Genomic DNA, 67,437 nt, shown 5'->3' with positions numbered 1-67,437 from the left:
TGTTGGCCCAGGTTTATGATTCCCCTTGCAGTTGGGAACCACACAATGAGCTGCTGCAATAATCAGTACAAACCTCTTACCTGTGGAAGAGGAATGATGGTCTTTTAATATATGTACAACATATATTAAAAGAGGTTAGGTTAGGTTAGTTATTGGTCCAGTCATAATAATAATAATATATAATAACAACCTTGGTTTAGTAGCCTGATACCTAACAGCAAATATTCAATAGTCTGTACATGCAACCATTTTATTGGATTTTAAAATTGACTGTATATGATACTAATAATAGGGATACAATTAACACTGTAGTTTGCAGGCCTGTATAAATCTCGCTCTTGCCAATACAGATGTATATGCCAGCTTGCCCCTTATGGTTACCTCTTGTGAGACTAAATCTACTTTAGTAGTCACATTGTTGCCTGTTAACATACTCTGGACTTCAAAAGTTTGTTGCAGAAACTTAAGCTCATGCATACCAGGAGGTTTGAATATGTTCTTTGGCAAAAATGCTTGCTGCAATATGCTGATCCATAGTTTGGTTCTATGTTCTTGTCAGGAGATCTTAAACAAAACTGAAAAAAATCAGTCCTGAATCTCATTACGGGCAGTCCCCGGGTTAAGACGGGTTCAGCTTATGACGTTCCAAGGTTAAGGTGCTTTTCAATTATATATATATTCATCAGAAAATATTTCCAGGGTTACGCCGCCTACAACGCTGATCTGCCACAAGAAATATGACACCAAAAATGCAAAATAATAAATATTTGAAGGTTTTTGGGATGAAAAATGCAATAAGAATGCAGTTTATATAGTTTTGAATGCAGCCAAAGCATTAAAAGTAAGGTTTTCTTAGGATTTTTGACGATGTTCCAGCCTACGACGATTTTCGGCTTACGACGTGTCCCATGAATAGAAACCCCGTCGTAACCCAGGGACTGCCTCTATTAACAACAGGCTTTCTACAATGACCTGCAGTCATTTTTAAGGCATATTAAATTTTTAACCTGCGAGGCTACTCACACAGAAGAGAAACTGTATTTAATTACGGTATAAATGTAATTACAATCTGCATGAATTCATATTCATACAGTTGTGATTTAGGGGAAAAAATACATTCTATGTGCTTTACAGAACCAGATCAAAGCATCTGAACCATGACATAGAAGGTATTTGTAAAGCTTCAAATGCAATTATTACCAGGAGGTACATATTTAAAGCTATGTAACATGTCACAGTCACACTGACCTGTAATTCAACATACTTGCAATGTACTTCATTAACACTTAAACTGCAACATGCCTAAGGCTAGGCCTCGTGATACTACATACATTGTAGTACATGTATGTACTAGTAATAAGGAAAATTGCCATATTTAACCATGGTTTTATATATATGGACTGACAGTACCCCTACATTAATTTATTAGGCTACATGAATTTACTTCACTTTGTTTGATTTTATGTACAGCCCTCCACAGGAATGATTCTCTCTTTGGCTTTAATAAAAAGTGTATTACAACTTTCATTAGCTCAAAATGCAGGCAGTAGTTGACTGCAAATTGACTGTGATCTTGTGAGGTATCGACAAAGAGACAGGTAAAGCAGTACTGATGTTTATTACAAGTAAACAGGAGATATGTTTATTACAGGTAAACAGGAGATTATAAACATGGGTGCAAATGGATATGTAGTATCCTACCTGCACTGAGGCAAAAACTGACTCTGAGCCAGCCGACTGTGTTTCTACCCAGACATACATATATGAATATAATTAGTTGCATTTATCACAGATACACAAGTAACATGCTGGCGCCAATGCCAGAAAATGCTTTATACATTGGTATAAGGTACAACACGTTAGATTAAGTATGTACAGGATATTAGCGGAAAAAGTGTTGTCCTTACATTCTAATACACAATTACTTAAAGTTGTTTCAGCATATTTATAAAGGTTTTCATGAATGAAAAAATGTCACTATACCTATCTTGTGAAATAAGATTCCCATTCTTGTGTGATCCTGTTTCTGTATGGAACACTGTTGATGGCCCAACACTGGATGCCATTAGTGGCTTTGTTGCTGCTGGTCTCTGCAGTTGCTGTTGCTGCCATTTTTGAGAATCATCGCATAACAATGGAGTCTTATTTGCATGCAATCGTCACTTGTCTGTCCAATCTCTCCCATCTATATCTATGGGCCAGCCTACATAGCCTCATCCAGCAGCATTGTCGGAATAAACAAGCCAATTTCAGCTTCAAGCTATGAAAAAAAAAAAAACACTCTACGTCCAAGACATCAATCGTAGTGGCCTTCGCCTTGAAACATCTGCGGCTTTCAATGTGTGATATCAAGTGTTCACCATTGAGTGGCAGCAGGAACCGAGTGCATAAGCATTGGCCTAATATGATTTGTAAATTAACTTTCTACTTATATATATATATATATATATATATATATATATATATATATATATATATATATATATAGCCTTATATCGAAAGTTATTATGATTTCTTTTGATAAAGCACTAAAAAGTTTAGCATCTGATTAAATGAAATATAAATAAGACTCATGTTGGTGTGAAAAAAAAAAAAAAAAACGAAATCCAAGTTATATGCACGTTTAGCAATGGCTACATGGTTATGCCTATTCAAGAATCAAGGAAACATATTTTCCAGCTTGTTAGTTAATAATGTCATCGAATTCCTCAATTGTGCAAATTTTTGCATGAGGAATTGCGTTCAGGATCGCATCAAACAAGTGTTTTCGTAGGTTTCCACATTTTTTTTTTTCAGTGCATAAGTGAGACTATACTTGTCTATACGATCCGGAGTGTGAATATGCTTGGCGAGCATTATTTTAATTCGAGTATCTCCTGTTATGCTCTCTCTCTCTCTCAGGACCTTTTTATCTAATAAGGAATAACCAGAGGCCTGTTTTAAGAATCGTGCACACTAGGCCTATTGGTCATGCTCGGGTGCTTCTATATATATATCTATATATATATATATATATATATATATATATATATATATCCCCAAAAAACTCATAAATTTCTGTTATACAATAATGCTTCACTGGATCGGACTGATTACTGGTTGTCCGTGGAACTATGAATTTGGGTGATATCACTTAATTCCTTATGATATGCCCCCTTACGCAAATTCAGTCTTAAATTTCATGGTTAGAATATAATTAGAAGATTTGAGGTAAAAGGTTGAAGTGAAAAAGGTGGAGTTAGGATTGTGGGTAGAGGTAGAGGTATAAGTGGGGGAGGGGTGGTTGGGGTCTGTCGTCTCCCTACTTAAACAGGTGGTGATTTTACTGGTGTTCTTGTTGCTTGCGACAGTCTTTATATATATATATATATATATATATATATATATATATATATATATATATATATATATAGCGATTCCGTTTCCCAGGTGCGAGGACAGGTTCTGGTGTTGGTTCTAATGGTTCCATCTTTGCCTAAATAACAGACAGTGGCCCTGCACATTAAGCCTTGCTATGCCCGGAACTATACTCTGTTTTTTTCCATCTGTCCATCCGCCTGTTGTGTTTGCGTATGGTAACACTGCGTCCCGGTTTTTAGATAGTTACATTCAGCTTACATTCATCAATAATAACAATATCCTATTTTGAATATTCGCATACAGTAAATTATTAAAACACTTTTCAGTTGCAAATGTACACCAAGATATCCTTTTATTTACCTAAAACTTACACATAGCGTAACTATCAAAAGCCCGGGACGCAGTGTTACCATACACAAACACCACAGGCTGGTGGACAGATGGAAAAAAACAGAGTATAGGCCAAGTCACCTGTTAATGCACTATGCTATTAAATATTTGTCTCCACATTGCTCGAAATATACATTGGTAATGTTGGTAATCGTGTTTTGAACGAAAGTTTCAAATAGTTTCGTTTCTATGCTTTAAAATAATTGCTATTACCGTAATTTTTTCTTATGATTGCTTTAATATCATAGATTTGATGTTTGTGCATCATATGTTAGCTTTATTTTGCTTGATAGAGCTTTCACTGTAGAAAAAAAGGGGGTTTTTCAGCTACGTCTTGTAGTTGCCAGTTAGTGAATTTCGAACGAAATCCTTTGAAATTTGTCGCCTGGCTTCTGGAACTTACTGTACTAGTTTACACTGGGAGTTGCTTAACACAGGCTAAATGGGAGTTCTTTGACACTGGCTAGCCTACAACATATTCTGGCAAGTCTCATATAGCTAAATATCCTAATTTATATGAATTCCTACTAAAATTCAATCTAGGTTAAACCATTCTTTGTTTATATTGCACCTTACCTCAGCTAGTAGGTATTGCTCCTTTACCTACGCTACATCCCAATTTCAGGCTACAGCTTTCATAGGCTATATCTGGGTGTAGGTTATACTTGCAGATGCCTAACTTATGTTACTTTATCAAACATTACTGTATGTTTGTTTGCACATACGACACAGCGTAGAGCTGCTTCCAGTGTAATGAATGCAGACTTTAACCCTATATTGCAATTGAAAGTTATCCTAATGCCATCTAGAGACTAAATTCAAACCTAACTTTTGCAGTGAACTTAGTATTTTGAAATTATCTACTTACCATAGTATGTTTATCCAAAGCACGCTACTTCACTATGCAATATAAGTTTTGTGGTCCAGCTCAAAAATAAAAGTACGGAATTAGGAAAAAACCTCGAACGTATGTGACGCTTGCGAAGGAAGCATGAGCGAGGAATGGACCACCAAGGTTGACGTCATCAGGCCATGGCCCATGACGTCATATCGAACAGGCCTTCTATCTCGGTGGTCTTGATTACATATACATTCGAATGCAGCAACTCTTCTTCTATATACTAGTGTTTAGAAATTGTGAAAAAAATATGTTTTTTTGCGTTCATAATCTAGGGAGAGTGAGAGTAATTATATACTCTGTTTTTTTCCGTCTGTCCATCCGCCTGTGGTGTTTGCGCATGGTAACACTGCGTCCCAGGCTTTAAATAATATCCTATTTCGAATATTAACGGTGTAATTAGCATACAGTAAATTATTAAAACACTTTTCAGTTGCAGATGTACACCCAGATATCCTTTTATTTACCTAAAACTTACACATAGCGTAACTATTTAAAAAGCCCGGGACGCAGTGTTACCATGCGAAAACACCACAGGCGGATGGACAGATAGAAAAAAACAGAGTATAGAATGATGAATGCGCAATATTTGAGTTGTTATTCGAGTGAAAATGCCTATGGTGAAAATGAATCGAACAACAATATATCTGCAAAATTGCAGGTAAGCGGTTATTCGAGAGAAAAGGAACCCGGATAATGTTCTGTCTGTTTTTGTTTTTTTGTTTGTATGGTGTTTTTACGTTGCATGGAACCAGTGGTTATTCAGCAACGGGACCAACGGCTTTACGTGACTTCCGAACCACGTCGAGAGTGAACTTCTATCACCAGAAATACACATCTCTCACTCCTCAATGGAACAAAACGTTATCTGCATGCGTCCACCAATGAGGTTCTTTGATTTGGTATGACGTCATATTTAAAGGGTGCTTAGTTTGGCTGTCAAGTTCTCGTGTTGCGTGGTTTACCTTATAATTTTCATTAAACATTGTTTCTGACAAAAATAAAAGTTATTGTGACCATCAACTATGGGTAGAAAGCATAAGGAATCGAATGAAATGGAAAACAACGCAGTAGAATGTGTGAAAAGAATCATGTGAGCGCACTGGTAATTGCTCCTCGGTCTTTTTATGGCAAAAAAGAAAAAAAATAAAACTGAAAATACCTTCCAAACAGTATACCTTGCTGGATTTTAAAAATCTATTAGCCTATCATTACTGTACCCATTATTGGATGGTCAGATGTGTTAAATGAGGAAAAAAAGTTAGTCACTCTTTTTTTCATGCAATTAAGTGTAAAAAAATGGTGCTAGTAAATCTTGCATCTTACCATGCTTTTAGGAGTACAGTATGCTTTAACAAATTTTTTTCAGGTATGCATTTATCAGTTATGTGATTGCACCACGTAGGCCTACTATGAATGATGACCAAAGACGTGTCATAAGGAGAGCTACTTAACAATAATTTTACAGAACACCATTCTTATACAATAAAGTTTTCTAATTTTCTTTTTTTTATTTCTTCTTCCCATCATTATATAATTCTACTAGTTTTTAATTATTTATGTTTCTAAGATCTAGGCTAATATAATGTTGAAGAAAAATATTACATCATACCATTCATAATTATCACTTATATCGTCATGCCAATGTTCACAAACTTCGGTTTTTTGCAATTATGGTGTTGTTTGAGGTACAGATAATATTTACACAGATAGACAGATAATATTTACACACATATTTGTAAAGAGCATGCTTTTAGCTTCATTTTGAAAAAAAAAAAGAATTGTGTCTTAGCATAAATATTAACGGAAATATGATAATGTAAACACTTCAATCGCGTTTTTCTCCGATTTCTTTGTCCAGATAGACGGTTGTTCGAGTGGTGGCCTCAATAATAATAATTGTACCAGAGGATAGACATATAAATGGGATGATCACCGGCACTATATTCATATCCAAACCCTTCACCAAGTGTTGCATCAATTTCTTTTATAATAATTTGATATAACTATTCTGCACGAGAGCAAACGTATAATCCACGTTAGCTGATTATTTTAATGTGAGATTTACCCAGTCATGCATTCTCTTTTTATCAAAATTTTGCACCTTATGTAACGTATCTTTTGTGCTTTTTTTTTTTACTGCATTTTTGTTTCCGATTCTGGTCTACTCTAAAAAAACGTTTTTTATTTATGTCCACGTTTTCGCCATTTATTTTATCGTTATCATCTTTTATTTCAGATTTGTTATTCTGTAATTGCCTTTGAGAAGAACGCGAAAATGGTGTTCGAACTTCGAAAGGGTTTCTTTAAAAGAAAATTTTTCTGCTGAATCTTCATAAGGGAACAGTATCATGGGATAGCTTCTTATTAAATATAAATCTAAAGTATATTACATGCCTAATAATAAAAATGAATCGGCCGTAATATTCAAGCAAAAATAAGAGAAATAAAGACAAACTCATCCATCCATACGTTCGAACGCAGGTTGCCAATCAGCTGTGGCTGGCAGGGAAGAGTGGCTGACTTGCGAGAACCAGCGCGAATTCTTTGCATCTTCGTCTACTTAATTCGCTGCCTTAACGAAGGTGATGTAACATTTTTTATTATTTAACTTACAGTAGAAATTATTGTATTCTTTTTGCATTTGTTAAGAAAAGGATATCAATTTTCAGTCAGTGAACAAGGGACTCGAATAAGAACGTCGGTGCCGATTTTTGTTCTTCCTCCATTCGCTATCTAGTAATCTCGAAGCCGTTGCTGGGCTATGGCTACCTAATATAGGGGAGTAGCTGCTGTTAATTACATAAAAGGCCGTTCGCTTTACAGAAGATAATTCTACACTCCAAAATAACAGGTTAATTACCTGTCCTAGGCATAGGTTATGGCATGCCTTTATAGGGTAAAAAACCGCATGGTACCGGGGGTACAGGGGTGGACCATGTACGATCAACGTGTACAACCCCAAAAATAGTACATTATAACGCGCCTTGACACCGGAGATGGTCATCAGTCGCGAGTTGTTGTTGGTGAGAGAAACAGCTAAAGACCTCTACTCTCCTTTCGAAGTAAGTAGCCTATTTTCTCCCAAGTTAGAAATTAAGACCAAATTTAAAGCTTTCAACAGGGTAATGAAAAGGGTGGACAACGCAGTGCAAACTTCACCAAAACACTTTCGAAATTTCTACTTACGATTAAATAAATTAGAAGATTGACGCCATCTCGATGTGTGCGGAGTCGCTTGTATCAACAAACTTCTCATTTCCTGTGATAAATCCACACACCACTTGTACGCATAGACGCTTGGGCACTTTCATCACAACAATCATGAAACGGTCCCTTGCCACGACGTTTTTAAGGAAACTATGGTTTTGGTAGAAGAAGATGACGAAGCGTGCACTAGATAATTATATATTTAAGTAAATAGTAAAACATCAATATTTTACATATTTATGATGATTAATTTGGAAATGTTCGTTTTTGAAAAAGTAACTGTATTCCTGACTCAAATTTAAGTAATTATTTTTCGGAATTAGAACGTTAAGTCCTGTATTATGACGTCACGACATCTTGACTTTCGTACCTATTGTAAATGAATTGCTATACTCAACTGGGCCTCTGTCTGTTTTTGCACCGTAAGAAATTAATGGGGCCGAATTTGCAATGACCAGAAAGTCGTTAAAAGAGGAAAGTTAGCATTGAGGGGCATATGTTTTGATTGAGAAAAATAGAAATTTATACAATAGCTAGCTTGTAAAAAATACTTTATTACAAAAAACTTTATTAACAACTAAGCAGCATATGAACTATGGGTTCCAGAGACATTGCAAGCAGGTTTTTTACCAATATTTCTGCAACGAACACTCATATCAGAACGAGATTTTGCCATAGTGTATTACACCCAGTGCCATAATTTATAAGGGTATCGTGCATCACTAATCGTAAAGAATAACGACACTTGTCCTTGTACCAAGAGACAAAAACTCCATTGTCCAGAAATGGATACAAATGTAGCGGTAAAAAGCTCCACCTACCCTCTCCCCCCACCACCACCGCCACCCCTGTCCTTCTTCCTTCCTTCACCTTCCCTTTCTCTCTCTCTCTCTCTCTCTGTTGCCAATTGGTATGTGTTCACCCTCCAAACTGGGTATAAGACTTACACAAAATGTGGAAATTGGTGAAATTAGCCTATGTATTGGAAGTATATGTATATACATAAGTATTAAAGCAATTTTATCATTATTGCATTACTATGACAACTAGAATTCATGGAAACAGTTTATGATAATGCATCGGCGTATGTGTGAAGCTCCACTAATGTGGCAACGATGATTTTGCCATTCTTAGCATGCAGACATTAAAGGTTACATTTATTTCTGGCATACAGTTATTAAAAAATCAAAATACTAATATAGACTTAAATCACTGAAAAGTGCTAGCAAAAAAAAAAAAAAATTTATATAATCTACTAATCGTCGTCTGCTCCGCAATTGTTTTTGGCAGCCAGGTGTACGACAAGGTTAGAAACATTGGATTGTATCTACTTCAGAAATATCTGTAATTTTTCGGGGTAATTTGTTTGCAAAAAAGGGATAATAGACATGAATTAAATAAAAATTTTGAAGTATCAAAGTAAAGTTGAACTAAATAATGAGTAAAGTAAACAGTTAAGGGAATAAAGCTTTGCACCTCATAAACAGTGTCATCGTCTGCTGCTCGTAACTGTGTTTGTGGAGTGAGCGCTTAGGAACCAGGAACAGCAACGTGGTTCAAGTGCAATTTGGAGTGGATTAAGACCAATAATGTGTATAATTACAATCAAATAAGCACTGTGGAGTTACAGTTGTGATGGCAGTAAGGATAAAACCACCGATTACAAGGTAAACATTAATTCAGTTCAAACCATGACCCCAGGAATAACAAGTTTCATACTTTCACTAATATAGGCAACAAAATGTTGTTTTATTGTGCTGATTACGACTGCAATCTTGAGTAAGATCAATAAACGTTACATATATATGCTAACATTGTTCAAATGAGTGCTGGGAAGGCTGGGAAAGATGGTGGATTGTCCGTGATTAGACTGGCCAGCCTGACGATAGCTGCCTTATTGGATTTCAAAACTGCCTTGAAAACATATTTTACGAAGAGCGTCACATGCTTATTTTAGTTCGTATGGGGCTTTCATATATCACATTATGACGATGAAACTTCAATCTTTTGAATGGTATGCTTAGAGTTGTAATTGTATTCTTGTTTCACCAATTAAATATCAAGTGAATAAGACTCATTCAGCGTGATGTTGGTGGATCGTCCGTGATTGTTTACCCTAGGTGTAGCTTTTAGCCGCGAGAAGATGGCTAGGCCTACTGGGGAGACTCGTAGTCTGGACTTACACTGCCATAGGTCTATTTTACCATCTTGTGTAAATTTCTGCTTTATAAAACTGTTCTTAATCTACTACTCTTTAGCTAGCCTATACCTACTAGGTATTGCTAGCCTTAATTTTCCACGAAGGGGTTTAGGTAGTGCCATCCGTACACCTTAAAACTGTGGACATTAGTACTTGAAGTTCTGTACCTCCGTTTGTTTTAGCTTTCTTTCACCTTACTTTCCACCCTCTCTACCCCGTGGGGGGGTAGTGGCGTCAATGCACCTCATGCGGTGCAATGTAGGCATTAATTAAGGTTCTTTGCAGCATCCCTTTGGCCCCTTGCTGCAGCTACTTTCATTTCTTTTACTGTACCTCCTTTCATATCTCTTCTATCTTACTTTCCACCTTCTAATAATTGATTCATAGTGTAACTGCGAGGCTTTCCTTCTGTTACACCATTCAAACCTCACTGTCAATTTCTTTTTCAGTGCTGAATGGCGTTAGTTGCCCCAGTGCTTGGCATTATGCCTAAAACCTAATGTAACTGCGAGGTTTTCCACCTGTTTCACTTTTTAGACCTCTACTGTTAATTTCAGTTTTAGCTGAATGGCCTCATAGGTCTCAGTGCTTAGCCTTTGGCCTTAATTCTATAGTGTTCTATTCCCACCTTCATTTTTAAAACTCCCATTCTGGCAAACAATTCCTGTCAAGTATGGTGAGATCTAGGCATAGGGTAAGCAACCGAGTGGACTAGTTGCATCCACCTTAACCGTGTTTGGACCCACCTTCAGAAAAAGTACTTTAACACGTCCTGACACCAGAGAGGGGCACCAGTCATGAGTCTCATGTCTTGAGGTGTTGCTCCTACGCCTATGACTCGTGACTGGTGCCCATCTCCGGTGTCAGAACGTGTTAAAATACTTTTCCTGAAGGTGGGTCCAAACACGGTTAAGGTGGCCGCAGCTATTCCACTTGGTTGTTTACCCTATGTTTTTTGACATTGATGTCTTATATTTCTTCTTATTGTGTGGATTACCATAAAATGTGGAAATCTTCATATTTTAATTAATTTTTCTATATATATAAATAGGTAAGTGAAAATTTATTTCTTTATAGGCCATTTATGGAAAAATTTCTATAGAATTACTCTCTATTGTATGTCTGTATACTTTTTATGACAGGACATTAGGCTATTGTAACCCATTTAGTCAACTTAAGCTAGTGTAGGTAGGCCATTAGGCCTATGTGAATGCAAAAGAAAAGTGCAGAGATACTTTAAAGTAGCAGGAATGTGAATGGACTGACGGTATCCAGTTAATTACTAATATCTTGTATTTTTTGCAGCACTGTAATTCATATTTTGGTACATTATTGTATGTTTGGAACTTTCAGTCTGTTAGGTATTCTGTGGATGAATAATTCTGGCAGTGTAGGTATTACTCAAGGTTCAGTGGAGAGTCTTTCATCCCCTAGCTGCAACCTCTTTCATTCCTTTTGCTGTACCTCTGTTCGTATTCTCTTTATTCCATTGTACTTTCTGCCTCCTAACATTTGTTTCATCAACTGCCAGGTTTCATTCTGTTACACCTGTGAAACCTTCTTCACTTTTAATCTCCCATTCAGTGCTGAATGACCCCAAGGTCCCAGTGTTTGGCCTATGGCCTAAATTACAAATGTTGTATTTCATTATGTCATTGTAGGTTCTGTGTGACCCAATTTACTCAACATTTCTCTCCTCTTAACAGGATGGTGCTCATCCGAGCTATATCATCGAGATTAAGGATTGGAGTTTCTTCCCACCTATTGAAATACAGAAGAATGTCAACAGCTCCAGAGGCAATATTGGAAGAGATTGGAGATAAGGGCGTTATAACTCTAAATCGCCCGAAGGCCTTGAATGCGCTTAACTATAATATGATAAAAATAATATATCCGGCTTTGAAAGAATGGGAAAATACTAAATCTTTAGTTATAATAAAAGGTTAGGATTTGTATTAAGATTTTGTCAAAGGATATTAGTATTTATCCAGTGTTGACTCTGAACTAATAGTATATTCCATTATTTCATACTTATCCTTGACTTAATAGTAGAATAATGAAAGATGAGGTTGTGGTTATTAGGGCTTTAATCCTACCTTCTTCCAGGGGCAGGTGAAAAGGCGTTCTGTGCGGGTGGTGATGTTGTAGCAATTGCAGGCACAGCACAGGATGAAGATGCAGTTGGCAATTATTTTTTCCGTGAAGAATACATTTTGAACTGTCTTGTTGGTACCTTTCATGTTCCATATATTGCTTTAATTGATGGTGAGTTTTTATTTATTACGTTTTATTCATATGGTTAATATTTGATAACCTTTTGGCATGTTTAAGTAAATTTTGTTTATTGAGTCAACTTTTGTGTATTTGTCTCATTGACAGGTTAAATTTGAGAATTCTGAAGTTGCCAATCACTAAGATGTGTCACAAACTTTGTTGTGCTCAGTAATCATGGTACAGTACAGTACATACTTTATTTTTGCTTTGTCATAAGTGCATGCATCCATTTTCAGTTTAGTTTTGGTAGATATAGAATTTGCATTCAATACTGTTAATTCAATATTGTAAATGATGCTCACAGTGGTTTCACATGTTATTGTGCTGAAAGTAAATGATTTATAATTCACAATGGTTTCCTGTGTTGCTGTGTAGTAAAAGTTGCAATTTCCACTGGTGATGAGGCACCTAGTTTTATATAAGTAACGTACGAAGTAATTGTACATAGCTCTAACTTACGAAGTAATTGTACATAGCTCTATTCTACCCCAAACACGGCAGCTTTTAGAATTTTAAATTTTCGGTAATGCGTTATTGTTTGAGTAGAGTTACCCACTTATGGTACTGATAGATATACTGCTACTGACAAGCTCAATTCACTTCTACTGCTCAATGAGTGAATATCGCTTGTGTTCCGTGCAGCTATGTTTTAGATTGGTTGCTGGTCTTCTAGAGTCTACCAAGTTAAGTGGGCAGTCTTCTACAGCTGGTGTAGAAGACATAACCTCTCTTCTACTGAAATCAATGTGCTGCAGATAGCAGACTTTCTCCTTTTTTTAAGAGCTTCTCCGGGCTTATCCTCATCGACCATCAAGGGATATAGGGTCAAGCTGGGCTCCGTTTCTTGACATAGAGGTCTAGATTTGGGATCGAGTCAGGACTTCAGCAACTGTCTTAAATCCTTTGATATGGCCAAGGAAGCCAAGTCGAACTCAGTAGCCTGGATCTTAGACTTCTTCCTCAAGTGGCTGTCAGGCCCTCCTTTTGAACTACTAAGTTCGGTTTCCTTAGGGATTTGACAAGGAAAACTCTTTCTTGTTTCTCCTTAGCAACATCAAAGAGATTCAATGAGCTGCAGACCATTGATAAGAGAGTCGGCTTCTCCCAGTGAGATGCGGTCTGCTCATTCACTTTGGGGTTTCTGGCCAAGAATGAGAATCCCTCTAAGCCCTGACACATCATCTAGAATCAGAGGTCCCTCTAGTAACCTGTGGTGTGCTGTGAAGAATTCGTCCAAACTGCTTTCCAAGAATGTATTGTTGTTCTTATGAGGAGTGTCATCTCGGAGTGACATTTGAGAATTTGAAAGAACCTTTTATTCATTCTTGAAGTAAAAGCCCATGAAGTTAGTGGTCCCCACCTCAATGGCTGTTTAACATTATATGTCTGTTGAGAAGTAGAGACAGTATTTGAGAACTGCAGTACCCATGGTCAGTTGTCTGTGGTTGGCATGGTGTTGGGGGAGAAGACATAGGAGCTATGCTTCTATGCTTCCTCTCTTTCACCTTGAAAACAGATTGTCGAGTTATTTGGGGAGCCTGGTGGTACTATGTACCTGGAGTACCCACCAGTCTTGGTCAGGGATGGATAGGGGGTTTTATGATTTGGTGTAGTTGAATGTTGTCTGGTTGGTTCTGTGTTGGTGTTGTGCCTGGGGCAAGGGCACCTTTTCAAGTTATTCTAGCCATTGGATAACTCCTTGAGCTGCAAAACTTCTATTGCTTTGCAGCAATCGAATACTTCTTTGTCTACATAGCTTCCACTGAAGTAGGGGTGCTTCACGGCTTGACTGCTGCGCCACTATAGGTTAAGATGAACACCAACCAGGGCCAGTAATTACCTGCTGTAACTCTCTTATCAGGAAGGTTACAAGAAGCATTTTAACCAATGCCAGCTGACTTCTGTATTTTAGAAATTCCTTATTTTCTCTAAATTTATGAAGTAATTGTGTCCATGAATCCCACCTCCTGTTATTTTTGGATTCAGCTGTTACTTATATAAAAATATTTTTATAATGAAATTAAATTGTATACATACTAAGTAATTACAGAATCAGATCCCTCCCTCCTTCCTCTCATGATGTAGGGCAGAAATGAATTGAGCTTGTCAGCAGCGTTGTACTTCTCTATACCTGTAATTGGGTAGGACTTATCAACTACACTTAAACAATTTAAAATTCTAAAAGCGGCCGTGTTAGAGGTAGAATATAGCTATGTAATTACTTGGTAAGTAGATATAAAACTTAATTTTATTTTAAAAATATCCTTTTTCATTATTATGCTCTACCACTGTTGTCTAAGGTGCATGTGATATCCCTTGTATAAATGAAGGTAAACTGAAAAGAATAATGACTTAGGTGTACATTGGTAGAACTATACTGTAATTCATTCCTAAAGTTTCTATACCAGTCTTTTCCTAAAGATAAATTGTATTTGTTATCAGCATTTCCATGTAAATTAAAGGAACCTATGCTTTCTCAAATTTCAGCTGACGTTAAATTTTCCCTATTGGGAAATATTATTTGTTGATTGATAATACTGAATTCTATTTAAAGAAGCTTGTTTAGTGCGGCACAATTATTTTTAGTCAGTCACAGTTATGTAAGATTTACGTGAGATTTTGACATACACTAGCTGTGTTTGAAGGCTATGATAAAAAAATTTAAAGAAGATTGCTGAATAGTATGTGTTTACTCATAGATTCTTCTTGCATTAGAAGCTGCAGCTATTTAGGAAATGCAAGGATTTGCAAAGCTTCAACAGTTGATTCTATATTGAGGAAAGAGTTATTCCAGCAGACTTTTCCAGGTTCCTGGTTATGATTAAGTACCTTGTACTTAAAATTTTGATGTTAAGTTTTTCTTTGATTTCAGGTATTACTATGGGTGGAGGTGTAGGTCTGTCTGTTCATGGTCAGTTCCGGGTTGCCACTGAAAGAACACTCTTCGCCATGCCAGAGACAGGTATTGGACTCTTCCCAGACGTTGGTGGATCACACTTTCTTCCAAGACTAGGTGGCCGTCTTGGCATGTACTTAGCACTAACAGGTGAGCTGTTGCATCTCGCACATTTTGCACGGTTCATTTTGAAGGCAAGGTATAGACCAGGGGCTGGCAACCTCCTGCATGTGGGCCACATCCAGCCTGCGAGGAAATTCAGTCTGGCCAACCAACTTAACACCTGAACACTTACAATCTAAGAGTTGTTATTTAGTTTAAGGTTTTAAGCAATCCTTATAGTACATTTGATGTCATGGCCTTCATCTGAGACACTGCATACCTGTCTGTCCTGTTCTCTCCACAGGTTGCTGACCCCTGGTAAAGACAAAACTTCAAATATCCAGAAAACAAAAAGAGGATTAGAAGAGCTTAAAATCCGATGTACCTGTAAAAGTGTAATTGTAATTCTTCAATTACTGTTTGGTGTATTTCTATTTTTTTCATTGCAAGGTTATATGTTTCTTGTACTGTAGGAAATTCATTTGGATAAAACAGTACATATTACAAAATACCATTTATTATAGTAATGCATAGAAATGTTTATGTTTTTCTAGGTGGATCCCCTTTGCTAGAAAGGTGTGAAAGTTAATTAACTTGATATATAGTTAACTAACTTGAGATATAGTTGGGAAGTTTTTCCTGCGTAGAGCAGCTTGTAAGGGTAATGGGAAATAAATACTTCAGAAAGTGGCTTATATACCATGGAATGTAATTGTGTTTACCAATCGTACCAAAAAACCTTATGCAGTCAGGAAATATCTGGGGATGGTAGGACGAGGCATAAAGTTGGTAAATATTTTGGTAATCCTTGGAAAACTTTGGAAAAATTGTGATCTAGCTACACAAATCTTTTAAAGATATTGATGATTTGTATGCCCAAGTAATTTGCTTAATAGAATAGATTTTTCAGAAATAGATGGTAGTCAGCCTTAGAGTAACCCACAAAGTATTCAAGAACCAAAATCCTTATGGATGTAGTTCTATCAGGATGAGATTATTTGGAAATGAATAGCTTTGTATATGTACTTTTGTATGCAATTATTATGAATGATTGTTCACAACAATGTGTTTAACTTTGTGTTGAAATCTTTTAGGTTTTGAAGTTTATCGAAATATGAACTGTAATACGTATTAGTATATTTTAAGGGGATTCTAAGCATCCAGATAAGTTGCCTTGATCCCATAGCCTCTATACATTAGCAGTACCATTTTACATTTGTCTTGATAATATATTTAATTTTGTTGATAGGACACAGGCTGAAAGGACGTGATGTTCTCAAAGCTGGTGTTGCTACACATGTTTGTGATTCATCAAGAATTGGTGAACTAGAGGAACAGCTTTTGAAACTGGATTCTCCCTATCCTGAAGACATTCAGGCAATGTTAAGTAAATTCCAAGAGGTATGTAATAATTTTCCTTTTTTTTTTCTCTCACTTCTAGAGGTACACATCTCCCAGAAAGGGAATTATAAAAATCAAATTAATATAAAGTTGAGATTGTATTAATACATTGGCAAAAATACCAGCTCATGTTGTCAGGTAATATTAATAGATTAGATTTTTCTTCAAATTGTGTGACTTTATTTTATCTACTAAATTGATGTTCACATCATTTACAAGTTGGAAATAGTAGTTTTATACATTCAACTTCCCTGGCAGATATATACTTAGCTATAGACTCCGTCGTCCCCGGCCGGAAATTCGAATTTCGCGGCACACGCTACAGGTAGGTCAGGTGATCTACCGCCACTGCCGCTGGGTGGCAGGAATAGGAACCATCCCATTTTCTAAGACAGATTTTCTCTGTCGCGGGTAGCCATAACATCGTTGTTGTTACCTCGTGACTTGATTTTCGTATTTCATCGCCGTTGATCTTCTGGACTGTCTTTTTGGTGACGTATTTGGATCTGTGGTTTGGCATACGCTTTTGTGGAACGTTTTTTGGATTTTGGCTTTGGATTTTGCTCAAAAATGTCTGATTCTAGCTGCGAAGTTAGAAGATGTATGAATGAGGGTTGTTTGGTGAGGCTACCGAAAGTGTCGTTAGATCCTCACAAGGTATGTAAGAAGTGTAGTGGATATGAATGTACTAGAAATAACACGTGTGATGAATGTATGAATATGGATGAGGAAGGATGGAAGACTCTAGATTCCTACTTAAGGAAACTAGAGAGAGATAGGGTTAGAAAGGCTGTCTCTAGAAGCATGAGTAGATCTCGCTCTAACGAGCCAGTTAGTATAACTAACCCCCAATTAATTGCTTCCTCAAATGCAGTTTCAACCTCTCCCGTAGCAGATGTTGCAAGTTCTGTTGCGGAGATTGCAAATTTGAAGTCAGCATTAAAAAGGATGGAGCTTGAAATGCAAGCTCTTAAAGGTAAGAATGTGGAAAGTGACATAAGTGTCCCCAGTGTAGTGGAGGGTGCGTCTGATCGGCTCTGTCTCACTCCCAGACCTAGACCTCTTCCAAGCTCCCAGGCCCAGAGGAGAAGGAATGTCGACAGTCGTACGGAGGTTACGGAGAATCCCCACCGGTCAGGCGTCCCCTCGGCAGAATCTGTAGCGTCCCAGACTGCCAAGGATCGCCATTGGAAAGGCATCCTAAAAGAGTGCTTTTCATCATCCGATTCGTCTCCTCAAAGAAGTGGATGGACTTCCGACGAACTGTCGCGTCCGATCAAGAGGAGTTGGAAAGCTCCAACGTTGGACTCGAGCCCGGAACGTTTCCCGGACGATTTTCCCTACGAGAGGAAAAGAGCCAAGAGGACAATATCTCGATCTCCTACGCCTTCCAGAGCACATTCTCCTATTCATAGCAAAGAAAAGGAAGAAACTGCGACGGACATCCTACGTAAAATGCAGGAACAAATTTCCTCTTTAGTAGGAGTATTGAAAAAAGACCTTCCGAGGAGAAAGGACGATTTTCTTCCTGTTAAGAGATCGTGTCCGACGGGCGTTCCGGACTCCAGACTTATCTCCTCTACTCCTCGTACGAGCACAGAAAGGAATAAAGAAAGAAGGATGAAAACTCATAGGCTTGGGACGCCACATACGGACAATGACGAAGAGTGTCCGAGTCGGACAGAACCACCCAGGCGCTCGGCGCCAGAATTGGAAGACTCGGACAGGAAAAAGTGTCCTACGCGGACGGCACCAACCAGACACCATTCGCCAGACTCGGACAGCCCGGACAGGCGTATATGTCCTATACGGACAACTATGTCCAAGCGACTCGTGCCGATTGCAGACAACCTTGACTAGGCGGACAGCCTGGATTGGACAAAACGTCGTGCGCAGGCAACTCCGTCCGAGCACCAGGCGCCAGAAGCGGACAAGTCGGACAGGCAGAAGTGTCGTACTGCATTGACACCAGCCAAGCGCCAAGTTCCATATGTGGACAGCTCGGACAGACGACACGGTCTGAGACGGACAGATACGTCCGAGCGCATTGAACAAACTAGACTTTCGGCAAAGGTTAAGCACCAAGCGCCAAGATTTTCCTCAAAAGATTCATACGGAGAAATCAACCAGGAAGTGTCTCTTCATGATTTGGACCAGGAGCGGATTTCTCTGGACAGAGACGAAAGGTGCCGCACAGGCGGCCGTCGTCCTGTTCACGATATGTCCGTTTCTGGTGGAAATCTTCACCAAGCACAGCTGTCTCCTGAGAAGAATGCGATACGTCGCACAGGCGGCCGTCATTCTTGTCAGGAGGACTTAGATGATGATCGGGTTTTTTCTTAGGATCGGCATTCTCCGGACAGGGACGCAAGGTGCCGCACAGGCGGCCGTCGCCCTTGTCGGGAGGGAGCTGATTCTGCGAAGAGCCCTTCGCCTTGCGAGAAAAGACGTTCTCCCTCGGCTAATATTGATTCTCCTGGGGAACTGGCATTGGAAGATGTCTCTGACACCGAAGACCAGAAAGGGGCTGGACTATCGGACTATAAAGCGTTAGCTGCGCTTTTGCTCCAAGAATTTGGAGATTCTTTTGAGTCCTGCCGCTCCTCCGTCTCCTCGGTCGCTTTTCACGAGCGCGAAAACCTCAAAGTCGTCCTCCTTCCTGAAGATGCGGTCGACAATTTCCATGAAGAAGGCTTTGCAGTCTTTTGGAAATTGGCTTAACTCCAAGAAGGAGGCGGGAAAGACGGTCTTTACCTGCCCTCCCTCCAGACTTTCTGGGAGGAGGGGTATCTGGTATGAGACAGGCGAAGCAATGGGACTCGCCCTCCCAGCAACTGCGGAGGCAGATTTTTCAACGCTGGTGGACGTGTCGAGGAGACACTCTTTCTTCAGCCAAGACAACTTGGGGAATGTCTGAAATGGACCATCTCCTCAAGGGATTGTTCCATGTCTTGGAAGTTTTCAACTTTCTGGACTGGTCCCTTGGGGTGATGGCCAAGGGGACGCAAGACAATGAGCAACTGAGCCCCGATGTCCTTAATAGTATTTTGTCTTGTATGGACAAGGCAGTACAAGACGGATCGGGAGAAGTGGCCTCCCTTTTCGGGGCGGGAATACTTAAGAAGAGAACGGTATTCAGTTCTTTTCTTACGAAAGCTGTCTCTCCGGCACAGAGGTCGTCCCTTCTGTACGCTCCTCTGTCTAACCAGCTTTTCCCTTCTCAGTTAGTGAGAGATATTTCTCACTCACCTACCGAGAAGGCGACACAGGATCTTCTGGTTCAATCAACCAAAAGGCCGAGGACAGCTGTTCCTGCACGAAGGGGGAGGGGGGGGGGGGGGACACGGATCCCGAAGCCGCCCTTTCGAGGGAGTTCATCTTCGAGATCCTCCTTTAAGAAGAGAGGAGCAGAAAGAAGAGGTAGGGCTTCTGCCTTTAGACCTACCAAGAAAAGCAAATGAACCTCAAGTCCTCCAAACACCAGTAGGCGCCAGACTACTGAACTTTGCAGAAGAATGGGCGTCAAGAGGGGCGGACAACTGGTCCCTCTCAATTGTGAGGAGAGGATATCTCATCCCCTTCAGGGACAGGCCTCCCTTGACTTCTACTCCGAGGGAACTGTCGGCGAAGTACGCGGACCCTTTCAAGAGGAAGACCCTTCTGCAACTAGTAGAACAAATGTTGGACAAGGAGGCCATAGAATTAGTACAGGATCCACACTCTCAGGGCTTTTACAATCGACTGTTCCTCGTACCGAAAGCCTCGGGAGGGTGGAGACCTGTCCTGGATGTGAGCGCACTGAACCGATTCGTAGAGAAACAGAAGTTCTCTATGGAAACATCCAACTCGGTGCTGGCGGCTCTGCGTCCGGGAGATTGGATGGCCTCCTTGGATCTACAAGACGCATATTTTCACGTCCCTCTGCATCCGTCATCGAGGAAATATCTACGATTCATGATGCAGGGAAGGGTCTTTCAATTCAGGGCCATGTGCTTCGGCCTGTCTACGGCTCCTCAAGTGTTCACCAACCTGATGAGGAACGTAGCACGGTGGCTTCATCTGGAGGGGGTGAACATATCCCTCTATCTGGACGACTGGCTAATAAGGGCCAAATCAAAACAACAATGTTTGGAGGACTTAGAAACGACTTTGAATCTCGTTCGCTCACTCGGACTGCTCGTGAACCTCGAGAAGTCTCAGATGATCCCCAGCCAAGACATTGTCTATCTGGGGATTCAGATGGATTCTCGGGGTTTTTGAGCATTTCCATCGCAAGACAGAATTGCTCGAGGCTTGGAGAAAGTATCAACCTTCTTAAGGAAAGAACGAAGCTCAGCGAGGGAATGGTTAAGTCTTCTGGGCACCCTTTCGTCGCTGGAGCAGTTCGTTTCCCTAGGGAGGCTCAATCTGAGACCTCTGCAATTTTACCTGCAAAGAATGTGGGAAAGAAAGAAGGGGATCTTTCGGATCAGTTTCCCATTCTACAAGAAATAAAATTACACCTGAGGTGGTGGTTAAACCCGCTTCAGAAGAACGAAGGTATATCCCTTGCGATTTGGAACCCTCTCCTAGTGTTGTTTTCCGACGCCTCGGAAACGGGATGGGGAGCAACTCTAGGAAAGAAGGAAGTGTCAGGAACCTGGACAGGAGAACAGGTGTCCTGGCATATAAATGTAAAAGAACTTATGGCAGTTCATCTAGCCTTGAAGAACTTCGAGTCGGAGGTCAGAGGCGTGGTAGTCCAGGTAAATTCGGACAATACCACGGCTCTAGCTTACATCCGAAAACAGGGGGGGACTCACTCGCTCACACTATACAAGATAGCGAGAGACCTCTTGATATGGGCAGAGGAACGAGGCATTGTACTGTTGACGAGGTTTGTACAAGGGACCAAAAATGTCAGAGCAGACAGACTCAGCAGGAAGAACCAGGTCCTTCCAACAGAGTGGACCCTACACTCTGAAGTCTGCCGAAAGCTCTGGTCTCTCTGGGGGAAGCCTCAGATAGACCTGTTCGCCACGTTCCTCTCCAGAAGGATAGAAAACTTTTGCTACATTGTAGAAGATCCAAGAGCAATAGCAATAGATGCTTTTCTCATGGACTGGTCGGGCATAGATGCCTACGCTTTTCCCCCGTTCAAGATTCTGGGGGAAGTGTTAAGAAAGTTCCGTTCCTCGGAGGCGACGAAACTGACACTCATCGCCCCATATTGGCCCGCTCGAGACTGGTTCACAGAGGTACTGGAATGGATGGTGGACTTCCCCAGATCTCTTCCCATGAGGACAGATCTGCTCAAACAACCCCACTTCGAGAGATATCACGGAAACATCCACGCTCTCTCCCTGACTGCCTTTCGACTATCGAAAGACTTGTCAGAGCGAGAGGCTTTTCGCGAAAAGCTGCAAGCGCAATTGCCAGAGCCCGCAGGTCTTCTACTCTGCGGGTCTATCAATCGAAGTGGGAAGTCTTCCGTAGATGGTGTAGGTTGAAGAAGCTGTCCTCTTCCGATACCTCTGTGACCGAAATTGCTGATTTCCTTATCTTCCTTAGAGAGGAATCACGTTTAGCTGTTTCTACCATAAAAGGCTATAGAAGTATGCTCTCGGCTGTATTTAGAAACAGGGGCCTTAACATAGAAGACAATAAGGATCTCCATGATTTGATACGATCCTTTGGTACTACAAAGTCTAAATCCTCTATCACTCCAAGTTGGAACCTAGATGTGGTCCTCCAGTTTCTCTCTTCGGATACTTTCGAACCACCTGATAAGGCATCCTTTAGAGACCTCTCGAGAAAGTGCATTTTTCTCTTGACCCTCGCGACGGCCAAGAGGGTCAGTGAGATACATGCATTAGACTCTCAGGTAGGTTTTAGAGGAGATTCTGCTGTTGTCTCTTTCCAACCTTTGTTTTTGGCCAAGAATGAGAATCCTTCTAAACCTTGGCCCAGAAGTTTTGAAATCAAGGGCCTCTCTCCCCTTGTGGGTAGAGAAGCAGAAAGGTCTCTCTGTCCGGTCAGAGCACTGAAGTTTTATCTGAAGAGAAAGTCAACTTCAGGGTTGTAATCAGAGCCTATGGTGCGCGGTAAGGAACCCGAAGAGGCAAATGTCGAAGAACGCGTTAGCATTCTTCGTGAGAAATGTGATAACGGAGGCTCACATGAAATGCCAAGAGAAAACATTTAAGCTGCTTAGGGTTAGAGCACACAAAGTCTGTGCAATTGCAACCTCCCTAGCCTTTAATAGAAATATGTCAATGAAAGACATATTAGCAGCAACATATTGGAGATGCAACTCGGTATTTGCCTCCCACTACTTAAAAGATGTCAGAGCGACTTATGAAAAGTGTTTTTCTCTTGGACCTTATGTATCAGCGGATACCGTGCTGGGACAGGGAGCTGGTACTGATCTTTAAATAATATTGTTTTTAACTAAAAGATTGTTTGGTTTTGAGTTTTTTATGGTCGTTTGAAAGGATGTTGGGGGGATAACTCCTTTCAATCGTAGTACTAACCCCGGTATTAGGATCAGGTGATCGGGATCGGTGTTATGCTCCGTGATGATGCCATATGGCAAGGTGTTTTGTCATGTAAGTGGATAGGACCCCATTGACAAAGATCCTTAGGTTCTGTCGAGTAAGTGGATAAGACCCCATCGACAGACCATCAAGAACTCTTAGCATGAGGTCACTACCTCGCTGAGGCTCTTGAGGCGATGTAAGCTCTTAGGCAGTAGCCATGAAGTCTTTCGCCGACACAGGCAGGAACCAAGGTTTCTTATATTTTTGTTACCTACAACGTATGTTGTTCCCTGTCTATTCAGTAATTAGCTGTCTCTTACCCTCCGCCAAAGGTGCCAATCAGCTAAGTATATATCTGCCAGGGAAGTTGAATGTATAAAAATGATATTGTCATGATAAATCATAAAGTTTTATACATACTTACCTGGCAGATATATACTATTAAATGGCCCACCCAGCCTTCCCTCAGGAGACAGGTGGAAGAGAAAATCTGTCTTAGAAAATGGGATGGTTCCTATTCCTGCCACCCAGCGGCAGTGGCGGTAGATCACCTGACCTACCTGTAGCGTGTGCCGCGAAATTCGAATTTCTGTTGGGGACGACGGAGTCTATAGCTAAGTATATATCTGCCAGGTAAGTATGTATAAAACTTTATTGTATCATGACAATATCATGTTTCACATAAGTGACTTACCAAACAATTACATTAGCTGTACGCTTTCTTACCTGGCAGTCGAAAATTCAAATTCCTGGCGGCAGTAGCAGCGCTGCCATCTTTTGTGTAGGTGATACAGATCCCGCCCACTATTGGGAATACCTGGTACTGCTGAGCTTTTAGACTTCAATTCATTTTCTGCCGACCACGGGGTAACACCGGTGGTTTGTGTTGCAGTCGACTTTCGTCGCCATTGTGGATTTTTTCTTTTTGGTGATGTACAATTTCTTGGTTGGCTTTTTTGCTTCATCAGTTAGCTGCCTAGTCATTAACAAGTTATTACGAAGATGCCTGATGCTAGTTCTTCTTCAGTTAGGTTTTGCAGCAGTGGCTGCCAAACTAGATTAGCTAAATTATGTTACGATCCGCACTCCAAATGTATTAATGTAGGGGTCAGTGCTGTAGCAAGGGAATTAACTTGTGATGAGTGCCGTAGTTTAGGTGAACAAGGTTGGAAGACTTTTCAAGCCCATTTGGATGAAATGGAAAATGATAGGAGAAGGAAACAGCGCTTAGAGCATGTAGTAAAACTAGAGTAGAGAAAACTTCCGTGCCTTTAGAGGTGAGCAAACCGTCACTATCTTCTCCACTTTTATCTAATATTTCACTTTTTGATATTTCTCCAACTTCAGTACCATTTACTCCGGACCAGGTATCCCATGTTTCCGATCCCAACACCATTTCCATGTTAGAGGTGCGTTCGTAAAGTCAAGCGATAAGGCCAGTGTTAGGCCAAGTGTCAGTGTCGGTGTCGTGTTCGAGGAGGCGGCTGTCCGTTCCCCCTGTTCTCCTAGACGAAGGTCACTGTCATACTCCCCAGCTCCCGGGAGAAGACATACCGGAAGTCGAAGGGAGACTGGGGGAGTTTGCCCACGGTCAGTTGCCGACTCCGTCGACATAGTCGACTCGAGAGTGCCCAGGAAACGCCGCTGTAAAGGCGTAGATATCAGTGACGTGCAGTTGTCGTCCGGCTCGGGAAGTGCAGTTGCCTGTGTCGAGGCGAAAAGTGTGTAGTGATTTAGTGTCGCGTCCTTTGAAGAGACATGCCCAGCGTACGAGAGGGATGTCGCCGCCTGTTAAGAGCGCTCGCGTGCTTGTGAGACTCCTCATACATCTCGTGTTGTTTCGACTCCCAGTCGTTTGTTTTCGAAGAAGAAGCATACGACAGCCACGACTCCGGTCCAGATTTTCGGGGAGGATCGTCAGTCCTCTTCGGATAGCGTATCTTCGGACGGAGTCAGACATTCAGGTGCGTTAAATTTGCACACTTGTGAGTTGTAAGACTGACTCACATTCATCTCGAGCTTTTTCGACTTGTTCGCCTCATTCACCTCGAGCTGCTTCGACTCGTTCGCCTCATTCGCCTTGAGCTGCTTCAACTCGTTCGCCTCATACGTCTTGTGTTGTTTTGACTCCCAGTCGTTCGTGTTCGAAGAAGAGCCGTACGACAGCCACGACTCCGGACCAGAATTTCGTGGAGGATCGTCAGTCCTCTTCGGATAGCATATCTTCGGACGGAGTCAGACATTCGCACACTTGTGAGACTGACTCGCATCGTTGGATTCGTTGTGTGCAGTGGTACCGTTTTTTCTACAAAAAGGCAAATGAAGAATTTCATTATTCAGTACCGTAGCCTGTGGTCGGAAAAGCCACGAGGAGTTGCCAGATGTCACCAGAAAGCCACACTTATAGACGAAATTCCTCAAAATGGCAACCCTGGTTGTGTGTCGATAGGATTTTCGACTCGTTCGCCTCATTAGTCTCGAGCTGTTTCGACTCGCTCGCCTCTTACGTCTCATGTGGTTTTCAACTCCCAGTCATTCGTTTTCGAAGAAGAGTCACGACTTCGGCTTCGCCCAAGGATGATTCGAAGGCCAAACACTTGCTAGAAGATTCCACTTTGGACCCACTTAATATCAGCTTCAAGAATTGATGGTCTTTTTGTAGAAGACAACGAGCCAGATGGAAGAGGAAGACGGGGTGTCGGCCGACATGTCGGAAGAGGAAACCCAAGATCAGGATTCAAAGACCTCTTCTGCTTATTCTAGTATGTTAAGGTTCCTGTTGCAGAAGTATCCAGACTTTGTTTTTTGAATCAGCCTCGCCTTCTTCCCCTCCGTCAGTGTTTGGAAGGTAGGAGATCAATGCCTTCGAGATTACCGAAACCAGTCCTCGAAGAAAGCACTGAAAGAAGAGAAGAGTGGCTTGCTAAGAAGAGGGAGTCAGGCAAGGCTTCGTTCGCCTTCCCTCAGTCGAAGTTGCAAATAAAAACTGCAGGATTTATGTGACAGGAGAAGTTCCTTCTTTGGGAGTTTCTACCTCCTCCCAAGGAGACTTCTCCGTCCTTGTGGACTCTCACTTACTCTGCTCGCTGTGGCTAAGGCGACTAGGAATAGTGTCTTCCTGGTTAAGTCTCTCATGGTTGACGATTTCAATGGTTCGAATTGGGGACCTTAAGCCACCTTAAACTACATCCAATTCCATTCCACTTCTTCATGCTTGGGATCTTGGAGGAACTAAAGACGATTGTCGAGGCCTCTTTGCTTGGAAACTGACGTAACTTCTTGGTGTCCCTCAGAAATAACAAAATTCCGCAATCTGTTATAGATGACCTAAAACTCTCCACTGGGACTGGTAGAGCTTGGCAGAAGAGCTTCTTCTGCAGCTAGCAATAGCTTCTGACGCCCTTCACGGAAACCCCTTTTGCTCTGAACAGGTTCCTAACAGTCAGAATCCTGTCAGGGCCAGAGCGGACAACCCTTGGTGATATCGGTTGAAATGGTGTTATCTGAGAAGTGGATGGATTTTGTGGAAGTAGTCTGGGGAAATCCACCAGCAGATTGAGAAGGTCCGAGAACCACTCTTTCCTGGGCCAGAAGGCGCTACTAGAGTCATTGTCACATTCTGGTGTGATTGAAGCTTGTTTAAGACCTCTCTTATCATCCCGAAGGGAGGGAAAGAGTAAACGTCCAGTCCTGTCCAATCTAGCAGCATCGCATCTGTTCTCCACACTAGTGGTTCTGGAATCGGAGAATAGAAAATGGGAAGGCGATTGTTCCTCGATGTGGCGAACAGATCTATCGATGGTCTTCCCCAAAGCTTCCAGAGGTCCTGACATACACACTGTTTAGAGTCTTTTCTGTTGGTAACACCTGATTTACCCGACTCAGTTCGGTTGCAATCACGTTCATTCTCCCTTATGCAATCTTAGAAGGAGGGTGATCCTCCTCTCGTTCATCCGGGTGAGGAGAACTTCTGCTATCTTGCTGAGAGAGAACGAGTGGGTCCCTCCCTGCTTCCGCACATATGACAATGCTGTGGTGTTGGCCGAGTAGTCTGTTATGTTTCCTCCGGTGACTAAAGGTCGAATGCTTGTACTCCTAAAGGATGGCCTTCAAATCCTTCCCATTGTTGTGCAAGGTCTTTCTCATTCTGTCCACAGACCTGATACTCTCTTGGCTCCTAGGGGGCCTCCCCATCTGCTGGCTGAGGCATCTGAGAAGAACGGCAGGTCGGGGTTCGACACGACTAGGGAAATTCCTTCTTGTAATTTTTCCCTCGAGAGCCACCAACGAAGATCTACCGTTATCTCTTCCATCAGGGGGGAAACTAGTGAGTCCGACCGTGTCTTCTGGAACCAATTTGTTTTCAAGAAAATCTGAAGCGGCCTCATGTGTGGGCATCATGACTTAACAAACTCTCCAGTGAAGCCAGGGTCCATTCGAGAGCTGAGCAGGATGGGTGAACCAGAAACTGTTGGACTGGCGACAGGCAGGATTCTATCTTCTTCAGGGAGAGAAAAACCTGAAAAGCTAGAGAGAATCCTCTGAGTAGGAATCAATTGGGACTTCTCATTGGTTTTTAAAATACCCAATTGTTGTGTCAAAGTAAACGTCTTCTCCAAGTCCTTCACACACGGACGACTGGATCCGGCTCGCAGGAGCCAGTCACCTAAGTAAAAGGCGGTGTTGATCCTCATCAAGGGCAGCCATTTTCCCAGAGGAGCGAGAATCCGAGTAAATACTTGAGGTGTGTGGCCAACCGAAGCAGAGGGCTCGGGACTGGAAGACTCCTCATAAAGACGAATCTCGGGAACTTTCTGGAGTTCTGATGAATGGGGGCACGGAAGTATGTATTCTTCAGGTCGAGAGATACCATCCAGTCCCCCGGTTGGATGACTGACATTACTGATAGACTGGTTTCCATTCAGAATTTTCATCTTCCGGACGAGGATGTTCAAAGTGCTTACGTCCAAAACAGGTCTCCATCCCCCTGATACCGTGGGGACTACAAAAAGCCGGTTGTAAAACCCTGGGGAGTTAGTGTCTGTTACCTCCTCTGACCTCTTGGCTGATGAGCTCTTCTACGTCTTTGGCTAAAGCCAAAGCTCTTATTGATCCCGTAGAGTATGCTGTCAAACAGACAGGTGTATTGGACAGTGGTGTATCCGGTGAAAGGGATCACATATCTTTCTCGAAGCATCTGTATGACCCGCTGTTCTGCTCCTATTCGACCCCAATTCCTCCCAGTAGCTGTGGAGTTTTGCCCCCACGGGTGGGTGAAGGACCTTTCGATCATTTATCTGTCGTAAAGAGAGGCCTCTTGGTAGACTTGGAGGTGGTTCATAGGTTAGTCTTTGTCTCTGCTATTACCTCGACTTACCTCCTCGAAAGGTGTGCTTTTGGAAAGGTGAAGTTTTTGGCTACTGTCACCCGAGGTTCCTTAGGTCTTCTCACTGATTGAGACAGAATATCATCGGTGGACTTGTTCTCGAGGTCCGACAGCACATGCTTGATGGTTTCTTCTGGAAACAGGTGAGTTTTACTCAGGGGGGAGAACAACAAAGCCCATGTTTGGTTAGTGGTTACTCTTACTCAGGACAACAGATTGAGCCAGTCCGCAGGAAAATCCTCATCCATAGACTGGCAATCTTTAATTTTTTGGCTAACGCTGTAATTGTCCAATCCAGAAAACTGAGACTTCTTTCACCTTGTATAAGTTCTTCAGGTGTCAGTAGCGGAAATGGTGTTGGGAGAGGAAGCATAGGGGGACCCAGTGTTTACCCTCTACTGTCTCCTCGCCTTGAGTTTGAGGTGTTTTGTGTTTATGGGAAGCCGGGGGGTACATGTACCTGAAGTACCCACCAGTTCTTATATCTGGTTAAGGGTATCATATAATTTTTAGTGTAGGTGATGGTGTTGTGTAGTGTTATCTGGTCTTTTCGCCCAGGGCAAGGGCAAACTATTATTGTTTTTTGTCAATCATCGGTAAACTGCCATGATTGCAAAAAATCCACCATTAGTAGGGACGACCTTGGCCTTTACTGCCACGTCTCCTACATGTGATGAGAGCGCCGACCAGAGGCAGTATCTACCTGTAGCTGCTCTCTCACAAGGTAAGGTACTGCAGACATATATAATGTGAGCACATGACTTATTTTTATTCAGAAAGGTGTCCATATACCCACCTTCCGGGTAATGTGGAGTCAGCTAATGTAATTGTTTGGTAAGTCACTTATATGAAAATGATATTTTAATGATAAAATAAGGTTTCACATATACTTACCAAACAATTACATAATCAGAGCCCGCCCTCCTCCCCACAGATGGACGTTGCGGTTCAACAAATTGAAGTCTAAAAGCTCAGCAGTACCAGGTATTCCCGATAATGGGCAGGATCTGTATCACCTACACAAAGGATGGCAGCGCTGCTACCGCCGCCAGGAATTTGAATTTTCGACTGCCAGGTAAGAAAGCGTACAGCTAATGTAATTGTTTGGTAAGTATATGTGAAACCTTATTTTATAATTAAAATATCTTTTTCTTATCTCTTAAAATATCAAGCATAAATCCATATGCAGAATCAAGATGGATGATAGATTGAGTATAGTATAATTTTAAATGTGTTACATAGTCTTCAACAGCTGCCAGGTTTACAAGGCATGTGTGTTCCAAGTACAGGTAATAAAAAGTTTAACGAGAATAATGAGTAGTACTGTATATTGAGCTTTTTATTTTTATATAAGTACTAACTTACCAAGTAATTACTTAGCTAATGATTATGCACGCATGGCATCGTAAATTCAAAATTCGTGGTACGTAATGCGACTGTTGCAAAGTGTGGGTGACAGGTCCCACCCACTGCAACGGGAGCATGGAAATGACAGGAGCCAATGGCAGCATTCTATTTTATGCCATGCAACTAGGGTTGTAAAATTCCTGGAAATTTTGAAACCGTCAATTTCCCAGAAACTTTCAATGAATTTTTGGACATTTTGAAAGTTGGGCTTTTAGATCAGGTTTGATGAAAAAAAAAACAAAAAAACAGAATAACATTTTAGAAACTTCATATATTTTAATTTTAGAATGTAAATAAAAAAAAATGATATTGTCATGATACAATAAAGTTTGTTCATACTTACCTGACAGATATATTATATAGCTGTATCTCCTGACGACCGTCAGAATTTCGAAACTCCCGGCAAACGCAGTGGTCGGCTAGGTGGTTAGTACCCATTCCCGCCGCTGGGAGGCGGATACTGGGAACCATTCCCATTTTCTATTCAGATTTTCTTTACCACTGTCCCCTGAGGGAGGTGGGTGGGTACTTGATTATATATATCTGTCAGGTAAGTATGAACAAACTTTATTGTATCATGACAATATCATTTTGTTCATGACACTTACCTGCCAGATATATATATAGCTGAATCCCACCATTGGAGGTGGGAAGGGACAGAATAGAAGGATTTTGGAAACATTTCACATGCAGATGATTGACATCTTGGTTCCCTACCTGTTAGCATAGCTGACTTCGTGATTACTGTCACCCAAGCCTGCTTCTGCTTAACTAGAATTTCCAGCAAGGTATAGCTGGATAGTTCTAGATGATCTGTCAACGGGAGCGTGACCACAATGTGACTAGACCATATTGACCATACTGAAGACAACGAAGCATAAAAAATACCACCTAACCTAGCCTCACTAAAGTTAGTCCCATAACTTTCAGGCTAATTAAAGGGAAGACCGCCTCAAGCGGCCAACCCTACGACCGTAAAAACAAACCCATAATTAAAATCACACACATTCATTTTCTAAAGAATGGGGTTCGTATTGCTTCTCGTCCCCAATACTGTATCCGCGGAAATGTATGGTCCAAGCGAGTAGCAATTCTCATATGTCGCCTTCACATCTCTGAGGTAGTGTGAAGCAAACACGAGTTGCTTCGCCAAAATGTGGCACCCAGGATATCACTGAGTGCCATATTTTCTGAAAAGCCACCGAAGTAGCTACCGCTCTAACCTCGTGAGCATTCACTTTTAGCAGTTTAAGATCAGCATCCGTGCAGGATGAATGAGCTTCCCTGATGGTGTTTCTCAAGAAGAACGCCAGTGCGTTTTTAGACATTGGTAATTCCGGCCTCTTGACCGAACACCACAGGTTGTCTGATGGGCCTCTACATTGTTTGGTCTTTTCCAGATAAAATTTGAGAGCTCTGACAGGGCACAAAACTCTCTCCGGCTCTCGTCCGACGAACTCTGATAACCCCTTGATATCAAAGCTTTTAGGCCAGGGGTTGGATGGGTTTTCGTTCTCGCTAAGAACGAGGGGCTCAGCGAACACACCGCATTGTGTTCTCTGAAACCCACATGTTTACTCATAGCTTGGATCTCGCTGACCCTCTTACCTGTTGCCAAAGCGGTTAGGAAAATAGCTTTCCTTACATATTTCAAAGAGGCAGCGTGCATAGGCTCAAATGGGGCTGACATTAAAAACTTTAAGACAACATCTAAATTCCATGAGGGAATCTTGTCTCGTGGAGCTTTTGATGTTTCAAAGGACCTCAATAAATCGTGAAGATCTTTATCATTTGATAAATCCAAGCCTCTGTGTCGAAAGACCGTTGACAGCATACTTTTGTAGCCTTTAATCGTTGACACTGAAAGTTTGTCTATATCTCTAAGATGTAAGAGAAAATCAGCAATCTGGCTCACAGAGGTCGTGGAGGAGGAATATTTTGCCTTCTACACCAGCTTCTGAAGACAGCCCACTTCGATTGGTAGACAGCTTGGGAAGATGTTCTTCTAGCGCTGGCAATAGCTTTTGCCACCGATCTTGAAAAACCTCTCGCTCTGGCCAACTTTTGGATAGTCTGAATGCAGTCAGACTCAGAGCGGAGAGGTTTCCGTGATACCTCTCGAAGTGGGGCTGTCTGAGTAGATCGATTTTTTCTGGAAGTGTCCTAGGGAAATCTACCAGAAATGACATGGCCTCTGTGAACCAGTCGCTTGCAGGCCAAAAGGGGGCGATCAACGTCATTCTTGCTCCTTCCGACGCCGCAAACTTCCTTATTACCTCTCCCAGGAGTTTGAATGGAGGAAAGGCGTAGAGATCCATCCCCTTCCAATTCCAAAGCATGGCGTCTATTGCTATTGCTCCTGGGTCTAGAACCGGAGAGCAGTAAATAGGAAGCCTCTTCGTTTTTGCTGTCGCGAAGAGGTCTACCAGTGGGCGTCCCCAAAGTTTCCACAACTCCTTGCAGATCTCTGGAATGGAGAGTCCATTCGTTGGAAGCATTTGATGTTGACGGCTGAGGAGATCCGCACGAACGTTCTGCTGTCCTGAAACGAACTTCGTTAGAATCGTTACATTTCTCAGCTTCGCCCAAAGTAAGATTTCCCTCGTTATCCTGAACAGGGAGCGAGATAGAGTTCCTCCCTGTTTTTTGAGATATGCGAGCGCCGTGGTGTTGTCCGAGTTGACTTGTACAATTCGTCCACAATCCTTGACTCGAAGCATTGAAGTGCCAAACGAATCGCCTCTAGCTCCTTGAGGTTTATGTGCCAGGACCTCTGTTCCCCTCTCCAGAGGCTGACACTTCTTTCCTCCCCCAGTGTTGCTCCCCAGCCCGTCATGGACGCGTCTGAGAACAACACTAGGTCTGGGCTCAGAACTTTGAGGGACATCCCTTCCGATAGCTTGACGGGATCGGACCACCACTTCAAATGCTCTTTGATCGATTGAGGGATTCTCAAAATCTCGTCTAGGTCTTTCTTGTTCTTCCAGTTGTCTGCTAGGAAAAACTGAAGCTGTCTGAGGTGCAGCCTTCCCAGAGAAACAAATTTCTCCAGCGAGGAATGGTCCCCAGCAGACTCATCCATTCCCTCGCCGAGCATATTTCCTTTCTCTAAGAAGACCGATACTTTCTCTAAGCATTTTTAGCTGACGTTCTATGGATGGAAATGCTTGAAAAGCCACTGAATCCATCTGAATCCCCAGATACACGATGGACTGTGTGGGAATCAGATGGGACTTCTCGAAGTTGACCAGAAGGCCCAGGTCCTTCGTCAGCTGTAATGTCGTATGCAGGTCCTCCAGACACTGTTCCTTTGACGTGGACCGGATCAGCCAATCGTCTAAAATAGAGTGAGACTCTTATCTTTGAGAGATGGAGCCATCTTGCTACATTTCGCATCAGAAGCGTTGAATATCATAGGGGCTGTACTCAGCCCGAAACAGAGAGCTCTGAATTGGAAGACCTGTCCTTTCAGAACGAATCTGAGGAACTTCCTGGACCGAGGATGTATCGGAACATGGAATAGGCATCTTGGAGATCCAAGGACACCATCCAATCTCCTGGTCTCAGGGAAGCTAAAACAGACTGTGCAGTTTCCATCTTGAATTTTATTTTCCTTACAAAAAGATTCAGCCTGCTTACGTCTAGGACAGGTCTCCATTCTCCCGAGTGCTTCGGAACAAGGAAAAGCCTGTTGTAGAAGCCTGGAGAGTTCCGTGACACGACTCTTTCTACTGCTCTCTTTTCCAACATCTGATCCAAAAGGTCTAATAAGATCTGTTGCTTTGAATCCTGATAAGAGGGCGAAAGGTCTATTGGTTCTATGCTTAATGGTGGTTTTCGATAGAAACGGGATTTTGTAACCTTTCTCGATCACTTCGAGTGACCAAGAGTTCGCCCCTCTTATCCTCCATGCTTCGGCGAATAGAGCGAGTCTCCCCCCGACTGGTGTCTGGAGGGCCGAAAAAGTCATTTCTTTCCCCTGGTTTTTGAGGGGGCTCTGCCCCTAGGGAAACTCCTCCCTCGAGCAGCAGCTCTTGAAGAGGCTCTTCCACGAAAGGGCTTATAATTCTTCCTAGAAGCTTGCGTGGTTCTTGAAGATATCTGATCAGCAGGACGTTTCGAAGACCGAGACAATAAGTCCTGCGTCGCTCGTTCTTGGAGATTTACTGATAAATCCTTTACCATAGATTGTGGAAAAAGATGAGCAGAAAAGGGAGCGAACAACAATTCTGCTTTTTGCGCTGGCGACACTGACTTAGCTGTGAAGCTACAGAAGAGTGCGCGTTTCTTCAGGACTCCCGACGCAAAATGTGATGCCAGTTCGTCGGAGCCATCTCTTACTGCTCTGTCCATGCATGACAAAACACTCGCTAAGTCCTCCAATGAGATGGAATCTGGGCTTCTAGACTGAACATCCAAGACGCCCAAAAACCAATCTAGAAAGTTAAAAACTTCCAAAGTTTTATAAAGGCCTTTGAGATGGTGATCTATCTCCGACATTGTCCACGAAAACTTTCGCTGATGCCAGGTAAGATCTTCTAGGAGCTTCCACTAAGTTGGCGAAATCCCCTTGTGCGGAAGCGGGGATTCTCAAACCTGCTTCCTCTTCTGTCTCGTACCACTTCCCCGATCTCCCACTAAGCCTTGTGGGGGGGGGGGGGGGGGGGGGGGGAAGTGCAAAAGAAGTCTTGCCCTTTGTCTTTTTGGATTCCATCCAATCATGGATTCTTTTAAAAGCCCTTTTAGTCGAGAGCGAGGTGGCCATTTTGACAAAATTTGGAGTCTTCCTTGCCTTCGAAGAGGTTAGCTGCGAAGGTGGAGAGAGAGGAACTGGAGCTCGAAACTTCTCGGGAAAACAAATCTTTTAAAAGACGAGTTCAAAGTCTTATAATCCACAGAGGATGAGGTTGTAGGATCCTCCTCCTCTTCCGAAACAGCCTCGCTTGATGATTTATTTTCTAATGGAAACATAGCCTTATTCTGAATTGAACGAGAAGAAACCAAAGTTTCACCTCCCTTTCGAACCGTAGGTTTTGTGTTTGAAATCAATTTTGAAGAGGAGAGTCTGCTATGTTCTCCTAACCTTGACTTTCTCTCCGAATTTTCCAAACTAACGTCATACGATTTCTCTTGACGAGCACTGATATTGTAGTTCCTACTACCTTGAAGCATATGGCGCTTAACCTTCTGACTAGCGACCTGTTCTTTTCTTCTCAGGGTGACTTTATACATCGGAACGCCTAGCGCCCTCAAAAGCGTCCTCATTTGCGTCCTGGAAAGCGTCCTCATTTGCGTCCTGGAAACGCGTACTGATATGAAGGACGACGAGCGTCCTTACTAGCAACTACGCCTCGCGTCCTCAAAAACGTCCTCATATTCATCTTCATATCCTTCTTCTGAACTAATATCGTGCGTCTGAAGTCTCTCCAGCCGACGTTTCCGACCCGAGCGTCCCGAGAAGCGTCCTTACGAGCGTCCTGGTTAGCAAAGCGTTGCTTTTTGTTGAATATTCTCTTCCTGTAAGCCAAGATCAATTCCTCCAATTCTATTACTGAGCGATCCTTCTGAACGTTCTTCAACTCTGGGAAAAGACGACGGCGGCCCCGCCTGTGCGGCACCTTATTGTCTTTTTTCTTTACCGCCAATACTTCTAGAGACTCTCTCAGCAGGACTGCTTGCGCGTTCCTGATTGAGTCGATGAGGTCTAGAAGGCGACGGATCAGACGAAGACGAAGAACGAAGAGAAGCCGCAGGAGAACGTCTAGATTTCTTGACGGGTAGCCAAAGATCTTTTTTACGACTACGTGATCTTTCTTCTTTCTTGGCGAAAAACGTATCCAACTGTTGACGAATCGCTTCGAGAGTCTTTTTGATGGTGAAGAACCATATGATGGAATGAACCTTTGAGAGAAGATGGGCGAGGGGACGCCTTCTTCCTTCTCTCCGGACTCGAATCAGGACGCTCAGAAAGCGTCCTAGATTTCTTGTGCGGGATACTGTCTTCGAAGTCTTCCGGAGAAGACCGAAGCGTAAATCGAGGCGGAGGACGCTCTCGATCTCCCGATGAAGCGTCCTCTTCCATCATACCTTTCCTAAGAGGGCGAGAAAAGACGATTGGCCGCCAGGTGCGACCGTCTTTACGTTTTCCTTACCACTCTCCCACTGTTGGAGAGGCTAGCGTACTCTTCCAGTCAAGACCTTTTCCCTAAAGGATGGCTGAGAAAGACTGATGGCCGCCAGTGCGAGAAACGTACTTACGTATTTCCTTACCACTCTCAACTTGGAGAGGCTGCGTACTCTTCCGTAAGTAAGGACCTTTCCTAAGAGGGCGAGAAAGACGATGGCCGCTTGTGCGACACCTTACGTCTTCCTTACCACTCTCAGTCGGAGAGGTCTTCCGAGATTCCCACCCACGGTGAGGTGAGGACGTCTCGGAGGAAGAGAAGCATTCCTTCAAGATTTGAGCTTGCGCGCGATCTTTGGCAGCCTGGGATGCGTCTTCAGGATCTGCCGAAGGGAGCCAGACCGGTGGGTTTAATTCCCGTAACCCTCCTTCGGCCTTCGACATGTCCATTCCCTGGGTTCTGGGAGTCCGACAGAGGTCTCAACCTGGAGGCATTATAGGACCGATCTGATGCCCCCTCCACTTCACTAGGGGCACTAACATTATCACTACACTTTTGCACATTAGATTGTAGCACTTTCATTTTCGATTCAAGGTTCCGAATCGATTCTAAAATGGTAGAAAGGGCATTCCCTTCGGTAACAATCACTTCCTTATCTGAAGGAGAAATTATAGGGTTATGCGTAACTTGTTCTACATTTATGTTAGATTGAGCAACTTTACTTTGACTTTTAACAGAAGCACTCCTGGAGGAAGACCTCCTAATTCTGTCACGCTCAAGTCTACGAATGTAAGATTCATACGCCTTCCATTCGACATCAGTTAACACTTCACATTCTTTGCACCTATCATCCAACAAGCAAACATGCCCTCTACAATTCACACACACTGTGTGAGGATCTACCGAGGCTTTTGGAAGCCTCACCTTACATTCTTCTACACCACACACTCTGAAACTAGTAGAACTAGATCCAGACATCTCAATTCTAAGAAAAATCAAAGCCAAAATCAAAATCCAAACCACAATAGCGTATGCCAAATCACTAAGCCAAGTCCGAAACCAAAAGACAATCCAAATACTCAAGTGACAAATGAAGTTTTCGAAATCCTAAAGCGAGGTCTGTAAACAGATGTTTACCGACCGGCGACAGAAGAAAATCTGAATAGAAAATGGGAATGGTTCCCGGTATCCGCCTCCCAGCGGCGGGAATGGGTACTAACCACCTAGCCGACCACTGCGTTTGCCGGGAGTTTCGAAATTCTGTCGGTCGTCAGAGAATACAGCTATATATATATCTGGCAGGTAAGTGTCATGAACAAATTGCAAATGTTCCTGTAAAAAATCATGCAAATCTTTCTAAACTTAACTTTTCATTCATTCTTGTAAATATGGGTTCTGTACAATCTGTTTGGCCTCACATTTCACAAACATTTCACAAATAGTTAATCCATCACTTCACGATACTTGAATTTCAGAAAGAAATTAACAAAATTGCCAATTTTCCTGTAAAATATCATGCAAATTTTTCTAAACTTAACATAATTTTTCATTCATTCTTATAAATACTGTTTCCGTACAGTGCATTTGGTCACACATTTCACAAACTTTTAGCAAGTGGGTAATCTATATCTATAATAGGTAATCCATCAGTTCATGATATCTGTAACGTAATGCATCTTTTAGCACTCTAATTCATCTTCAGAACTTACAGATGAGTCAGTCGACTCATCCACATTTGACTCTTGATTCTGAGAATGAATTCTAAAATCCTCATCAACACAGGTGGCAGCCCCTGCAAAACCTGAAGTTGAGTCAATTGGTTCTTCAAACAGATCTAAGTTGTACTTAATGGCCACCAGCTTTTTAACGCTTTCCTTGGTCAGTCGGTTTCTGGATTTTGTGTGGGTGCTTCAAATAGAGACCAGATTCTTTCAGATGTTGCCGATGCTGGTTTTATTGGAAGAATCAAAGAAGCTACTGGTGCAAGTGCCTCACTTGCACACAATCCTCTCCACCAAGTGGCAGATGATATGTTTAACAGCATGAAATATATTAGCAGCATCCCAAATACCTTCATTTTGCCAAAGACAATCTTCTGCCTGAAACTTGGCAAGGCTAGCCATCAGTTTAGCCACAAGTTCGTGTCTGACTGCAATGTCTCAATGACACTCATTGCTCTATTCTGGCCCAAGAAGGAATGGTTTCTGGACCAACTACATCTTCTGGTAGACTTCTTGAGGCTGCTTCCCCAAAGACCGTGGCTACTCAGACAGCCGCACTTCTGGAGGTACCACCAAGGGTTATCCACTCTCGCTTTGACAGGCTTCAGATTGTCAGGAAACTCGTCAGAGCGATTGCAAAGGGCACAGTACAGACGCCAGTCTACTTGGAATGTTTACCAGTGGAAGTGGGCAGTGTTCTGTGGATAGTGCCTCAGACATCACATCTCTTCTTCTGAGACATCTTTAGCACAGATTGCAGATTTTCTCCTTTACTGGAAGACTGCTAAGAGCTTTTCCTCATCCATCATTAAAAAATACTGAGTGATGCTTTACTTGGTTTTGAAACACAGAGGTTTGGATCATTCATCTAATCAAGATCTTAATGATCTCATTAAGACTTTTGATCCCTCCAAGCAGAAGTCTGATTTAGTGTCTTAGCTACATGCAATCAATAAGAGAATTAGCTTCTCCCAAGGCGATGCAGTTTGCTTTCACCTTGGGCTTCTTGGCTAAGAATGAGGATTCTGCTAAACCATGGCTTCGCTGCTTCCATATCAAGAATGTAATGGATATCTTGAGCCCGGACAAAGAGGACAGGGTTCTTTGCCCAGTCAGAGCCCTGAGGTATTTTCTATCTGCATAGGACCAAGAAAATCAGAGGGCCTATCGTTCTTTATTTGAGACCTGATCTCCGAAACACATTCCTGGATTCAGGAAAACACTTTTTCTTTGATCAAAGTTAAAACACATGAAGTCAGAGCAATAGCCACCTCTCTCACCTTCAACCAGTTTATCCCTCTCAGCCATTCTTCAGTCAACTAATTTGAGGCGCAAGTCAGTCTTCATGTCTCATTATTTAAAAGAAGTGGGAACAGTATTTGAAAACTGCAGTGCCCTCAGTCCTCTCTTCTGTCTCTTCGCCTTGTTGTAAGGATGTCGCGTTTGTTTGGGGGGGAGCTGGATGGGGGGTACTTTGTACCTGGAGTGCCCACCAGATCGTTGGATGGGTAGTGGTTTTTTATTGTGTCAGGGTTGGTGACAGGTGTTTTTCTTGTTTGTTGTTGTGGTACTGCACCCAGGGCAAGGGCAAAGTTTTTTTTCCTGTATTATGTCTTGTCAGCGATCAGGCATATCCTCCATTGCCAGACTCCCACTGATGTAGAGGCAACTCTCTGCCCATTGCTGCACCCCTACAGGTTAAGATAAGAACCAACTGGAGGCAGCAGTCATCTGCTGTAGCTCTCTTACCAGGTAAGGAAGCGACAAGCATTGTTTCAGTGTTACCCACCTTTTCTATTTCAGGATATTAACATAATTAATGTGTTGAATTAGAATAGTCCACTCATCCCACCCCCTTACAATGTGGGATTCAGCTAAATAATTACTTGGTAAGTTACTAATATAAAAATGACATTTATAAGTTTTATATATATACTTACCAAATGATTAGTAGATGAGAACCGTCCCTCTTATCCTTTGTTTTTTCATGGACTTTGCGGCAATAAATAGAATGATGCTGTTGGCTTCTGTCACTTCCATGCTCCTGTCTCAGTGGGTGGGGGCTGTCACTCCCACTTTGCAACAGTTACATTACTGTGAATTTTGAATTAAGGATGCTGTGCAAGCATAATCGTTAACTAATTTTATTATAAAAATGTAATTTGTGTTTTTTTTGCAGGAGTCGACCTTCAGTAAGAATGAGCCATTCTCCCTGCAGCCAGTCTTACCCCAAATCCAAAAGTGTTTCTCGGGTGGTAGTGTTGAGGAAATAATTTCCAACTTGGAAAAAGTGAGAATTTTTATTTTTCTTGTGTAGAACTTATATCTAATGTGTGTGCAGAATTTTTGAATAAATAATGATTTTAAGTTGAAATTAAGAGGTTTAGATATTAATTTATGATATATACAGTATTTCAGAGCCAGATGATAAAATGAAGGATCCTTTTATTCATAAGTAATGTACATAATTTTTATGCAACATCCATGTTTTCCACTAAAAGTAAATATCTGTGCATCATGTAGTGACCTTTCAATGCATTGAGATTTATTTTGTGGTTTAAAACATCTGTAGGGTCTTCAGAGAAAATGTAAACCGATTTCATTGACAGCTTACTTGATTAGTATCAGTTGCCAAAGAATATTTCTAAATTATGTATCCAATGAGTTTGGAATTATGTTTTACAGGATGGTTCTGAATGGGCAGAGAAGCAAATAAAGACTCTCAGCAGGATGTCCCCAACATCTTTAAAGGTCACATTTGAGCAGATAGAGAGAGGAGCTCACCTCACCCTACAAGAGTGCCTTTCCATGGAACATCGCATTGTTAGCCGTATCTTTAAAGGACATGATTTCAAGGAAGGTTGGTGGTGAATAATAATTTCCGTTAACAAAGTAGATGTTTTAGTGGGTTGGTTCTGTAAATATTTAAGTAAGGAGAATTCTTTTCTGTATGCATTGTCTAAGTAGACCTAATGAATTCTGTATATTTGTATTGTCTGGCATAGAAAAATTTGGAGTTTGTGGCATTCAGTCTCTAACATTTAATAGAAGGACTTATTAACCCTCTTACGCCGATTGGACGTATTAAACGTCGAGTCAAAATGTCTCCCGTATGCCGATTGGACGTATCATACGTCGGCTCAAAAAAGTTTTTTTAAAAAATTCGGCGGAAAAACTACTTATAGGGCCCCATACCAGCCGAAAACTTTTGTATCACCCGCCTTGGGGGATGCTGGGAGTTCACGGATCAAGGCGTGTTTTGTTTACAATCGCTACGCAGGCGTGCAAGCGCGAATTTCTTCTTATCGCACTAAAAAGTATCAGTGACACATCTCGGAAATTATTTCGTCACTTTGACATAATTATTGCACCATTTTAAATTATCCTTTACATGAAGTATTATATGAAAATGTGCGCAATTTCAGGCACAATACAACTAAAAATACTCGATGAGTAGCTTTTATCGGTTTTGAAATATTTTCATATAAATAACGATAAGTGCAAAAATTTCAACCTTCGGTCAACTTTGACTCTACAGAAATGGTCGAGAAACGCAATTGTAAGCTAAAACTCTTACATTATAGTAATATTCAATCATTTGCCTTCATTTTGCAACAAATTGGACGTCTCTAGCACAATATTTCGATTTATGGTGAATTTATGAAAAAACTTTTTCCTTACGTTCGTGCGATAACTCTTCCGATAAATTTTTTCGTGCGATTGTCCTAATGTTTGCACCCTTTTAAATTTGCCGTTACATAAAGTTTTATATATGGAAATGTGCGCAATTTCATGCACAATACAACAAAAAACAACCCATGGTTGTAGCTTTTATCAGTTTTGAAATATTTTCATATAAATAACGTTAAGTGCAAAAATTTCAACTTTCGGTCAACTTTGACTACCGAATGAAATGGTCGAAAAACGCAATTGTAAGCTAAAACTCTTATATTCTAGTAATATTCAATCATTTACCTTCATTTTGCAACGACTTGGAAGTCTCTAGCACAATATTTCGATTTATGGTGAATTTATGAAAAAAAAAACAATTACGTTCGCGCGGTAACTTTCCGAAAAAATCAGAATTTTTTTGTGCGATTGTCGAAATGTTTGCACCATTTAAAATTAGCTGTTACGTAAAGTTTTATATATGAAAAATGTGCGTAATTTCATGTAGAATACAACTAAAAATGATTGAAGGTTGTAGCTTTTCTCTTTTTTCGAAATATTTGCATATAAATCACGATAAATAGAAAAAAAACCACGTTCGGTCAAATTTGACTCTACCGAAATAGTTGAAAAACGCAATTGTAAGCTAAAACTCTACGGCCTAGTAATATTCTGTCATTTTTCTTCATTTTGAAACAAATTTGAAGTCTCTAAAACAATATTGTGATTTATGGTGAATTTTTGAAAATATATTTACCTTCACTCCGCGCGCCGATTCGCGGCCGCAAGTCTCCGAAATACGTACATGGCATTATCCTAATATTTGCTCCTTTTCATATTAGCCTTTTTATAGAGTTTCATATATCAAAATGTGCGCAAATTCATGAAAAATACAATAAAAAATAATTGAAGGTTGTAGCTTTTTCCATCTTCGAAATATGTCCATATAAAAAAAATATATATATTAAAATTTCGACATTCGGTCAAATTTAACTCGTCCGAAATGGTCGAAATCTGCAATTCTAATCTAAAACTCTTACAGTATCGTAATATTTAATCATTTGTCTTAATTTTGAAACAAATTGGAAGTCTCTAGAACATTATTTAGAATTACGGTGAATTTTTGAAAATAACATTTTTTTACGTCCGCTCGTTACGAATTCGTACATCATTTTTTGATAATATTTTCCGGTGTTGCTTTTATTGTTTTACAATGTATTATATATCAAAATGATCGCAATTTAGTGTACAATACAACGCAAAAAAAAGTAACTGGTTAGCTTTGACCGTTTTCTGCACAGCGTGATTTGAATACAATTATGTATGAATTTTTTTTTTTCGCTACCATATATCGCATTATTTATATATGATAATGATATTATTTTTCATTTCTGATGGTTGCATTCTAAACTTCAGGCAATGACAAAAAAAGGAGCCAAAAATGAACTCTTAATCTTCAAAAGTACGCGCGCTGTAATTTTTTGAAAAAATTATTTTTTCCACTTCCGCGCTCACTCCAAACCAGGCCCGGCATACGGGAGACGTTTTGATTTTTAGGGCTCCGGCGTAAGAGGGTTAAGTTAGAAAAGCTTTTTTTAGTTCATACATGTAATAAGTAAAATGACCCAACAACATGGCTTTTTATTAATAATGTGTAAAATTAGGCAATGCATTATAAATTGTTAATATTTGAAGTTGCAGAGCCTACTGTATTGTCAGCTCCTATTTAGAATGTTAAACTTTGTCAGTTAGATTTATTATTTACTAAAACATCTTGTTTAATTTTGCTTTGTATCTTGCAATAGTACTGTATTAGGTTGATTTCATTGACTAGAGATAGGTGTTGGAATCTGATGGCAACCTATTTCATGTTATATGGCAGGGGTGAGGGCTCTGATGATTGATCAGGACAATAAACCCTCCTGGAGTCCAGCTTCTTTAGCTGAAGTCTCAACAGAAAAAGTAGAAGAGTATTTTTATCCACTGTCAGAAGAGGAGGAATTACTTCTTTAGATATTAACCTTATGCTGATGATATGGTATAATGTTAACATCAAGCACTGCCTGTTCTGTTGCGTTTCATAGTGGTGAAGACCCTATTGGAGTTAATGGAATATGAATATCCTGTGTATGGTGACTGACTTTTTTTCCCTATAATATGCTGATGTTGCTTTTTTCTTTTCACAATGAGTATCATCTGCTTGAATTTCTACCTGGTCCAAGTTTTCTTATACAGTATTCCTTTTCTGCTTGATCTTCTAAGCTTGTGAGTGGGAAAATGTTATGAAAAGTCACTTTAATTCATTGTTTGATGGTACTGGAAGCTTTATCCATACTCATTGTCTGGTTATAGACACCTAGGAATGTCACATTTCTCTCCTAATGAACTGTTGTAGTTGCTTGTAAAATATGGGGTACTAAAGTTTTCAGATCATAAACAAATTGATATTTTATAGTACAAAAACCATTTAACGGATATTTCGGCGTATAAGTCGACCCTTTAGCCCCAAAAAATCATGCCAAAATTAGGGGGTCGACTTATCTAACGGTAACAAAGAGTTAATCTTTATTATTTTGGCATATAGGTACAGGAATCCAGGCTTTACAATTGGCTAATAAAAATGACAGCCTTGTTGAGGTAACTATGTATGTAAATACCAGTATTAAAAACATTTCACACTGTAATACGGCAATAATAATACATTAGAACATCCATTACCTTAAATAAAATGAAACAAATCAAAGTAACTTGAAGAAACCCCAATCGCACAGCAAGTGTAAACATTGCGTAGCTATTTGTAGTACAGTAATTGAGAAGGATGCGTTCACTCTGACAGTTTTGTATTTACCGGGGTATTGTTCAAAAACATTTATGGTATGAAATCTTTATTTATCACTTTAAATAAAATTTAAAAAATTGTATTTAATAGTAAATATGTATTTAAAATCCCTCAAAATTACTTGAGTCATCGTCACTTGAATTAAACAATTCATTAGACAAATTATCTTTCATGGTTTCATCATAAGGATCCCAGTTTGAATCTGGTGAATCAACTGCAGGTTTGTTTTCCCTCAAATGAGCCTGTTTATGCCATAGAAGAACCAATGGTCAAGGAATATTCCAACATCATAATAAAATACCGGCTCGTCGTTTTAACAACCCAATCAAAACATTAACTTGAGTGGCAGTTTGTACATACATATATACGTAGGCTGTTATGCAGCGTTAGTTAGTGCTTTGTTTGTTTACATTACACTCGAGTAACGTATCTTTCGTTTCGTCATTTCTAATCATATTTGCTGGTACGTATTCATCTTTTATATATTACACAGATTTGTTAATATACCGAGTATATTACCTGTATTTCTTATGGTAAGTAGAGCAACATATGTACCGTAATAACATTCAAGTTATTTTATATGATACGTTTTACACTGCTGCTTATTTTGAGCGTACGGTTGGCCTCACATTTTATAGGTCGACTAATATACCCGATATTAGTTAAAATCATAAAAATTTACTCAGAATTGGGGGGTCGACTTATACGGTATTAGATTTCCATTTTTCCTAACTCCATTGGTCAACAGTAAAAAATGAAGTTTTTATGAATTCATGATGGTTAATAAGTTTACCAGTTTAGAATCCAACTGATATTGATTTATATGATAGAGCTATTGAAGATGTTTGTAATATCTCATAGAGTTTTTATATCATCCATTTTTTTTTATAGATCAGTTATCATTTACATTTCCTCACACTGTTTTCTGCATTACTTTGATGTGAAGTGAATATTAGTCATACTAAAAAAAATGAAATCTCTTTCCTAAAACTCTCGGCTACTAATCAGGTTGTGAATTCCCTTTTGGCTTTCATCTGTCCCCTTACTATAATGCTTGCAACCAGTTTATACTGTATGGCTGTTATACATATATAATTTTGCAGCTCATAAGCTTTTTACCTAACTGAGAACTCAGAATTTCAATTGGTAATGAATTTTTGTAGGTCACTTCATGTTAAGTACTGTGCTATGTTTATATATAGCACTAATAACATGTAAATATGTATAATTACTACTTTTTAAAAGATAATTGAAGGCCTTGTGGCAAACCTTGAATAGTAAATGAAATAAAAGTATAATTTATTCCTTTCCACCAGGTATCAGAGCATTGTTGATTGACAAAGATAACAAGCCTGCATGGAAACCAGCTACATTAGCAGAAGTATCGGCAGAGGATGTTATAAATACCTACTTTTCACCCTTGCCTCCTGAAAAAGAATTAATATTTTAAGCAGACAAGAGGAAAAAGCCGAATAGCGGGTAGGATAGTATTTTGATGTGTATTGGGTAAAAAATTTAATAAATTCGAGTTATTTTCTTGTAAGTAGTTTGTGAATGTCCCCCATCACCTTTGCTTGTATGCACTTAGTATTAAAAGTAGTAGTTGTATCTCTTAGCCTCAATATTCTGGTTATCAAATCTGGATTATACAGGTTAATTATTTGCTATGATTTCACCAAGACAAAGTTTGTGGATTCTAAACTTACTCCAGTTTGGTGATGAAATAACTTGAGATTGACACTCCAGTTTGGTGATGAAATAACTTAAGATTGACACAAAAGAGCAATGTGCAGTGCAAGTAAGTTCTGTTGTCTCTCTCTTATATTGAATTCCTTCACTAAGGCCGTATTGAAAAAAATGATGTGTTGAAATGTGCATGCTTTTGCCCCTTGAGAAGCTCAGGCATTTGAAATGCTGTTGCCTCAAAAGATTTGGTATGAACTAAACTGTTACTGCCAGGAGAGATCAAAATGCACACCAATAGGGAGCATGTTATAACGACATGGGAGTAACATCATCAAATACAATGGGTCACCCAGTTTTACCCGAGGCATAATCGTCCATCGCAGGTTACTCGGACAGGAACACCAGTTATGGTCACCCTGTAAATTGGCAGATATTGTATAGGCATAGACCTGAGGCATCAACACTAGTTAATGACTAGTAAGATAGAAGCTGTTATATAAGGGTGTGTATACTTTGTCCAATGGATGTGCTCACTTCCAAAGTCAATAAGCGAGTCGTCTTTGTAGTGTTACCAGATCTGAAAAGTCATGTGCATACACTACTACTGTCCAGCAGAAAGTGTAGATATCGCCCATACCACTAAAGATTTTGCAAATGATGGATAGACACTATGCTTGTTTACTGTCAATGACAAACATTTTACCTGCCTGCAGCCACTCTTCGAAAGTCTGTTAACAACTTGTGTGTCAAGTTTGTGGCTGAAAATAACTGCTCAAAACTGCTCAAGATCTTTAATGACAACATTTTTCACTTGTTTAAAAAGGTTCCAACCACAAATCAAAGAGTCGGCCTATGCAATTGTCTCCTATATAGTAACTGAATGGTTAACGAGATCCTCAAAATGTAAAGTCCTTACGAAGAGTCCCATAACCTGTTTAATTCTTTATTAATAGTTTACACATTTATTACTTTCTTTAAACAAACAAAGGGTTGTAATAATTTTCAATACAGTATCTGAGGTAAACAATTAATTGTGGACAAGACATGACTACTTCCCTGAAGATACATAGTACTATCCCTAATGAGCTAGTTTATTCTGAATTCCTTAATGCAAAAATAACATTATTCTATACTTTACTTCATAACCTGTTTAAAAATCTATGAGTAACAGTAAAACAAACTACGTACAGTACATGGAAGTAAAAATATTTGTATCATTTTCAAATACCTTGCATTACTAATTTTTTCAGATTAACTACACACATTTAATAGGGTATTAGAAGTCAACAGGGAGAAACAAAACATAGGGATATGCAGCTGCAACATGCACCTTATTTGCCTCATGAAAACACACTACAAAGGGCAATTCAGCCTTAGTGACATAGAATGCTTAGACCATTGTTTAGTTCTTACAAAATAATACATTTCAGAGGGATTCGCATAAGGTGGCAGTATTATGAGCATTTATAAACTTTGTTAGTCTTGAGTAACAAAGCTTCAAACATAGTAGTTTACAGAAGAGTAAATGCTCGTTTAGCAGAAAATTTGTAGATGTTACTAGGTAGATAAAATTGTGCAATTCGTCACAGGTATTAATATGAGTTGCCCAAGAAGTGGAAAATAAAAAGATTAACAGTTTGAACAGCAAAGATACATACCACTGCTTTTTAATTCTGAATCAAATATAAAATGACATTCAAGACAAGAAAATTATGCTAACAAAAATGTAAAAAGACTTCAGGTAAGAGTGTTACTATAATAAAGTGTGCATTTGTCACATTGTGCCCATTAGCACATTTGAGGAAAACTACAACTGGTAGACCTTACTGCTTAATTATGGAGTCTTCGGGCCAAATTATTGGATTTCTCAGACTTGGCTTGCGAAGATTTATTAGATTTCTCATACTTGGCTTACTCCTGCAACTAATGACTCACAAATGAAAGTAGTCAAGAGAATAAAAAAGATGTTTCTTGTTTTATAAATGCAGAGCAAAAACTTAGTACACTAGTCTACACGAAACTGACAAACATAACACATGAACACCAACAACAAACCTTGAAAATATCCCTCATAAGATTTAATTTTTTTTTACCTGGTCTATTTAGTTCTTTTCAATGATTTTCTTACAGTAAATTGGTACACAACCTGCATTTCACTTGTGTACCATAATAAAAATAAGCCTACTTATCACCAAAGCATTACGAACTACATAACCTACATTTTTCATGTTACTGAGGTAAACATTTTGTTTCACTCTATATCTTGGCAACACTATTTAGTAAACAAAAGGAGATGGTATGTTCTTAGGTGTAAAGATAAAGGTGACACTTTAGGATATGAATTTTAAAATTTTCTTAAGAAGTAAATGAAGAAAGATAGCATGTATTTCTCCTTAAAGTACAGGAAGAAAAATGGCATTTACTTAACAATATTAGCAGTATATTCCTCAGGATTAAAAGAAAAAGAAAAAAAGGGACGAGCAGTATTACTATTGAAGCAAAACAAAGAAAGCAAGTGAAAATCTGGACAGGACAACAAGCAAAGTCCTTCAAAGATTGTCTTAGCTTTATATGTATATTATACATATATATATGTATATATATATATAAAATATAAATTGTGACAAATTCATGTAAGGTCAGCCTGTTGGTATCACACAAAATAGTTTTGCAAAACATTGTTAAATAAAGATACTGCTTAAATTAAAATGAAAACTGAATTAAATCTACTGTGTATCTTAAAATTCCCACTGCCATCAAAAGTAAAAGCAATAGTTTATCACCTGATTCTGCATTGTGTGAAATAACCAACACTTTACTGAGAAGGAAATCAGAATTCATAAAAATGAATGAGGATACAGTAATGCAAATGAACATACAATGTTTCTCATTAAAATGATACAGAAAGCAATGAATGTTTCAAGCAGACTAGACCATGCAAGACTAAACACTAATTTACAGAAATACTGAACAGTTTTTCCAAGGGAAACTATGTGTTTATTTCATGAATTGTTCTTTTACATAAAAGCTTCAGTATTTAACCCTCTAGAATTCCATATAAAATGGAAAAACTTTGCTCTAAAGTCTGTAAAAGATACATGCTTCACTTTATTTCAGCAAGAGTTAAAATTGTATCCCTAAATATCATCAAAATATTAAAAGTACTACTATATTTCACTGCACTGAATCATACACTGACTAGGGTCAGCATTTCTGCAAAATCAAAAACGAGCTAAGCCGTAACTAGAAAGACCTATAGCCTTGTGGGGCTGGAATGCTTGTTCGAAAACTATCATCCCACTATTATGCTTTGTCTCCTCTTTCATAGAGGAAAAGGGACTGATGAATGTGACAGATAACCATTCACAACCTCTGCTTGTGACCTAAAACCCAGTATCGTCTGCAAAGTCTGGCTTCGGAATGGGATTTGATCGGAGAAGATGAGTAAGGAAACTGTGTGGAGAAATTAGAAAGTTAACAATACTTCTGATTTCAGAGGTATTTTCTATCAAGAATACAATAAAAAATCTTATAACTTTAATGCTTACAGCATTCACAATTAATAAGAATATTTAGTGGTTAAAATTACCAGACTAAAGTAGCACAGAAGTACAAGTACAAGGTGAAGAGTTGACAGCAGTGAATGTTCTAAACCCTTATACCTTCACATAGAGCTTAAGAGGGTTGAAATTTATTAACTGAATACTGAAATTAATGTAAACTATAAATCTCTAGAAAAGGCATTATTAATAAAATACACAGTCTTTCAATACTTACCAATAAAGGTAGATAAAGAAAAAGACCAAATAATAAGCAAGACCAATCACTGCATCACGCATGTGTGCTTTGAGCTGACCCATCCGGTGAATCTCGGTTGGGTCGTACACTCCAAAATTTCCTTTGGGGACTTTTACATACCTAAAAAATGGGTTTTTCTTTGTAAGGTAATACAACATATTTCCAAAACAGCACGTGTTCAAGTAAGTAGTACTAATGTAAAAAAAAAAAAAAAAAAAAAATGGAAATAATTATTAAGGTCTCATGCTTAAAGACTACAAGAAATTATGGATAATCAAGGGATTTTGACGTAAGGAAAAATCTATTTCTGGGCGATTGGCTCGTGTCGCCAGCGAAATATCCTTTAATCTATTATTTCTAAGGTAAATGTACTAACACATACCAGAGAATAAATAAAATAAAGAAAAGGTCAGTACAACTGACTCGCTCACCCTCCAAGAGGGTGTCGGTATGAACACTATGGCGAGTGAGACCACTACCACGAACCGCTTGCCAATAGAAATCTCCCACTACAAAATCCCCACAAGCGGGGAGCCGACCCACAGAGTGGGCAGCAACTACTACTACTCCATCCCATGCTGCCGATCGCTGCGCCTCTGGTGGCCATCCTGAAGTTAGCAGACAATCTTGAGCGATGGGATGGGTAGGGCGGGATTTCGCTGGCGACACGAGCCAATCGCCCAGAAATAGATTTTTCCTTACGTCAAAATCCCTTTTCTGGGCTCAGCTCGTGTCGCTGCGCGAAATCGTACCAGAGAAATAGCACAAGATTGTAAAGAATAAAATCAAATAAACAAAAGGGTCTCAAATAAAAAATAACATAAAATAAAGGAATATAATTGCTAATAAATATACATATACACAATGATACAAAATAGAAATATTACTTAATTTTAACTTAATGCTAATAATATTTTTTAAATTAACTTAAATTTAACATATATACAGGGCTTACATGGAATATATGTTGAAATCAGTATCTGTGTATAGATATTATGTACAAAGAACTCGAAGCAATTATAACAATAACTTGAACAGAACAAACTTCAATAATAACATAAAAAGGGAATGTATATGACTTAATATACAAAACCCGTAACCATTGTAAATACGATGTGTCCCCTAGCATAAAAATAAGGGGATCACATCAAAGAGATCTTTATATACAATCAATTGTGAGTGACCCTAGCAAAAAAATAAGGGACACCCACTATACCATCATAAGAGCAGCTAAGACTCAAGGTAAACGTAGATGAACCTGGCAGGTATAGACAAACTGTTGGGTGAGATAGGTAGAAAGGAGGACTGGATCTTCTACTAAAGATTAAGCAGAGTCGGGGGAAACTATGTTACCCGCCGCAACTGCTGAAAATTTCAGAGCTTCCAAGGACTTTAAGTAATGACGCTTAAATACTGTCGGCGATTTCCATCCAGTATATTTTTTCAACTCATCGAAATTCATATGTTGGAAATAGTTAATTGAGGTGGCTACTGCCCTGACATCATGTACTTTAGGGAAGGAGTCAGGATTGGCTTGCTTAATAAAGTACAGGATCTGTTGCCTGATGCCTTTAATAGATAAAGTACCACCTTTCTCTCTTCTTAAAGAGAGGACCCGATGAGGATGAGGAGGTCCGGGACAGAAAGGCTCGTAAGGTCGATACTGGGCAAAGAGAGATATCTTGTGGAAGGGGTACAACCTTCCATGGTTCCCACCTCATCAAAGGATCTTCATTCTTTGCTATAAAACTACGTTCCGGAGAAAGTAGCACTTCCCCTGTGGGAAGAAATTGAACATGATCCGGATCCCTGGATAATGCCGACAGTTCTGAAATTCTAGCTCCTGAGGCCAAGCTTAATAAAAATAGAGTTTTTCTTAAGAGCATTATAAATGAACATGTGTCATTATTAGTTTCTGAAGCCAGCTTTAGAACATCATTTAAGAACCATGATACTGACGTAGGCCTTACAGAAGGTCTAAGTCTAGCACAAGCCTTGGGAATAGACGAGAAGTAGGAGTCTGTCAAGTCTATGCCGAAACCAAATTGAAAAATCTTTTCAAGGCTGACTTGTTTGTCGTAATGGTGCTAGCTGCTAAGCCTTTTTCAAATAAAGATCTGAAAAAGGATATAGCTGAATTGATTGTCATGATTCTAATATCTGATTCTCTCAGGAAGGTTGCTAACTTTTTGACTGCAGCATCATACTGTCTCAAAGTTGAATCTCTTTTATCAGATTCCAAGAAGAGAATATTTTGAGGATCAATATTCGCATCTCTTTTAGCTGCAAACTTCATGAAATCCATAAAGTTAGGGTTTTGAGAATTCCTGAGGAAGCGAACACAGTCTTCGTTTGCACTGACTGGGAGAGCCTGGGATTGGGAATTCGAAGAGGACGAAGACCCAGTTCCAGAATCAGAGGGTACCAATTGCTCTTCGGCCAGTCTGGGGCTACTAGAGCCACTTGACCCTTGAACGTCCTGAGTTTGTTCAGTACCTTCAGGAGAAGATTCACTGGAGGGAAGACATAAATCTTCTCCCAGTTGTTCCAGTCTAGGGCCAGGGCGTCCGTGGCATAGGCCAGAGGGTCCAGGTTGGGGGCCACATAACATGGGAGTTTGTGGTTCGCTTGGGATGCGAAGAGATCCACTTGTAGACCTGGAACTCTCTGAAGAATCCACTGGAACGAACTGTTGTCCAGTGACCATTCCGACTCCAGAGGAACTGATCGGGATAGAGCATCTGCTATGACGTTTCTCACTCCAGCTATATGGGTGGAGGAGAGGTGCCAACTGAACTTGTCCGCCAGGGAGAAGATGGCTACCATGACATGATTTAGATGACGTGATTTGGAGCCTCCCCTGTTTATACAATGGACTACCACTGCGCTGTCTAAGACTAGCTTTATGTGGGAGTTCTTTGGCGGACGTAACCTTTTAGAGTCAAGAACACCGCCATTGCCTCCAGTACGTTTATGTGAAGCTGACGGAACTGGGGTGACCAGGTTCCTTGAACCTTCTTGAACTGCGAATATCCTCCCCAACCGCTTAACGAAGCGTCTGTGTGGATAGTAATCCCCGGAGGAGGAAACTGAAGGGGTACTGATATTGACAAGTTCTTGATTTTTGACCAAGGGCGTAGACGATTCCGTAGAATCTGAGGGACTGAGGATAATTTGTCCCTGGACCTGACATTTGCTCGTGAGCGCCAGATTCTGGTTAGATCTTTCAGTTTGGCTTTCATCAAGATGTTTGTCACTGATGCAAACTGGAGTGAACCCAGGATCCTTTCCTGGGTTCTCCTTGAAGCAAGTTTGTGTCCTAGAAATTGCTTTACTGACTTCGCTATTTCTTTCCTCTTGGCTGATGGAATCGACAGAGTATGGGAGGATAGATTCCATTGAATGCCCAGCCACTGAAAGTTTGACTCTGGAGTGAGTCTTGATTTGGTCCTGTTTATCTTGAAGCCTAGATATTCCAGGAACTGGATTACTTTCAGTGTTGCTTTGTGGCATTCCTCGACTGTTGGAGCCCAGATTAGCCAATCGTCGAGATACGCTACTACCATAATCCCTTGCGATCTTAGTTGTTGAACTACCACTTCCGCCAACTTCGTGAACACCCTGGGTGCTACGTTGAGACCGAAGGGAACTACCTTGAAGGAGAATGTCTGGTCTCCTATCTTGAAGCCCAGATACGGGCGGAAGTGTCTTGCAATAGGGATATGATAGTATGCGTCTGTAAGATCGATAGAGGTGGTGACGGCCCCACGGGGAAGTAAGGTCCGCACCTGCGAGATGGTGAGCATCTTGAACTTGTCGCAGCGAATGGCCAAGTTTAAGCGGGACAAGTCTAAGATTACCCTTCTTTTTTGTGAGCCTTTCTTTGGAACGCTGAACAAGCGCCCTTGAAACTTTAATCTGTTGACTCTCGCTATTGCTCCTTTCTGAAGGAGGTCCTCCGCATACTCCGTCAATTCTTTGGATGGAAGTTGGCGGAAAGGCCTGGGTGGGGGCGGATTCGCCACCCAACTCCAACCCAGGCCTTTCGACACAATGCTTTGTGCCCATTTGCTGAAGCTCCACCGGTGGCGGAAGTGAAACAGCCTCCCTCCTACCTGGAAGTCCTCATTGGTGTTGGAAGCCTCCGCGGCCTCCCCTGAAGTGTTTTCCTCTATTAAGGGACCCTCCAGATCCTCTCTGACGAAAGGATCGCTTACCTCTGCCTCCCCTACCCGAGCGGTCATACTTCTGAAAGGCCTGGCCCTCGAAGACTTGATTGAAGGCTGGGGAGACAGCGTAAGAGGTGGAGGGTTGAGGCTGGGGAGAAATCACGTAAATAGGCTGCGATTGAACCTTGGAGGTAGAGGGTTGGGCTGTCTGCACCAAAGGAACAGCCGGAACAGGCTGGGCAAACCGTTGCTGTTTCTTCTGGTAAGGCTGGAAACGTCTGGGTTTCTTCTGAGCCTTACCTCTGACAGCTTGATCTTGGCGTCTCTTTGCCGTGAGACCCCAACGATCTTTAAGGCTTTGGTTAAGCCTCGTAGCCTCTGCCTGGACCTCCTTTACCATTGCATCTGGGAAGAGGTCTGCTCCCCAGATGTTTGATGAAAGCAACTTATTCGGTTCATGCCGAATAGTTGCTTCTTGGAGGACATGCTTCCGACAGTTTGTTCTGGCTGTGGCGAACTCGAACATGTTAGACTGCACCGTTTGAGTCAGTGATTTGGTGATTAGCTTGAAGAGTGGCTCGGAACCATAAGAAATGGTAGCCACCTCAGTCATGGCCATGGTATTGATAGACCTGGCCAGCCTAGACTTGGCATCAAATTCTGCCTGAATGAGGCTATCTGGAAGTCTAGGCAGCTTCTCACCAAACTGCTCCATAGCACAGTCTGGTTTGAGTTTGCCCGCAGAAAAAGTGTTGGGCAGGTCTTCCCACAAATCTCCGGTTGAGGGAAGTAAAGGAGATGTAGGGTCCGCTTCCTTTAGCTGCGGTAACGAATCCCCCTTCTGGGCTGCTGGGATAGTGACCGTAGCAATCTTTGTCAAGAAAGGGAGCGGAGTACCCTCTTCCATTGTAAAGATTGTAAATGGACTCTTAAACGGCTGTATTTTCGTGTTTGAACAGTCCATGTCCTCTAAACACCTGAGCCATTCTCTTTGAGCCTGGTCACGTGAATAGAGGACCGTCTCTTTAGGGACCTTATCATCTCGTGTCATAGCAGAAGCGGTAAGCCTGGCGTAGCCGATGAACGGAGGTTGGAGATCTTCGGTAGAACTCGAAGTCCTCAATCCTTCGAGTTCCACATTCCGGGATAGAAATAAGCCCGTCCTGGAAGGGGGCGTATGACGCCACTCTCCAGGGATTGTTCATGCTGAACGGAGGCAGAGAGTCATATGGTGGCAACTGAGCTATCCCTGTGCCGAAAGATGGGGGAGTAGCTAGCGGAGCTTGGCTTAGTCCGGCGATAATGTTGTCCTGGGAGTTGATCCTATCAGACAACCGGGAGAACAATGTGTTCCATACTGTTCTTTAGATTCCCAACCAGATCGCCCATTTGTTGCAACAGGCCAGCGTTGGGATCCAAAGCCAGAGCTGCTGCGGAGGTGGAAGGGTAGCTCTGAACAGGGACCAAAGGAAGTGGAACAGTTGACTCCGCTGGAGTGTGAGATTTCTCCCTAGAGGATCTACTCCTTGAGGATTTGGAGCCGGACCCAGAAGCTTTAGACCTCTCTGCTCCGGGGTTTGTAGCCGGAGGCTTGCGAGATGATGATGACGCCGACGACGTCTTTTTAGACGACGACGACGTCTTAGTCAAGGTTTTTACCACCGCTTGCCCTTTGACCTTAGGTCTAACAGAAGCATCAGGAGAAGTATAAAGTTCGGCTCCTGTAAAGCCTTGGAAGAAAGCTGGAGAGTTTGCAGGAGTAGAAGATCCAGTGGCACCCAAGGGCAGCCCTTGGGCGTCCAACGTACTCACCTCGACCAACAGGTCGTCAACACCTACCATCAGTTCAATGTTTAAATCTAACGTCGCGACTTCCGACGAGATGTCCTGGCCTGGCTCAGTCAACGAGGCGGCGAGCTGTTGCTGGATGAGCGCAATAGTCGGGGCCGCCTCTGCTGGGTCGACGTAGCCCGTTGACTTGCCGCCGGGGAAGATCAGGACCGCCAACTTCTTCTCGAGAATGTAGGGCATACCTTGGCGGCGTTTTTCCCAAACCGCCGACCCAGGCCCGCAGGGTTGCCAGTGCGGTGTCCCTCACGGCCGGAGCCTGGAAGAGAGGGTACTTGTTAGTTTTTAAGACTAAACTTAAAACTAAAACTTAAGTAAAAGGTTAACTTAAAGTTTATAGGGGATGCGAAATCCCATGTAAAATTAGCTTAAGTTTAAGAAAGAATAAAAATTAAACTTAAGAACTATACTCATGTAGCAATGTCTAACGGAGATGGAAATACTTACCCCGTCTAAGAGCTGGCTCACCAGATCATAGCAAATGGTGCAGGTCTCGTGAAACCAGACTTGGAGGTTCCCGTGCGGAGTCGCGCATGGAGCATGGGACCGGCAGACTTCATGCCCACAGGGGTCCTGGAGCGTGGCATTACATCCCGGATGCTCACAGTTGGTGGTCTGTAAGTGAAAAGATACATGAGCATCGTAAAGGTATCACTTACAGGCTAATGGTTAAAAGAACTCCGCTGCATGCTGGAGCGCGAAAAAATTTCGGGCATAACCCCTCCCTTACCGCCTGAATAGGCTATAACCACGGAGAGATCCGGTGTGAGCAGGCAAAGGAGGGGGTGGTTTAATGTAGCTTAAATTAAACTTAATAGTTTAAATTAAATACTAATCTTAAACCTATAAACATGGGACGTACCGGACTAAATCCGGTGCGTGGCGGAGCGTGTCGCGATATAAGCGCGACGGAGTGGTTAGCAGAGACCAACTGTATGCCGCAGTCCGCCCGTCAGGGTGAACTAGCACCTTTCCACGTGGATGCCGGAGCTCCGGTAGATAAAGAGCCCCAGTAAGGTGGGAAAGGGCGAGAGGGCAAACAGACTCGAGCTAGCAACGGAGCGACGGAGTAACGACGGAGGGGGGGGAAAGGCCAGTCCCCCCCCCTCTTAGTCATCCGAGCGTACCGAGCAGCTGGAGAGGTCGACGCCAGTCTGGGTCTGTCCCGTCCCCCTACTCCCTCCGCCAAGGGGGAGAGGGAGGCAGGCTCGGGTATGTGGAGCGAGCGTGGGCAGACTAACCCTCCCCCCGGCCCTATGGAAGAGCGGGAGGAGGGAGATGACTGGACAGGCGTCTGGCTGCTCCGTGATCACGTAGTGACCACGGAGCGGTAACAAGATATACCATGAAACAATAAAACCTAGGATACCCAACCGACTGATCAGCGAGATGCTATAGGGAAGCAACCGAACTGAAGAGCGGAAACACATGGGACCCAAGGGGACATAACCTAGGCTAGGTGACGCCAGACGCCGAACACTAACATAAAATATAATACCTAATAAACAAAATCACTAAACGTAAAGAAAGAAAATAAAACAGTAGGAGAAAAAATCCAGGAGTGTACGACTAACCCGAAAGAAAGTCTACCACTCAAAGCTAGCCGGGGCCGATACAGAGAGCTGTGGCTAGGGTCTGGATAGAAGATGCCTACGCAAGGTGAAAAAGACATGCATGCATGAAATAAACCCCGTAGGCTGTACCCTTAATATAAACAGGATAAAAATAACAGAGCGTAATAAAATAAGGGAAGGTTCTGGGTATGGGAGACCAAGAACGAACCCGCCACGAGGCAGAACCATGCTGCCATGCTTCCGACCTAGAGCTCGTATTTATACCTAAAAAACGGCAAATACTGACTCAAGGCCGGAAAAAAACCAAATAGCAATAAACTACTGATTACTTACTTAGCTGCTGCAATGGCTGTACGCTCCATGATGAATAAATCCAATAAAAAGGGCACAAAAACACAGAGCAAAAAAGGGCACGTGTATACTAAGTGCGCTAACTGAAAAGGATGGCCACCAGAGGCGCAGCGATCGGCAGCATGGGATGGAGTAGTAGTAGTTGCTGCCCACTCTGTGGGTCGGCTCCCCGCTTGTGGGGATTTTGTAGTGGGAGATTTCTATTGGCAAGCGGTTCGTGGTAGTGGTCTCACTCGCCATAGTGTTCATACCGACACCCTCTTGGAGGGTGAGCGAGTCAGTTGTACTGACCTTTTCTTTATTTTATTTATTCTCTGGTATGTGTTAGTACATTTACCTTAGAAATAATAGATTAAAGGATATTTCGCGCAGCGACACGAGCTGAGCCCAGAAAAAGAAATTTCAGCTGTCTAGAACTGAAAGAAGAGTTCCAGGATATGATTTTAAGCGATAAATCCCAAAGTGCAAATGAAAATTGTACACACAAAATTGGGGACTGAAAGAGAGTACCAGGATATGACTTTGTGTAAGTGATATATAACAATGAATACTTGAATGAAAATTGTACACCGAAACTTTGGCATACAGTTTTTTACAATTATTTCTCTCAAGTGTTTGTGAAAGTTATTGCTGAACTACAACCTTAAAATCAGTGCTTGTTGGGCAACATTGTGAAGAATATTTTCTCTTGGACAAAATTTTGAAGAATATAAATTTTCATAATAAAATTTATTACTTGGATACTTACCTACTTTTAAAGTTCGCTATATCTCTGTGCCAATTAGGCGAGTTGGCATTCAAACAAAAAAATTGAATGGTTGCCCGGATGACTGTCTAGTTTACCTGTTCTCCACCAAGTGTGTTTCGAATGTTTTAGCTCATCATAATTCTCGACAGCCCACTAAGTTGTGGGCTGGTATTATTGGAGATGAATCTTATCTACTGTTAAAGTTAGCTGATCCCCACATTAAGAAGAGGATGGTGGGTAGTGCAGCTAGACAAAAATCTGCCATTCGAGCTAAAGGTTTCTTGCATGAAACTCAAAACATTCTCAGCTGATCTGGAATCCTTGGTGGATTTTACTGTCACCAGAAGTTGGATTCCATTCAGGGAGCAAGACTCTCTTACATATGCAGCAAAGAGTAGCCTTGCGGAGAAAACTGCTTCGATTCAGCCAGAATGAAACGCAAGCGGTATGAGGGACCCCTGTGCCTGGGTCCAAAAGCCCTATAAAAACAGTCACTTAAAATAAATACCTTTACGACATAAAGGCACGCTTCAATACAAAATTTGTACCTTCACGCTTCCTAAAATATTAAAACTGGATTTAAACAAAAGAGCCTAAAGAATTGCTCTTTTTTTCGGTTCAGGAAAAGACTACCACTACTAGTAGTGGATTAAGGGCTTTACTGTTTTCAAACACAATTCTGTATACTTAAGGTAGTGAGTGGGTAAAAACCGCATTGTACTTCTACTGCGCCACATCAAACCTATTCTGGAGCGACAAATTAACTTAACACTAAATGAAGTTACAACTGCAGCTCACATGATGAATGTTTACTTTCAATAAAGGTAGAAGATATGGAGCTAGTTCTCATGGACTAACCTATTCTAAAAATCACAACACAAAAGGTTAACTTTGCCTCTTCCAGGCTTAACCTTCACAAATACATTCTAGATTTCGAAAACCGCAAAACAAAAAGTTAATTTTGCCTTCAAGCTTAACCATTGGCAAAGGCATCTGCTTTTGACCCCAGGCCACGACAGTTTTCAATTAAGGACAGATCCTATGATAACTTGAAAATCTTATTATTGGGAGGGGACATTCTAACATCTCCAAGCAGTTAAGGAGATGCCTAAGTTAATGGAAGTGTATGGAATTGTGTAGTAGCATTGATTTCCTCTTAATGGAAGAATGAGACATCTACCGTGAGCATTGGAAATTCTGAGAATCATTTGCTCTGAGGGTACAAGGGCTCTACAGGAGACGCTAAGCAATTCTTGAACTTGAAATTGCTCAATAATATTCAGAGTAGATACAAGGGGCAGGCCTATGAGTTTGAATTAGGCCAAATTTAAGGAAACATCTACTGCTCAAGCCTGAGGGCCATCAAAAGTAGTAATCATTTGGGTGTCCTTGTTCATCTACATGCTAGTAAGTCTTAAATGAGTGCTCCTTAAATCCCACACCAAGTGCCAAACTTATGGATGTAAAGGCCCCCCAATTGCCAAAACACTGTCCTTCCAAAGAATGAATGATCAACCAATATGTTGTTTCATTTCACTCAAAGCAGCAAACTTCCCACAAAGACTGTTTCTGACCGGAGATAAACCTGCTAAGCATCTTGATGTCTTTCCACTGCCCTGACATCTAGAAAGTTTTACCAGGTGTATTGTTGACCATTTTATGTTGCATGAAAGTGTAATGACACTAGTTAAACTCTGTTTGTGTTGCATGACATAGGGAAAAGACCAAAACCTGGACTTTAGACAATTCTTGGTTACACAGTCCCTCCTACAGTCCTGCAGCCAAAGATGGTTCTGGATTACTTACAAATTTAATGAACGTTATTTGTAAGTTGTAATCCTTATGCTGAAACTGTACATTAATTGAGCATGATTACCTGAAAAAATCCCCAGTGAGGCCATGTTTCCTTATAAGGAAAAGCCCTTACCATATAGGAAGTTTCCTTCAGGCCTAAAATTGTTCAAGCAGCACGTGCCTATTCATCTTTGACCGACAAGCATGCATAATTATCATCCCCACATCACTAGACAAGAATGGGGATATAGAGAATTAAAAATATAATGCCTAGAAATTGGGTCAAAAGAAGCAGCAGGTCCTTGGCTTTTGGAATACTGTTGACAGAATTGGCCAACTTGAATCACAGATTCAGTAGAAGTGTCTTGCTCCTAAAGTCGACACCATCTACCAATGGGCAACAAGTCCCTGACTAAACTTATAGATGGCTGCACACTAACCCAAACAAAGTGCACAGAACAGCAATACCTTCTTGTAAAAACATCTTGAAGGAACTTGCATAACTGTGGATGTATTGGTAAGTGGAATACATTCTGCATGTCTACCCCAAGTCTGACCATTCTTTGGAAAGGCACTAAAACCATGCTAGAAAACCAAAAAGTATGTGAGCAGACACTTCCTGTTATTCAGTCTCCAAACGTCCAAGAATATCTCCAATTACTTATGGAGCTCGTCAAAGAATTACCCATGGACCATCATTTCCTCTATGTACAATCTCCTACTAAAAAGACTGACGAGAGATTTCTGCTGAGGACAAAGGAAGCTATAAGAGGGAGATTAAACCAGTGGAGGACAACCAAAAAAGAATCACAACTGCCCTTCACTGTCTCCATGATGTAAGCTACTGGTCCCAAGTCTCTTCATGCATGTTAGGAGGTTGCAACTGTCCATATCCCAGAACCTGAGTCTGCACTTATCCTCGAAAGGTATAAAACAAGACAACCAATAGAGCTGCAAAATCAGACAGGAAGCGAGTGTTCTCACCTCTTCCAAACCGAGTGAGTATAAGCATGAGGACATTACCCTGCAGCATCAGAAATGAGTTACTACTTGTCTTCCTAGCTAAAATTCCCGCTGGTGACAAACCCTAAAGCTGGCTTCACAAACTCGCTAGGTTGGCGCCTCCACCTCTCTAAGCAGTTGCAGAGATGAGACAATGTAGCTAAGTAAAAGGTAACAACTCTACAAGCTAGACTGAAACTCCATCAGCATGTCTGTTAGTCTCGAGTTCATTTCCCCACAGGAAAGAGAAAGAAAGCGAACCTCCTACTAAAGACGGTTAAAGGACCAATAAGCGTTTGTACTGCAAGAGGCGGTCTTCAGCTCTCCGCGACTTTAAAAGACAAGACGACAAGCCAAGGCAGACCTAAAGGGTGATTTGTGTGTCCGAGGACGAGAAGTTACAAAAGCGTTGGCTCTCTTCTCCAATATTTAGAGGGCAACGAAATATGCTAAGACAAGCAAGACACATTCTCTATGTGGCCTCTTTCCTCAAGAAAATGAGGATACAGCAAAGCGTATGTTGCAACAAATGCTGCCCAGCCTGAACGAGTTCCTCCAACTCCATTTCAAACTCTTCTTCCGCCAGCGGGCGACAGGAGGAGACAGCTGCAGACAGGAGGTAAACAAGAGCTTAAAGGATTGCTCATTCTCCGCAACCCTTGGCGACAGAAAGTGACACTTGTCAATAAGAGGTGACGCTGAGTTCTGTATTGCATCCAACACGACTCAATGAAAAGAGGGCAGTTTAAGTGACTCAGGACTTGGCTAGGTCCACATGAGTCGACTGAGGGAAAGAAAACAAGGTGCCAGAACGTGGAAAAGATTGGGAGGCGGTGGGAGAGTAGTTACAACTACTCTCCTGCCTTGTCCGAAACCGAACGTACATACTTGAAAGTATTCCTATGTAGAACTTCATTAGAAAGCTCTGAAGCTAGAATAATATCTAACTTGGAGAGAACTTTAGATACTACAGACAGTGTAGACTTGAAAGAGAAACATTAATCGAGGCAGTAGTAAGAGATTTGCCGATAGCCGAAGAGAAAGCAGGCAAAGAACGAACACAAGCATTACGAAGAAAGAGGAATATGCTAGCAGACGAAAATTTAGAATAACCAAAACATGAGAGATATACATAGTCGACTGAGTCAACATATCTAAATGTGTAAAACTCGCTTCAGATTCAGTTACATTATCATCTCAATAAAATGTCTATACCTATATTATATAGATATTATTAAACCTATGCATGCTAACACCTCAAACTAGGTGTTGATGACGGCAGAATGCGCCTACTGGAGGGCACAGAACCCCATTGTCCCGAGAACCGACCCGGTTCCCTGGCAGCGGACATTACCAACTGTCACAGGGCAGTCCTAGGCTCGGGCTACGTACAGACGAGGGCCCCAACACTTTACTTTTAATAGGGAACGCGAAAAAGAGGGCACACTATGGAGGGATTTGCAATGTTCACATCACGAACTTGGTTCAACTTGTATTAGAACTAAAAATAGATTTAATGTAATGTTTTAACTTCTTATTACGTTTTCCCTGAACCGAATGGGGAACAGAAGGCGGAGTGGAGCTACAAAGGAAGTCAATACTAATGCTACCAAAATGCCTTGTCTAAGTAGGGATAGCTGCAGATGAAGGGACACTAAGTAGGATAGAACTGACAGGTTTAAGTCCTGACCTAACTAATTGCTTTTGCAATCTATTAGGTTTACCTGTCATTCCTATATCTGACATATTCAGGCATAAATTTCTCAGAACAATTCCTTACATTCTTCACATCTAGTAGTTCCAAGATCACACTTTACCCTTGCAAGTACAAACCATTGTTAATCAACTTCCAATTTCAGCATCCTGGTTACACCAAAATCATTCTTACATGGCCTGATGTTGTTGGTTTTGCTTCCGGTGGAAGATATCCTAGGAAAATGAAATTACAGTACCGTAAACAGGTGTAAAAGAGCCAAACTTCATAGAATACCAATAATCGCCTCTGCAATGGCGGCAAGGAGAATTCTGAAAAGAGCTAAAACATTTGGAACACACCTGGTGGAGTACAGGTAAACTAGACAGTCATCTGGGCAGCCATTCAGTTTTTTGTTTGAATGCCGACACGCCTAATTGGCACAGAGATATAGCTAACTTTAACAGTAGATAAGATTCATCTCAAATAATATTCTCAAAGTGAATACTAAGAAAAGTGAATCCTTGAAAACCTGAAATTTTTTCAAGGCTTTTAACTTTTTACCAAACCCCATTTTATATTAACTGTTATACATTTCTTTTCACATTACACTTAATGTTTTTCCCTCCTCTTCGAAACTTTGCAAACTTAACTCTTGTTTAGGAGGTACATTAAATTAAAAAATTTAGAACAATACTTACTCCCTAATGATGTAAACTGCCAAAGGTATGGAAGCAAGGAATAGGTAGTAATGACCAGTAAGCAAGAATACTGCAGACAGGAGGAGGTGAGCAGCAAGCTTAGGGATCACCCACTGGAAAAAAAAAAAAAAAATGTCCAAAATTAAATATATTTTAGTAATCCTAATATAACTAGCTGGACTAAACAAATACACCAATGGTACTTTTTTTGAGTTCTTTTGAACATGAGTAATTTTCAGTGGCTGTCATAATTCACTCCTGCTGAAGGTTATTGCTAAAAATTTGCAGCTAAATACTGACAAGTATAATATATGTATGTATATAGGAATTCTTGTCAAATACCATATTATGATGAACCAAATGTAAATAGCTTCAAGAAAAAAATGACTGACTGTCGCAGACCTACATATGATCTGTCTACTGTATTTATCTGCACTTGCAAATTAAATCTTGTCTAAAAAATGAGGAAGCTATTAAAATGTGTAAACGTAGCATAAAATCTAACATACAAATATCTGTGAATGATACAAATTTAAGGTGCTAATACACATCAATTTGTGTCCACATCAACTGACAGGTGCTCGTTACTAATGAAACCTGGCATAAGTCTGGGACTATCTACTGTTAAAATTTGCAAAAATCACAATTTGTCGAAAATTGCATTTTTCCTAACTATACAGACCTGAGGTCCTTTAACAATAGGAATGTAATCAGCGGCAGCTGGAACCGGTCGTAAGCTTCGAACAAGGGGGTTCGGTAGTTAACTGCTTGTCCGGCAGTCGGCGGTCCGCGCGACTGAGAGGAGAGGAGTCACTTTGCTTTAGGCCCAGGAAAAAAACAGAGTGAGGGGTGGCATGAGGTGGGACTGTGTAAAAGACCTCAGGTTTGTATAGTTAGGAAAAATACAATTTTCGACATTATGATTTGTTCCGATACGTATACAAACCCTCGGTCCTTTAACAATAGGAAGACTCACTTATTGGTGGTTGGAATCCGAGTCTTATGAGACTGGTGTTCGTCCGACCTTGGTTCCCTCCCTGGTCGTAAGAGCAGAGGGAGGGATCCTAGCCTCTGCCCAGCTGATTGGGGTGTGCACCACAGGGGATCAGTGGCTAGACCTCTGGACCAAATTTATAAGAGGGAGGCAAGCGTACCTCTTATAAAAAGCAAGCAAGAACTAGTTCCTACTTCAAGAGCAAAAATGAAGTTATGGGTTTGTCTCTTGTTGGCTTCCACTTCCCCCCCTTGAAGGGGAGTGGTGGATAAAAGCACCTATTCCTACTGAAAGGGATAGCTGGAGCTCGGTCGAGTAGCTTACCTGCATCTACTTCCTGTCCAGCGTAGTGACGACCGCGGCCCTCTGCCCACAGGTAGAGGGGGAGAAAAAGAGGAGGAAGAGAAGCCAGTCATTCTCTTTCACTCATTCATTCATGCAGTCACACAAGGATGCGATGCTGTTCTGTCCGCTCGGGTGCTGGGTAAGCTACACAACTTGTTGAGAAGCCACCACGGGTCCCAAGGAAAAGGTGCCCAAGGACCTGTGGGCAATATTCCAAAGGTAGAAGGAAGTAAAGGTGGTCTGGTTGGCCCAAACCCCTGCCTTCAGAACCTGTGCCACAGAGAAGTTCTTGCGGAACGCAAAAGTGTTGGACCAATACCTCTGACTTTGTGGGCTCTCGGATGAAGGGTATGGGTGTTGTCATTACTATCGGCATCGTACACCCTCCAGATTACCTCACGCAGCCAGAAAGAAAGTGTTCTTGGATACCTCTTTCTTGGTAACCCCGGTGCTAACGAAGAGGCGTCGACACTCAAGCCTGAAGTGTCAAGTTCTCATCAGATAGCACCGTAGCGCACTCACAGGACAAAGCAGCATCTCATCCGCATCATTATCGGTGAAGTCCTTCAGGGAGGGGATCGTGAATGACTCGAACCGGTCATCAGGGACTGAAGGATTCTGAGTCCGGGACGAAGTCGAGCGTCACAGATCCCCATCCCCTGGAATGTTAACATTGAAGGAAAGACCATGAAGTTCCCCTATTCTCTTCGCCGATGCCAGGGCCAGCAAGAAGAGGGTCTTGAGGGTCAGATCCCTGTCTGAGGACTCTCAGAAGGGCTTGAAGGGTCTTCAAGTCAAACTCCTGAGTTCCCTGGGTGGGCAAGACCTCTCGAAGCTCTTCATAAGGAGGGAGATCTTGAAGGAAGAGGAGATATCCACTCCCCGCAGTTTAAGGACTAGGGCCAGGGCGGCTCTGTAGCCTTTAATTGCAGAGACTGAGAGGAGCTTTTCTCGGCGAAGGAAGAAAAACTCGGCGAAGGAAGAAGAGGAAATCCGCTACCCGCTGAAAAGTGGCTCTGAGAGGAGAGACCCCATCTACGACACCAACCACAGAAGACGGCCCACTTTCCCTGGTATATAGCTGCAGAGGACTGTCTGAGGTGCCCAGCCATCTCTGTTGCTGCCTGATGAGAAAAGCCTCTCGCTCGCAAGAGATGGTGGATAACAGCCAGCCGTGAAGACACAAGGACCGAACCGACCGGTGGAACTGCTCTACATGTGGCTGGCACAGGAGGTTGTGCCAAGGGGGAATCTCTCTCGGTGCTTCGGCGAGGAGAGCCAGCAGGTCCGGATACTAAACGGCCTGAGGCCATTTTGGGCGCGCCACCAGAATCATCCGAAGATTCGCGGTGACCAACACCCTGCTGATCACTTTGCGAATCAGACAGAATGGGGGGAAGGCATAGACGAAGAGGTTGTCCCACGGATCTGGCACAATGGAGTAGAAAACATGAAGTTTCCTGTTGTGCCGGGTGGCGAACAGATCCACGACTGGACGCCCCCACAGGTTGAAGAGCCTTTCTGCCACGTCTGGGTGAAGGGACCACTCGGTTCCTATCACCTGATTCCAACGGCTGAGCTTGTCAGCTACTACATTCCTCTTGCCTGGAATGTAGCGTGCTGACAGCTCTACTGAGTGTGCCACGGCCCACTCGTGCACCTGCAACGTCAACTGATGCAACGGGAGGGACACTAGGCCCCCCTGCTTGTTGACGTACGCCACTACTGTGGTGTTGTCGCTCATCAACACCACTGAGTGTCCCATCAGACGGTCCTGGAATTCTTGGAGAGCGAGGAACGCTGCCTTGAGCTCCAGGACGTTGATGTAAAGGTGCTTGTCATGATGATCCTACACACCTGCAGCCAGCAACTCCTCCAGGTGTGCGGCCCATCCCTCGGTCGACGCGTCTGAAAACAGCAACATCCCGGGAGGGGGGGGGGGGGGGGGGTTGTGTGAAGAGGCACTCCTCTTACGAGGTTCCTGTCATCCAGCCACCAGGCTAGGTCCTGCCTCGCCTCCTCAGTGAGAGACACGGGGAAGTACGGTGGGTCTGTTGCCTGTGACCAACTCTCCTTTAGTCTCCACTGGAGAGACCGCAGGTGAAGACACCCGTGAGGGACTAACTTCTCGAGAGACGACAGGTGACCGATCACGACCTGCCACTGCTGAGCTGGCTGCTCCTATAGGGACAGGAACTGTCTGGCTGCCTCCCTGAACCTGCTGATCCGCGAGTCTGCGGGGACGTTTCGCCCTGCTACCGTATCGATCAGCATACCCAGGTACTTCATCCTCTGCTTGGGCTCAAGATCTGACTTCTCGAGATTCACTACGATCCCG

At 41.6% G+C, this 67,437-nt stretch overlaps 2 protein-coding genes across 5 annotated transcripts in view; one reads left to right on the top strand and one right to left on the bottom strand.

The window, feature by feature from the left end:
- Positions 1 to 7,101: 7,101 nt before the first annotated feature.
- Positions 7,102 to 45,935, top strand: LOC135201536 (3-hydroxyisobutyryl-CoA hydrolase, mitochondrial-like). 4 transcript variants are annotated; one of them, XM_064230541.1, is made up of 9 exons: positions 9,479 to 9,525; positions 11,765 to 12,000; positions 12,165 to 12,323; positions 15,205 to 15,378; positions 16,580 to 16,731; positions 40,068 to 40,178; positions 40,574 to 40,748; positions 43,440 to 43,595; positions 45,713 to 45,935. In XM_064230541.1, the coding sequence occupies exons 1-8, from the start codon at positions 9,494 to 9,496 to the stop codon at positions 43,568 to 43,570; spliced, it is 1,170 nt and encodes a 389-aa protein (XP_064086611.1). In that variant the 5' UTR covers positions 9,479 to 9,493; the 3' UTR covers positions 43,571 to 43,595; positions 45,713 to 45,935. The 4 variants fall into 4 exon arrangements, with proteins under 4 accessions (XP_064086618.1, XP_064086628.1, XP_064086611.1 ...); XM_064230548.1 differs by lacking the exons at positions 9,479 to 9,525; positions 43,440 to 43,595 and adding an exon at positions 7,102 to 7,233; XM_064230558.1 differs by lacking the exons at positions 9,479 to 9,525; positions 43,440 to 43,595 and adding an exon at positions 7,576 to 7,713.
- Positions 45,936 to 47,011: 1,076 nt separating this feature from the next.
- Positions 47,012 to 67,437, bottom strand: part of LOC135201560 (protein cornichon homolog 4-like) — a 25,736-nt gene continuing 5,310 nt past the window's right edge. Inside the window, exons 3-5 of the mRNA XM_064230571.1 lie at positions 63,761 to 63,873; positions 49,860 to 50,000; positions 47,012 to 49,535 (exon numbers count right to left, since the gene is read on the bottom strand). Of these exons, the coding sequence (XP_064086641.1) occupies positions 49,466 to 49,535; positions 49,860 to 50,000; positions 63,761 to 63,873 (324 nt within the window). The 3' untranslated portion in view covers positions 47,012 to 49,465. The remainder of the gene's footprint in view (positions 49,536 to 49,859; positions 50,001 to 63,760; positions 63,874 to 67,437) is intronic.

This window comes from Macrobrachium nipponense, chromosome 23 (assembly GCF_015104395.2).
Source record: "Macrobrachium nipponense isolate FS-2020 chromosome 23, ASM1510439v2, whole genome shotgun sequence".
Lineage (NCBI taxonomy): Eukaryota > Metazoa > Arthropoda > Malacostraca > Decapoda > Palaemonidae > Macrobrachium > Macrobrachium nipponense.
The sequence above is the reverse complement of the archived record's forward strand: the minus strand, read 5'-3'. Positions and strand labels throughout refer to the sequence as shown.

Bases quoted from the DNA above. Each gene is read 5' to 3' on its own strand.
- LOC135201536 (XM_064230533.1), top strand. From the start codon at position 9,494: ATGGCAGTAAGGATAAAACCACCGATTACAAG. The intron at 9,526-11,764 runs GTAAACATTAAT...TCCTCTTAACAG, and splicing joins ATAAAACCACCGATTACAAG to GATGGTGCTCATCCGAGCTA. The intron at 40,179-40,573 runs GTGAGAATTTTT...TATGTTTTACAG, and splicing joins TAATTTCCAACTTGGAAAAA to GATGGTTCTGAATGGGCAGA.